This window comes from Nicotiana sylvestris, chromosome 2 (genome assembly GCF_000393655.2).
Source record: "Nicotiana sylvestris chromosome 2, ASM39365v2, whole genome shotgun sequence".
In the NCBI taxonomy this organism is placed as follows: Eukaryota; Viridiplantae; Streptophyta; class Magnoliopsida; order Solanales; family Solanaceae; genus Nicotiana; species Nicotiana sylvestris.
The window spans coordinates 63,830,255-63,902,343 of record NC_091058.1 but is presented as its reverse complement, the minus strand read 5'-3'; the positions used below and the strand labels follow the sequence as shown (position 1 = coordinate 63,902,343).

The 72,089-nt window shown below is 36.2% G+C and overlaps 3 protein-coding genes across 3 annotated transcripts; 1 reads left to right on the top strand and 2 right to left on the bottom strand.

The window, feature by feature from the left end:
• Positions 1-29,449: 29,449 nt before the first annotated feature.
• LOC104223397 (methyl jasmonate esterase 1-like) lies at positions 29,450-31,051 on the bottom strand. The gene is made up of 3 exons (XM_009774830.2): positions 30,801-31,051; positions 30,294-30,425; positions 29,450-29,727 (listed from the first exon to the last, which is right to left on the bottom strand). Exons 1-3 carry the CDS (start codon positions 30,909-30,911, stop codon positions 29,533-29,535), a joined length of 438 nt encoding a protein of 145 aa, XP_009773132.1. The 5' UTR covers positions 30,912-31,051; the 3' UTR covers positions 29,450-29,532.
• Positions 31,052-31,980: 929 nt separating this feature from the next.
• LOC104223399 (phosphatase IMPL1, chloroplastic) lies at positions 31,981-39,494 on the top strand. The gene is made up of 10 exons (XM_009774832.2): positions 31,981-32,380; positions 33,706-33,773; positions 34,407-34,540; positions 36,190-36,278; positions 36,965-37,022; positions 37,109-37,161; positions 37,499-37,597; positions 37,703-37,816; positions 38,706-38,807; positions 39,089-39,494. Exons 1-10 carry the CDS (start codon positions 32,117-32,119, stop codon positions 39,185-39,187), a joined length of 1,080 nt encoding a protein of 359 aa, XP_009773134.1. The 5' UTR covers positions 31,981-32,116; the 3' UTR covers positions 39,188-39,494.
• Positions 39,495-40,846: 1,352 nt separating this feature from the next.
• On the bottom strand, positions 40,847-43,810 carry LOC104223400 (lectin). The gene is made up of 3 exons (XM_009774833.2): positions 43,214-43,810; positions 42,265-42,383; positions 40,847-41,575 (listed from the first exon to the last, which is right to left on the bottom strand). Exons 1-3 carry the CDS (start codon positions 43,508-43,510, stop codon positions 41,203-41,205), a joined length of 789 nt encoding a protein of 262 aa, XP_009773135.1. The 5' UTR covers positions 43,511-43,810; the 3' UTR covers positions 40,847-41,202.
• Between the last annotated feature and the right edge of the window lie 28,279 nt (positions 43,811-72,089).

Below are 72,089 nucleotides of genomic sequence, written 5' to 3'. Positions count from 1 at the left end.
AAGTCGAGCAAGATGTCAGCTTGCGAGACTATTCTGCCAGATCGGGAACCTCGTTCGGTAGCCAGGGGATCGCTACAAAAGGCAAAAGGTTAAATATCTTCACAAAGCTTACCTCCATTAAGCTTACCTCCATTATTGACCAAAACAGTAAAAGTGCTAGTTTGCCACTTACGTGCGAAATTCCATTTCTCAGGAAATGGCAGAAATTCTCCGGGTATAACATCGACCGTTCGCACTCGAACAAATCGACTCATCCACCCTCGGTCCTCGTCTCTTCATCACTAATGGCAGGGGGGTGAGTGAATCGACGTCGCAGAGTAATCAAGCCTCGGTAATGCAAAGGCCGATATAACCTAATGAGATGTCTAAGGGTGAACTCGAGCCCGACCTTGTCCGCAAAATACCTATCAATAGCACTATCTTCCAAAAGGACGGGTGAACCTATGCCAAGGTAACATGATACCTCCTACAAAACTCGAGCACGACCCTATCAAGAGGGACCAATATAAAGGGGTACGTATATACATTCAAAAACCCCTCGACATGAGCCATAACGCTCTCCTCCGGTAAAGGTACCTGCAACACCGCTTCTTCTCCCCATCCGCATTCTTTTCTGACTACCTCGAGATGCTCTTCCCTTATCGAAGAGATATAGCTCGATGCATGCTCCCAGTAGCTCAGAACTTTCGCTAACACAAAATCTCTCTTCGAGACAAAGCATCTCGACATTCGCTCGCCGGACAGCGGCAGTGTGCCACCGACCGAGTGCGAGGTTAGGACGGATTTCTCCTCTCCTTGGCAAGTGGATTTGGGTTCAGCGGCCATGGTTGAGATGAAACAAATAAAGGGGAAACAAAAGACACAGGCAAAATCTTTGAGTTGAAGGAAACTTGGCATATGGAGGAGAAACCCTATAAAAAAGATGGTCACCTAGTATAACAATGTTTTCAAAAGAAGGGAACGCAAGTACATATATAGAGTAGGTGGCGACCGTTCGCCTGCCCTAAGGACCAATGGAACCTGACCATGTCAGTACCATTTTCTTGGGAAATGCACTGGTGAGTCCACCTCGGTGATTTCACAGTCATATCACTTGAGTGATACCATCGCACCAGCACTCGGGAGTCATTCAACCTCGAGGGCTTTCGACATTTGCAGGGTATCGACCTTGTAAAAACTCTCAGCCCTATCTTGAGATGGTACTCAATCTCAAAGGCCTCAACTTCTCCGAGCATATGTTCCGAAGAACCAACAATCAGAATTTGAAGACAAAAGCAATAAAGCATAGCGCTTAAAAACTAGAAGCTGAAAGAAGAAACATTGAATTCGCAAAAAATACATGTACAACGGGGGAGCATTACAAAGTCTTTCCCTAAAATACCCTGGCACAAAAAGGGAAAAGGGCGACCTACATTTACTCCTCATCCCCGGAGTCATCATGGGAACCCTCATCCGCTACATCCGAATAGGCAGTTTCTTCCTCCATGATTCGGGCCTCCTCGATCTCGACTGAGAAATCGACGCCTTTGCCACTTGCTTCCTCAAAGGCCCTCTTCCGTTCTTGCGCACAAGCACGAGCAATAGCCCGAGTCAACTTCTGCTCGACCCCCGCTAGTATGTCTCGAGCCTTTTCATTCGCAGTAGTGTCATCTTCCTTATACGAGGATGCCTTTTCCTCTACCATAGACCTAGCCAACGACATGGCAACAATCTCCTTCTTGGCACTCTTCAAGAGGTCTCGGGATGACGACAACTCCGTTTGTAGAGAATCCCTCTTCGAAGTTATGACCCCATTCTGCCTCTTTAGGTCAAGGACCTCCGCATCCTTGACAACTATCTCCTCCTGAAGACGCCCCACGAGAGCGTTCTTTTGCCCAACCTATAAAAGGGGGAACAAGTTAATAAGTATCAGGTCAAAATAAAAGGCAGGATTCGTAAAATATAGTACCACCTGCTCAACAATGTTATAACCCATGTTTTTGTACCTGAAAGTTCATTATGAGTCAATTGATGTAAGCTCAAAAAGGATGAAATCCTTCTACAAGGATAAGAGAGGTTTGTCAAAGTGTTAAGCAAGTTAAGATGAATATGAGACTTGTTAATCATGATTTAAATGAGTTTAAAGCCATGATATGACTACATATGATGTTTGTATATGAAGTATAAAGTTTGAGAAAAATCGGATTTAAGTTGCGGAAAAACCGACTAAGGATTTGCCTTGTAATGAAGCTTTTTGAGTAATAAATTTCATGTGCTATATGAGGTCTTTTTTGGACATATTATATACCAAATTGAAGGTCTTGGAATTTAGTTTCCAATATTCTTAACCGTTCATTCATACGACATCCGGATAAAAAGATATAAGTATTTGAAAAGGGGCCAATGAGATGGTGCCAAGTAGCACCTTTTGACTTTTCAACCAAAATAGATATTTATCTTCCTATGTCGTCTCTTTCTTCAGAATTCCAGAGATCTCAACCAAATAAGACCCCTAACCTCACCCTTAAGCTGTCCACAAGGTTATCCAATAATATTATCGTCCGAGGCACGAAATCACAAAGCCATAACACTAGAATGATCCCCACGACGTAAGTATTGCTATATAGCCTCTCTTTTCTTTGTTGTTTGAGTTTTGGAAGGTATTTTGAAGTTAATAAACGTGACTAATTTCTGGTTTCAAGCTCTTAAGCATCAAGGAAGATTGATTAATTTATTTCATAATAGTTAAAACTCACGGGACGGTGATCGGAAGCCGTGAGTTCGAGTTATTTGATTTGTAATGGACTGTTTTGTGGGCTATTTCGTGTAGCTTTTGGGATGTATATTTTGCTGCTATTTAATGGAGTTTTTGGAAGATAAATTGTGTGGTGAAACACCACCTAATGGCGAAATGATGGATTAGTCATTCTTTGTAATAATTTCGGGGCGTTGGACACTACTATAGTCGTCGTTTTTGGTATGAATTGATTGGGGTGTTGGGTTGTTGTAATCTAAATATAACATGGATTTCGACTTTCATCCACTGTAGGAGGTAATTATATTGTGTTCCTACAGGCACTTAAGGTTATCTTGGCATTGGTTAAGTTAAATGGATGGACTAGACATGAACTAGTGTATAAAGTTGCTAATTAAGAATAATTGGATTGTGGCTCATTTTCTTTGTTATGGATATATGGTATAAGGCTGGAATTATTGATGAATGACTTCATTATCATGTTAATGATACTATTAAGTTAAAATAAAAAGTCTATAAGTTATGATATGGGGTATACAAATTCCAATTGGAGTTTGTCGCTCGTCGTAAAATAGTTATGACTTGTTGTTGTTTTATGGTATCTTGTTATTGATAATTATGTATTGTTGGATTTCTTTGGTAATTGTTGTTGGTATATGGTATTGGAGGAGGCTCTTGTTTTAGGGGAGATGCTGCCCGAATTTATATAAACGAACTACAAGTTTAAGTTGTAGACTTAGCCTTTATTCAACACTGATTTTGAATCTCCTTATGAAATGGTAGATTGAGTTGAGTTGTTTGAAGAGTAGCTTGGGAGGTATTAAGGACTCACCATGGTTAAGGCATGTTAAGGCACTTCCCTCTTTCTTTTGGCATGATCTAAAGTGAAATAAATACTCTATTTTATAACGGATCTACTCCTAGAAACTAAGATTGCCCATGTTATTCTTTCCTTATAAAGTTATTCTAAGCAAGTATGTATGATCCTTGAATCCTATAGAAGCTCATATTTATGGTATGATGTCCATAATGTTAATCGAAGGTGCAACGACCTTAAGTCACTCCAAAAGGTTTAGAACGTGACTCTATGAGTCTAGTATGCACTATATATAGTATCTATTTTACTCTACTGAGCCGCACTATAGTAGGCCGGGTACGACACCTATTGTGAAACCACTGATCAGTTGGATTTACCGAGCTCCACGTGGCCATGTACGATTCTACCGAGTCTTATGATGACCGGGTACGTTTTTACCGAGTGATGATGATGCCTACAGAGGCGTATGTTTTTAAAAGTTTATGTATATATATGTATCATGCATTTCATATCAGTAGCCCCCAGAGGCACGCAGATGTTACAGGTTGTATCTCCTCTATCTCTCTTTATATTACTATTCTTGTTTATGCTTTCCTGCCTTACATACTCGGTACTTTATTTGTACTGACATCCCTTTTGACTAGGGACGCTGTGTTTCATGCCCGCAGGTCCCAATTGATAGGTTGACATTCCTCCAAGTACGCTATCAGCTCAGCGGAGGTGTTGGTGCACTCCCCTTGCTCCGGAGTTGCCTATTTGGTTAGTATGCTTTGGATATGTATTAACTGGTATGGCGGGGCCCTATCCTGACCTTTATGATTTTATGTACTCTTAGAGGCTTGTAGACAGATGTCAAGTTTATGGATACTTGTATAGCCTTGTTGGCCTATGTGTTGAGTTTACAAATGGTCATGTCGGCCTTATAGGCCCGTATATCACATGTATGAGTTTCTACATCATATTGGGTTGTCCTATGTCTAGTATTCCTTTATGTTTTATTCTGGTTATCTCATGACGACCCTTTTGGCCCATTTACCCATGATAGTATGATAAGAAATGAAAAGCTACGTTGGTACTCGGTTGAGCAAGGTACCAAATGCCCGTCACAGCCCTCCTATTTGGGTCATGACAAACAAGGTCGTCTTTGTCTCGGCTCATTTCTTCCAACCTTGCCCAGAGCGCACTCAACTCCTCCTCCTTTCGAGCGGAAAGAATCTCCGACTCCTTTAAACTCGAGGCAAGACCCTCGACTTCCTTCTTACGACCTATAAGCTCATCTCGCAGCTTGGAGATGGCATGGTCATACAACTTTTTAGCCTACAACAAAACAAAGATTTCAGAGAAACGAAGAAAAATACTTGAAAGCGCCAAAATATGTCAAGGTATTACCTGTCGTAGGCACCCCTCCGCTTCCTCGATGACACCGGAAGCATCAAGGCTAATGTTCTCGCTAACTCCATCGAGGAAGATTCCGAGCTCGCCTTCCCACTTGTGAGAGCTTCCCACTTTGGAGATGTTCGGGTCCTACACATCCCTAAGCTCTCCGGGTGAGAATCAGGGACCCAAATTAAGTCCTCCCAGAATGTCAAAGAACCCGAAAGACAAGTCTTGTCCCCAAAAAGCTCCAAGCTCGGGCTCTTTGGAGCCGATAGCACCAAGTTCCCCGGCAGGGATCGTGTCATGTCTGGTCAAGGACTCAGGGACCGTATCTGTGTGCTCCTCGAGATCCTTCGAAGCTTGGGCTAGAGCCGAATTAGCCGTTCCTAACTCGACGGCCCTCGGCACAGACACTTAGGGGGAATCTGGGCCCGAACTCTTCCTTTGTACCAGAGGGTTATCGTCATCATCATTATCCTCATCCTCGTCATCAGAACTTGCTCCGGAAGCTGAAGACGAGACCTCAGCCTCTGCGCGAGGCCTTCGTGTCACGACCTAAAACCACATGACCGACACCTAGCATACTACCCGACCCGAGCGAACCAAACCATATGATGCACCCAAATCATATGCATGAAAACCAATTTAACTGCGGAAGCTCATTGAAAATCTTATACATTTTCAAGTTAAATGATAAAATATTTTGCAATTCAAAATCACACATGACGCCCTTTCATAATAATAATTACAATGAGACTAAGTAAGATAAATGCACTTTCATGAATGTCGTGTACAACCCCGTTACTACAACATTTCACAATTATCTATGGAGCCTCTATACCAAAGAATACAACCAACGGTTGAGTAATTCCAACAAAATAAAATAAGGAAGAACATGATAGCTACCACGAAATAAAAGTGGTGCTTCATAATACCTCGGAAATAAAGTCATCCTGGCCTGACCTCAAGTCACGTATCATATATCATCCTGAAACATGTAAAGTAAGAAGGGCCCTGGTGGGGGCCCCTAAGGGCTAAGTACATCATAGCGGTACTCAATAAGTGTCATAGACTCTCTCTACTTAAGTTCTTGGGACAAACTTTATAAAAATTAATACACCAATATTAGATATAAAATGATAAGAAATTTTATAAATTCATGACCCTTGTTATTTTAAATAAGAACCAAGTGAATATAACTCACAATATAAGCTTTTAAATCATTTACATCAATCCAAGATTTTGGATAAATCGTACAAAATCATTTCATATACTTTAGGTCATCGAAATAGCTTTCGGCTCCTTAGGCCTAATCATAAGAAATTCATCATTACCTTTCACTGGGAGTACCATACCATCACCGACATAAGAAGGTCAACTAGTTTATGTACCTAGCGGCAAGTATCATATACCCTACTTGCTCAGTTCGTCTCATCGTGGTGCCGTACGAATCAACTCAGCCATGCTAATAATAGCACAAAATAGTACTCTCTCGAGGGAGAGCACTCTGCCGTAGTCTATACCACAAAGTGGCCATCTACGCCACACCGGCATGTGTAGTTTCATGACAACGAACACCATATATCCGAAGTCAATCTCGGTGAACACAAGTAACTCCCAAAACATTTGATACTTCAAAAATAGATTCATAGCATAGTAGCTTCAAAGGATCTATTTTTATCAAATCATAGCATTTATATAAAATATAAATCATTTGAACAAAAATTAAATAAACAGTCTTTTACATGCTAAAGCCTTTAGCAATTTAACATCAATCTTTAAAAGATACCACAAGGGCTATTCTGCACATCAATTTCCCAAAGAAATACTTTCCATGAAAACTTTTCTTTAGCTCTCAAATATGTATACTCTTGTCAATACATTAGTTTTGATAAAAACTTATAACATTTACCTTGAGTGTCATCTTGCCAACAAAATTTAAAATAAAATTTTACAAAACGGCATGACACTACATATGCAACATAGTATTAGTATATGGAACTTCTGTACTTATTTGTCCCCACAAGCACGAAAGCACATTTGCAAACAACTTAAGTATTAACTTGAAACGTGGTTTTAGAGAAAGTCCCTCAAGAAGAGTAAGTTTTAATCAACTTACCTCGCTTTCGCTTTATTAACATTCACAAGCTTTCCATCCTCTTCCATCATTCCGATGTTGATTAAAAAGCTCAACATCACCAACAAGTCGATATCTACAATTAGATATCCTAATTACATCAAAATATGAACTAAGATATTAATCAATATCCATACATGGCTCATAAATTGGCTACAATCCTCCAACAACTCAAATATCCAAATACATTTACAAGCTAGACCATTCAACTTCATCCTTATATTTTAAATACCCATTCGAAGTTATTAATGATACTACATCAATTGTCCAATGCCACCAAATTACTATTCATCATCTTCCGTAATCAAAACTTGCACAATATACAATTCAGATGATTACTTAGTTGATCACTTCCATCTTTTGCTCACAATAATTCCATAGGTTCATTGTATTCAATCAATTTCATCACCAAGATTTACCATTCATCTTCTCTCTTATTTTCTCAGAAGTACTATTCATGCCATGAACTAGATTTTTATAATACAATCTTTCAACCAATAAAACTTGTAACAAATACTTCAAATACTTCTAACTACTCATAATAAACGAGTTTTAAGCATTGGAAGTACCTCTAGTAGATCAATCTTGAAAAATCACAACTTTGGTGATTTTCATGTTCTTGAGGATTTGATGATGAAATCTAGAATTTGGATGTTAGAATGATGTTAGAACTCATGTGTATTGAGTAATATCAACTCAAAACATCATTAAAAACTTACCTCGGTTGATTTGGACTTGATTTGAGCTCAAAATCGCCCCTTCACCTTAAGAACCCTAACCCCCAACACTCAAAATACTCTCTCCCCCAACTTGGTATTTATAGGCCCAGATTTCTGGGCTTCGGACGCGATCTGGATGCTATGGCAACACTGCACTGCCAGCCTTTCTTTCAGACGCATCGCATCCACAGGCTCCTCCGCCAGCCTTTGGTAATTTGGTCATAACTTCTTGTAGGAATATTCAAATGACAAATGGTTTGAAGCGTTAGAGACTAGACTCAAAGAATTTCATTTGATAGGGTGTCCATAACATAACTCTTTATACATATATATATATATGCTCGTCCAAAGTTAGGTCTTGTGCGTACTTATTTAGAACTTTAGTCTACCATGTAATTTCCAATTTGACTTGGACTTAGGGCTATCCTTAGACCCCTCATCACTTATAATATACCTCGTACACTTATTATTATATTTAATTAATATCCATCATATTAATAGTCCTCGTCTGCATACAAAATAGTACAATTAGCACACGTTAACTTTCTTAATAGCGCTTAAGTACTTCGAAATTTTCCGGGGTGCTACATTCTCCCCCACTTAAGAACATTCGTCCTCGAATGTTTTACAAGTCGCTTATAATATTAGAGTTACCATCCATTTACCTCCAACCATTATGCATAGGCACTTATGACTACATGGGTCTTATACTTTCTTTCCAAAATCTCAACTTACTCATGGCCCTTAAAATTTGGCTATCTTTACACATTGTTAAAATTTTCGGCAGAGTTTCCCCCATAACTAGGACTATCCAAAAATATTAACCTGTCCAGAACAAGCCCCCCCACGGGCACCAATAACAATATCGCTCAACAACTAACAATACACAATATAATGTACCATTTTGACCCCACTCGGCCGTACATATACCATAAGTGCATCAAATGTAAATTTTTAAAACTTTTAACTAGTGACATATATGAATACCATTCAATATCAATAATATCTACTACACATAGCTCCCATATCATTATTATACCTGCATGCATTTTCTTTAGCTATGCATACGTCAAGCTATACCTGAAAAGTATTTTCAAATAAACCAAAAATCTCTCTGTGATTGGACGTCCTTAATAAAAAAAAATTGAATAACGTAGAATGGCACATTTTCATGCTGCCTAAATTCTCAGCTTCCTCAAAGCTATGGCTCATGCTTGGTGAGAGCAAAATTATATTGCCCACTTGGTACCTGTAAACTTATCCATTCCGACTCATAGTCTCGAAATTTTCTTATAATCAATACTTTCAAATTTGGCTGTTGCTCTTTTGAGTCCCGTTTTCAGGAAAAGTTTTTCCACTTAAGACTTTTAATATTATCTAATCATCAAAATTATTTTGGAATATCCTTTTATTCCTTCCGAAGGTTAATAAGATATTTGTCTCAGATTTATCCATCATATGGTAATTTAATACCCCTACTTTCGCTCATACCTTTAGATCTCATGCTAGATTCATAACTTGATAACTATTATTACCAACAAGTTTACTCTGAAAGCAATTCAACTCACTTCATTTGATTTCATGATACTAGTTTGCCACCTAATCGCGGACATCCGTGTTCTAGTTTTATTTCTTAACTTTTAACAATTCCTTGACCCCACTGAATATCTTGTGATATTTTTCTACCAAAACTTGGGATTTCATTTATTACCATGTGCACCATAGATATGCTACCGTAGCCTGTAAGTTTTCAACAGTCGAGAGTCACTGTTATCACGATCGTACTTGCACCTTTTTAATATTAGTGCTCTTCTTTAAACTCATGCCCTTTACTGGCATACTTTATTTTTTGTATAGAAGAGTATTTTCTCATTCAAGAATGTGCATTACATTACCCTTTTCTATTTCATTTCGTGCTAAAGTGTGCACACATTAAAATATCCTATTATTCCACTTAATCCCACATACAATTTAAAGTACTTCCTTGTTCTCCGCCAATACTTGAATTTAATTCAAATTGCACATGCCCCCAAAGTTGTAGGAATACATTCGAGTTGCCCATTAAATCTTTGACTATCAAATATAACTTTTAATATCCCTGATGCAGAACATCATAACTATTGCTTGTAATGAGTCTTTGAATCCCAACAAAAACTTTATGGTAATTGTACTCATTCCGTGGTGAAGTTACCGAATGTTTTCTCTTCATCTTGACTCTAGTAAGTAAAATATCCTATTTCTCAAACCATTATCTTTAAGGTGAATCCTTTCTGTTCCGATGCTCCCCCACTTAGCAGTAAACCCAATTCAAACTCTTACTTGCCACTCGAAGTCAATATTAAATTATATCTAACACATAGAACTTTTCTTTGTTCATTTTTGTATCCAAGTATCACATCACTACTAGCTGCAACATATATTTCTAAGGGCCATTATTCTCTATCCTTACGATATCATTATAGTTACCACTTCACTCTTTTGTATTCACTCTACCGTTAAAACCCCTTTTAACATTTCAACCTTCAATCCGTGCTCTAAAACAGTTCTGGCAAGTATGACTACCTTACGCCTCTCATCTCGTGCTTAAATTTGCTGAACAAGTGTGACTCCCTTAGGCAAAATCCAAAAATCATTATATAATTTTTTTTTCCACAACATACACCATCTTCACAATACTAAATGCGAGAATTACGCATTCTATCTTTAGGCCACCATCATATTCTCAAACCGCATATATATATATATATATATATATATATATATATATATTACATAGAATATTCTCTAAAATTATATTTCTTGCTACTAAGTCCTTTCATAAAACATTATTTTGACGTATCCCACCGAGTAGGCTAATACTTATAATAAAGATGTCATGCATGTAGGGTCTTGTTACCTCATGCCTTCGTCATAGTGCGAACTCTTTTGCCCATAGCTAATACCACATATTTACATCAACATGATTCATATAAAAAATATACTTGCATATCTTCCCATTCTTCATGGTATCACTGACCTCGTCCATACATATCATGTTAGGAATTTGTGACACATTATCAGGTAGACTTAAAATTCTTATAACTTCTCAACCTACAAATCCATACCATAACCGTTTTCAATTTTTGTTTTTGAGCCTTACGTCGTACACATTATATGTATAACCTTCCAACAACTTTAACTTAGCCCATGAGCCATTTCAGTATTTATTCTCCTTAAATCATAAGGATCCGTTCACTCACAAGTTAACTGCTCTTTCAATATTACGCATATACAGAGACTCAAGATTATTTTTCCATATCAATTTTTTTTCTTTCTTCCTTCCCTGACAATCTATATTGCTTCTTATAACCTCCAAGATTACGCCTTTTGTGCATCTCATGCCTTAATATTTTCACGCTTACCCATTTAAGTCAACATACTTTATCCTCCCATGTCTCGGCATGCATAATGAGAGGTTGACGTTTACTTGTAATTCATCATCTGGAGGAACTCAAGGTTGTCATGCCCATCTTTTACATATGACATGCTTCGTCTATCCTCAACTCTTACTTACATGTGGCACTTTATTTCGTGTGTGTCAGTTCTATTACATATGACACAATCATGACGATAACCTGTAATGCTCAGAGGACATCCGATCTCTAGTATAATTAAGGGTCATCTTCCTCTTCTAATATTATTCCCTTTGCGGATAATCAAGAAATTCTTATTTTTTTTTCTTCGGGAAGGTGTCTTTCGTCATTGTTGACACTGTCTTAACTATGCCATATTCCTTATGAGTCATACTATGTTTACCACAAACTTGACTGATTCCCATTGACTTATCAATTAGATCTATATCACCTTTTTATATCTTGTCATGCTAGTTTAAGATGCAACATCTTCATTTATATTTTTTTTTTGAACTTTGCTTAACTCGTTAATGGTGATTACCATAGTAAACAATCGCTCCAAAAATTTGACCAACAACCATGAATTGAAATCCAGGGTCTAACATAGGTGCCCTTATTCGCATCCATTAGTAAAATTCTTTATAAGTCAGGACATTATCCTGACAACACTAGATGACATCATAACCTTATTTCTTCCATGATTTCTCAGTATTCGACTGATAATTGTTATTCACCAAAGTTGTACGTGTTAACAGTATTAATCCCAATCTATTCTCAATTTATCCTTCCATTTTGAATAAATATGACACTTTATGGCTATTAGCCAAAACATCTTGTATTATAACTTGAACCTTGAGCATTATTCTTGTCACTTCTATATCTTCCACAACAGGTAATTAATACGATCGAGAATCCGTACTCTCACTTCAGGCACAAACGCACGATCTGGAGTATGAATAAAGTGAAACACCCTAGATATCATTGTAGCCTCCCCGTTATAAGTGTGGCCGGCAACACACCGATAAGAGGGACTCTACTTGACACGGCTCCATAGACTTCCTAGGACTCAACTTAGAACCTAGGGCTCTGATACCAAGTTTGTCACGACCCAAAATCACGTGACCGGCACCCGACACACTACCCGACCCGAGCAAGCCAAACCATGTGATGCACCCAAATCATATGCATGAAAACCAATTTAATTGTGGAAGCTCATTGAAAATCTTATACATTTTCAAGTTAAATGATAAAATATTTTCCAATTCAAAATCACACATGATGACCTTTCATAATAATAATTACAATGAGACTAAGTAAGATAAATACACTTTCATGAATGTCATGTAAAACCCCGTTACTACAACCTTTCACAACTATCTATGGAGCCTCTATACCAAAGAATAGAACCAATGGTTGGAGTAATTCCAACAAAATAAAATAAGGAAGAACATGATAGCTACCACGAAATAAAAGTGGTGCTTCATAATACCTCGGAAAGAGAGTCATCCTGGCCTGACCTCATGTCACGTATCATACATCATCCTGAAACATGTAAAGTAAGCAGGGCCCTGGAGGGGGCCCCATAAGGGCTGAGTACACCACATCGGTACTCAATAAGTGTCATAGACTCTCTCTACTTAAGTTCTTGGGACAAACTTTATAAAAATTAATGCACCAATATTAGATATAAAACGATAAGAAATTTTATCAATTCATGACCCTTGTTATTTTAAATAAAACCAAGCGAATATAACTCACAATATAAGCTTTTAAATCATTTACATCAATCAAGATTTTGGATAAATCGTACAAAATCATTTCATATACTCTAGGTCATCGAAATCGCTTTCGGCTCCTTAGGCCTAATCATAAGAAATTCATCCTTACCTTTCACTAGGAGTGCCATACCATCACCGACATAAGAAGGTCAACTAGTTTATATACCTAGCGGCAAGTATCATATACCCTGCTTGCTCAGTTCGTCTCATCGTAGTACCGTACGAATCGACTCAGCCATGCTAATAATAGCACAAAATAGTACTCTCTCGAGGGAGAGCACTCTGCCGTAGTCTATACCACAAAGTGGCTATCTACGCCTACACCGGCACGTGTAGTTTCATGACAACGAACACCATATATCCGAAGTCAATCTCGGTGAATACAAGTAACTCCCAAAACATTTGATACTTCAAAAATATATTCATAGCATAGTAGCTTCAAAGGATCTATTTTTATCAAATCATAGCATTTATATAAAATATAAATCATTTGAACAAAAATTAAATAAACAGCATTTTACATGCTAAAGCCTTTAACAATTTAATATCAATCTTTAAAAGATACCACAAGGGCTATTCTGCATATCAATTTCCCAAAGAAATACTTTCCATGAAAACTTTTCTTTAGCTCTCAAATATGTATACTCTTGTCAATACATAAGTTTTGATAAAAACTTATAACATTTACCTTGAGTGTCATCTTGCCAACAAGATTTAAAATAAAATTTTACAAAACGACATGACACTACATATGCAACATAGTATTAGTATATGGAACTTTTGTACTTATTTGTCCCCACAAGCACGAAAGCACATTTACAAACAACTTAAGTATTAACTTGAAACGTGGTTTTAGAGAAAGTCCCTCAAGAAGAGTAAGTTTTAATCAACTTACCTCGCATTTGCTTTATTAACATTCACAAGCTTTCCATCATCTTCCATCATTCCGATGTTGATTAAAAAGCTCAACATCACCAACAAGTCGATATCTACAATTATATTTCCTAATTACATCAAAATATGAACTAAGATATTAATCAATATCCATACATGGCTCATAAATTGGCTACAAGCCTCCAACAACTCAAATCGCCAAATACATTTACAAGCTAGACCATTCAAGTTCATTCTTATATTTTAAATGCCCATTCGAAGTCATTAATGATACTACATCAATTGTCCAATGTCACCAAATTACTATTCATCATCTTCCGTAATCAAAACTTGCACAATATACAATTCGGATAATTACTTAGTTGATCTCTTCCATCTTTTGCTCACAATAATTCCATAGGTTCATTGTATTCAATCAATTTCATCACCAAGATTTACCATTCATCTTGTCTCTTATTTTCTCAGAAGTACTATTCATGCCATGAACTAGATTTTTATAATCCAATCTTTCAACCAATAAAACTTGTAACAAATACTTCAAATACTTCTAACTACTCATAATAAATGAGTTTGAAGCATTGGAATTACCTCTAGTAGATAAATCTTGAAAAATCACAACTTTGGTGATTTTCATGTTCTTGAGGATTTGATGATGAAATCTAGAATTTGGATGTTAGAATGATGTTAGAACTCATGTATATTGAGTAATATCAACTCAAAACATCATTAAAAACTTACCTCGGTTGATTTGGACTTGATTTGAGCTCAAAATCGCCCCTTCACCTCAAGAACCCTAACCCCCAACACTCAAAATACTCTCTCCCCCGACTTTGTATTTATAGGCCCAGATTTCAAGGCTTCGGACGCGATCTGGACGCTATGGCAGCACTTCACTACCAGCCTTTCTTTCGGACGTGTCGCATCCACAGGCTCCTCCGCCAGCCTTTGGTAATTTGGTCATAACTTCTTGTAGGAATATTCAAATGACAAATGGTTTGAAGCGTTAGAGACTAGACTCAAAGAATTTCATTTGATAGGGTGTCCATAACATAACTCTTTATACATATATATATATATATGCTCGTCCAAAGTTAGGTCTTGTGCGTACTTATTTAGAACTTTAGTCTACCATGTAATTTTCAATTTGACTTGGACTTAGGGCTATCCTTAGACCCCTCATCACTTATAATATACCATGTACACTTATTATCATATTCAATTAATATCCATCATATTAATAGTCCTCGTCTGCATACAAAATAGTACAATTAGCACATGTCAACTTTCTTAATAACGCTTAAGTACTTCGAAATTTTCCGGAGTGTTACACTACGAGACTTGGGCTTTTTAATACAGGGGATTCAATAGATGTCTCCTTTTTCCTCTTCTTACCCTTATCGGGCTTAGATGACCCTCCCTCGCCGACTGTAGGCGGTCTCATCTACACTCCATCGCCAAGGCCTGCACGAACATAATAATCAAAATTTATCAGCACGGGGGATTTGGAGAAGAACAACATAATAGAGGCAGCAAGAAGGAACTTACCATGATTCTTGGCCACCCACCGCGTTTTAGCTAACTCAGGCCAAGAAAGCTCGAGATAGGGGAACGAGGTATCTAATCCCCTAATCCACCCCAACAGGTCCGGAACAGATTCGGGGTACCAAAAAGCGGCTGTGTGAGCAAAGGGAAAGTTAGTTTCTTGGGAATAAAGTTAGAAGACAATAAAGCATACTCAAAGAAGAAGCACTTACGCTCTGTGTTCCACTCCTCCGGGAACGACATCCATTCTGCCGGAATAATGTCTGAGGTCCTTACCCAGACAAACCGGCTCTTCCACCCCCGATCCTTGTGTTCGTTGATACTCGAGAAAAAAGGTTTCAAAGATCGAGGGTGAAGCTTGATCAAGACTCAAAAAAGACGGGGGTTGTACAACCTGATCAAGGGTAAAAGTCGTATCCTTGACTTTGTTGGAAAGGTTGCGAAGCATGTAAACTATCCTCCAGAATGAGGGGTAAATTTGGCCTAGTGTCACCCAGTATTTACAACAGAAGTCAAGAATGACCGGGTCTATAGCCAGAGAAGAAGGGTTCAAGGAGTCAACAGGGCCCAAGGTGAATGAGTATGTGTATATATAAAGAAAATCGGCATTATGGTTTGTTATACTCTCGCTGGGGCCAGGGATCTTAAACAACACCTTCTTCCTCCATTGGCAGTCCGCCCGCACTTTGTCTATATCCTTCACAATACTAATGAACCGGGATGTTCACATCGATCCAGTGTAGATGAAGGTATATCGATGGAAAAATCCTTCATACTATCGAACTCGGTGGGTGTACACTGTTCGACGGTAGGAGCCACTTTGGGCTTACCATTGGATTTATTCTTGGACATTCGAGATGAAGAATCAGCCTCATCTTTCCAAGGCATTATCTTGGAGGTTCTAGCCATGACAACTAAAAATTTTCCTTTTCTCGAGAAGGAAGGCAGGAAACCAAGAACAATTGGAAAAGGGGCATAGAGGAAGATGGATTTGGATCTGAAAGCTTGAAGGAATCACAAAAGTGCGAGTCACCAAGCAATTAGGGTATTTATAGAAGCCGTATGGGCAGCAGAAAAGCCGAACCAATAGCGGTTCGTGCGCTTCTCGATAGTCGTGTTGACGGCGACCCTTGCGCGAATTTTGAGCTATGGCATTTAATGCTCTAATAGGACTGACGTCATGATGATAATGTCTAAGGAGTAAGATTTTGAAACCGTTTCCTATCACTTTGTTCTAGGAAATACGGGGACTATCTGTATGCGGTAAAAATCGGCGGTTCAATTTTATGATCATCAAGGCGTCTCGAGGTCTCCTAGTGATTGACTTCGAGGGATCACAACGACCGGCCTTGAGGCAGTGTAAACCAGTAGCTTTGGTGGATCGATGTGATGTTCCCAAAGCACGTGATCAGAGCTGACAAAGCCTATTAGGCTAGCCCATACCTGCATCATAGCATTAAATGGTTGTACCGGCTCCATATCTTTGTAATAAATATATTTATACTATGTTGGGATTCCCCCTCATATATAAAGGGGATCCTTGTCATTTTGTAAAGAATCTGATGCTCAATATTGAAAATAAAAGAACATTTTCTCTGCTCTCTATCATATTCTCTTGATCTCATTACTTGCATTTATTACTTATATTCATTGCGTTTTATTTATTGTTCTTCATTTATTGCTTATTATTGGTCATAAAGAGCCGTCATTGATTTTATCATAACTGTTAATCCCCCCTCGGTAGCTCCTAGCTGAACATCAGACTTGATTTCGAGGCCCCAAATAAGAAAGCTCGAGGCCCCGATTGTCGGCCATCCGGTTTGGTTATCGTCTTGTTTTCAAGCTCTTCTCTTATTTCCAAGTATCTCACTTAGCTTCTATTGCCTAAACAACTAGCATAAAAATAGATCACGTATTTTTAGAACTACAAAATTAAATTTAATTGTAATTACCATTTTCAAGGTAAACATATTTCATCAGCTGAAATATTTCTTTGGCCGAATACATACGGAGATATTTAAAGTTGGCACGATTTTTTATTTAGACAATTAAACTCAAGGGTGTTCCTATTGAGCACTTATACTATCTGAATTCCAATTAAGCACTTCTTGCTGAGTTGACACATAAAGTGAGTTTCACCCAATATAGGCGCGTGAAAACCCCAAAAAATAGATTTTTTTTCTTTTTTCTTTTTCATTTTTATTTCCTTCTTCTTCTCCCTCAAAAACAAAACATATTTGAGGCATTCCCCATCTCTTTACTGCCGGAATCTGGCGAGAGAAACCAACAGCCTCATCCTCTCCAAAAAACCAACGAGCCCGGTCTTTTTTTATACATATTTCTGACGAAAAGCAAAACCATTGGAATACCTACATTACAATGCAGAATATGCTCTGGTCTGCAACCGGTACCCCCTGTTGTTTGTTCCGATTTGGGGAAGTAGTTTGGCTTTGCTCGTCTTAGTTCAAAGCTTGGCTCGCTATTAATGCTAATTTCAGCTGCACTACTTTTTGTGAATGATTTTCTTTTGATGTTTGTTCAAGATTTGGGGCCGCTATTAATGCTAATTTTTGCTACACACTTTTTCTCTTTCCCTTACTACATTGGGATCGGAAAAGGAAACAGAGCAAAGCAGAGAAGAAGAAGAGAGTAAAACTGAAATGAGACCGAGTTCTTCATTTCAAATTGAAATACCATTAATGGGGTCTTTAAAAAGCTTGAAGGTTTAAAATGGGTTACTTGATTTAATGAAAGTTTGGGAAATTAATATTGGGATTGTCTTCGGGTCGTTGTGGGGAATCTTTAGCTGAAGTTATAACAAATTTGGAGGAGTTTCTCTTAAAATTTTGGATTAAAATCGTGCTTGGAACAAAAATACACATGAAAATAGTAAAGAACACACATGAACATATAGTGAAGATGCTGAGTTAAGTAGTGTTTTAGCTAGATTTTTTTCCTTTCTTTTACTCAAAATAATATATGTCCTTTTTTTATTCGTCATTCGCCAAGTCAGTAGCGAGTGCATTGCACAAACTTTGTAAGTTTGGCTGATTGTCAAAGAAGTGCTTAATTGGAATAAGTTTCGGGTAGTATAAGTGTTCAATAGAACACCCTTAAGTTCAGGTGTTTAAATGAAAAATCGTGCCGATTTTAAGTGTCTCCGTATCTATTCAGCCTATTTCTTTTTGAAATGAGGGTACATATTAGCTCTATTTTTGCGATATTAATGCTCTCTAATTTTTTTTAACCTCCTTGGTCCTAGCTCGGTGATTGTTGTATAAATTAAAAAAAAAAAATGAATGAGAGGCGTTAATTATAACGTACTATATCTTACTTTACGGATCCTATGAATATGAAGAACGGAAAAACATATTTCTCTTGCCGTAATGGAAAAAGTTAGCAGCAGCAATTGAAACATTAAATGTCATCATTACATTAGCATGCAATAACAAATTCCTATTTTGACCGAAAATGTCTAATTCTAAATGTATGAACTTAATTCTTATCTAAGTTAAGCAAATAACGTGCATGACAGGTTGATGAGAGCGTGTCAAGAGAAAAGGATTTACATGCTTGTAAGCTTACAAGCTTTTGAAAAAAATTAGACATTAGGCAAATCTCATATTAAAAAGGGAGAAAACAATGGCGCATATAAAGTAGAGCACAAGTTTATATGATATACATATTTTTGAATTCAACGATGATACTTGACCCAAGGAACAAATACGTGTTGATCTACCAAAACAAACAATATTTGTCATGATCTTGAATAGGGGTATACATGAGTTGGGTTGGTTCAGTTTTTATTAATCCAAATCAAACTAATTATATCGGTTTTGATTGGTTCAGTTTTGTTCGTTTTTTCGAGATTTTTTTTATTATATGAATATTACAACAATTTTACGTTGTTAAAGCTATAGATAAAATTTTGATAAGTAAATATATATTTAGTAAAAATTTAAAAAAAACTAAACATATGATATATTAAAATATTCTTATGGAACTTTTTTTAGTAACATATGATAGTTATTTTCTTAATCGTCTAACAATAGTTTTTTGGTGATTTACGCTTTCAAAGTTAACCAAGTTTAATAATGAAATACAAAAATCCATATAAAACCTAAATAATGATGTGTTCTATTTAATTTTAAAATTATCGATGTAAGACCATTTCAAATCTGAAAAGATATAAAAGTTTAATAGATCTCGACCTGTGAATATGGAAGCACAAAGAGATTGACGTATTTCAATAACACTTGATATAGTTCTATTAAATATTATATTCCATGAGAGAATCACAAATATTTCGAGATATTTTTTTCAAGAAAATTACATATAAAGTCTAAAAAGTGTATATAAAAATTATATATTTATATATCGTTTTAGTTCGATTTTTTTCTACTCAATACCAAACCAAATTTAATTGGATTTTTTAATTGGTCTGGTATGACTTTTCGATTTTGTGTGATTTTTCAATTCGATTTGAACCATCCTAATCTTGAGTTGATAAATTCACATCTTATATCATTGATTTCAAAAAATTAATTAATAACCTGATATGATTAGATTGGATTTACTAAATCTTATTAATTTCTTTCAACCTTATCAAGTTCTATTTAGAGAACTTTTGCTTTTTATTCTTTAAATTTTTGAACGAGATTCAGCCGTAACGAGAGCTAGGCGAACCCCTATATAATGTTGCGTATTTTAACAATGGAGGTTGAAATTGAAAGTGAATCTAAGAGATTATGAAGAAGAATAATCTCTGAACAAAACATTCCAATGCTTGTAGATAATTGAGACTAAGAAGAAGAGAGAAGTTTATTGATTCAACATAACAAGCCTTTTACAATCTATATGTATTTATAGCTCATCTTCTACTATTGAGCTTCACTAACAGATTCTGACGGACTAACCACCACTGACCTCTCTAACCGTATAACTGCTTTAGTGTGAAATGTCCATACTACCTATTCTAACTATTTAGCATATAACAACTACCCCTCCCCCCGGTTAAGAGTCCTTGTCCTCAAGGACAAAGTGAGGAAAATGATGTTTGAAAGTAGTAGCATCCATCCAAATGCTATCCTCAGAAGGGCAGTTGAACCATTTCACCAAATATTGTTGACATTGTCTGTTGTGCTTGGTAACCAATCTGGTTTCAAGTATCCTTTCAGGATCCAAAACAATATGACTATAAGAAGAAAGTGAAACTGGTAAATCAGATACCACTGGGTGGGAACCAACATATTTTTTAACTGAAAACATGGAATGTGGAATGTATTTTAGCATGAGGTGGGAGCTGGAGCTGGTATGCAACAGAGCCAATCTTCTTGAGCCCTTGAAAAGGACCAAAATATTTGGGCTGAGCTTGTGGTAGGAGTGACCTTTTAGGGACATTTATCTGTAAGGTTGCAGCCTTATAAAAACCACGTCTCCCACTGCAAATTCCCTGAATGATCTCTTCTTATTTGCCAAAGCCTTTATTCTAGATTGAGCTAGTGCAAGATGGTGCTTCAGTAGCCTGATTGTTGCTTCTCTAGCTTGTAAGCTTCTATCAACTTCACCCACCATGGAACTATATGGAATATAAGGCATGTGTAGGGGAGGTTTTTGACCATAGAGTACCTCAAAAGGAGTCAACTTAGTGGCAGAGTGATATGTTGTGTTATACCACCATTCTGCTAAAGGCAGCCAATGAGCCCAATATTTGGGCCTATATGTACACATACATCTAAGGTAACCCTCCAAACACTTGTTGACAGCTTCAGTTTGACCATATGACTATGGGTGATAGGCTGTGGAATGATGTAATTGGACCCCTTGGAAATCAAAAAGAGACTGCCAAAACTTGCTCAAGAACACAACATCCCTGTCACTCACTATAGTTTGGGGCATGCCATGAAGTTTGTAAATGTGATCTAGAAAAGCTTGGGCAACTGAGGGCAGTATAGGGATGTTCCAGGCTTATGAAGTGAGCATATTTGCTCAGCCTATTTATTACTACCATTATCACAGATTTACTGTGATTGTGGTAGTCCTTCAATGAAATCAATGCTAATATCCTGCCATACCTTATCTGGAATAGGCAAAGGCTGCATTAGTCCTAGGCTCTTTACACTCTCCGCCTTACACTTTTGTCATACTTCACAACTTTTGATATATTAAAAAATGTATGTTTTCATCTTTCTCTAGTAATACAACTAGCTTACCCTTTGCAGTGTAGCAATCATACCTAAGTGACCTCCTGTAGCCCTATCATGTAGGAATTGTAAAATCTGCTTCCTTAGATCTTTGTAAGGGCCAACAACTATCTTCATTTTCCTGTATAACACACAATCCTTTAGCATATATATGGGCTTAGCTAAAGGGTCCTGCTGGAGCTACTGAAGAAGCTGCTGTAGATGAGGATCAGTTGCATAAGAACCTTTGATCTGCTCTATAAGGTCTAAGGATACAGAAGAGAATGTCAACAGTTCTGCATCAAACTTGTCATCAACCTTGGGTATTCTAGATAGAGCATCAGCTACTAAGTTGTCTTGACCCTTTTTGTAGGTGATTGTATAGTCATATCCCATTAATTTAGCCAGCCATTTCTGCTGACTGGGAGTAGAGATTCTCTGCTCTATTAGGTATTTCAAGCTCTGATGGTCTGTCTTGATTGTAAAATGCCTACCAATAAGGTAAGGCCTCTTACTCATATATGCTAAGGGGTGGCCTCCCTGCATCAAAACAACTCTAATATTCACCCCACAAACATCAGTCTCAATAACAAATTCCAAGAAAAAATCAGGAAGTGCAAGAACAGGAGTTGTACTCATTGCTACTTTGAGTTGTTCCAAATCTGTATTTGCCTTATCATTCCATTCAAATATATCCTTCCTTAACAATGCAGTCAAGGGCCTTGCCAACACTCCATACCCTTTAATAAATATTCTATAGTACCCTGTCAATCCCAAGAATCCCCTTAATTCTTTCACTATTTTTGGTGCTGGCCATTCTACCATGACTTTAATCTTCCCTGGTTCAGCTGTTACCCCATCTTTTGTGATGATATGACCTAAGTATTCTACCTCAGATTGACCAAATTGGCATTTACTCATCTTAACAAATAAAGAGTTTTCCTTCAACACATCAAAAGCTTTCTGTAAATGTATCAAGTGGTCTGACCATGAGGAACTGTATACTAGTATATCATCAAAGAATACCAAAATAAACTTTCTTAAGTATGGTTGGAAGACTTTGTTTATTAAACTCTGAAATATGGACGGGGCATTGGTCAGTCCAAATGGCATGACCACAAATTCGTAGTGACCATGATGGGATCTAACTGCAGTCTTTTCTATATCTTTCTCATGCATCCTAATTTGATGGTAACCAGATCTTAGGTCCAATTTTGAAAAATATTTAGCCCCTACCAATTCATCTAGTAGCTCTTCAGTCACAAGTATAGGAAATTTATCTTTTACTGTATGATTATTTAGTTGTCTATAGTCTATGCATAGCCTCCAAGTACCATTTTTTAAACTATGACTATAGGGGAAGAATAGAGACTTACACTTGGTCGAACAACCCCTGCATCTAGCATTTCTTGAATCATTCTTTCAATCTCATCCTTTTGATTTGCTGGATATCTGTAAGGTCTCACATTCACTAGTGGTGTTCCTCCTTCAAAATGATCTTATGGTCATGATCTCTATGAGGAGGTAAGCTCTTAGGGGTTGCAAACAACCCTGAATACTGGTCCAACAATGTCTATAATTCCCCAGGTACTTCTTTCACTTGGTTAGAGCTGAAGCATTCTACTCCTCTATCAACTGGTTGTACATCTGCTACTAGCATCATGCTCAAGCTTCCAATCTTATTCAGTAGCTTCTCCATTTGATGATCTCCAATTACTTTGGATGTGCCTGGTCGACTGCCTCTCAATGAAACCTTTTTGCCTCCTATTTGAAATTCCATCTTCAGTTGTCTAAAATTCCACTTGATATCCCCTAGAGTAATGAGTCATTGAATGCCCAATACCACATCAGCACCTCCTAGTGGCATGACTAACATGTCAGCCTTGAATAACACCCCTTGCATCCTCCATGCTACTCCTTTACTCATGAAAGAGCTGTGCACCTTACTTTCATTGGCTATTGACACTGAGAAGGTAGGAATAGTGTCCAGTTTGCATCCGAGTTTCTTTGCAATGTCAATGTCCATGAAATTATATGTTGAACCAGAATCTATCAACACATGGACTATTTTTCCTCTTATCCCTCCTTTCACTCTGATAGTTCTGTAGTCTACAGTTCCTTCAAGAGCATGAATTGATATTTGAGGACTAAGGTTTGAATCCTCACAAGCTTCCTCTTCCACCACATACTCATCAACCCCCCCTTCATCACCACCTTCCCCTACCTCTATAATGAACAATTGCTTTTTGTTTCTTGCACACATGGCCATGTGTGTATTTTTTATCACACCAAAAGCATAGCCCCTTTGCCTTTTTCTCATCCATTTCTGCACTTGTAAGCCTCCTTGATGACTTCACTGCTGGTCGTCCATACGCATTAGGAGGTTTGCTTAACTCTGTCCCCTTCCCATTACCAGAGTATTGGTCCTGAGAGTAGCTTCTCGAACCTAGGTTCCAAGAAGTGTTAGGAGTTGGGAGTATAGGTTTAGAAGCTCTCATGGTCATATGATTCTGGTTTCTCTGTAGTTACAGAGAATGTTCAGCTAGTTTAGCCAAACTATAGGCCTTCATCAATGTTCTTGGGGCTAACATCCTCACCTAAACTTCAATTTCTGGTTTTAATCCTTTCAAGAAACAACTGATGGAATACTCCTCCGACAACTCTACTTGATTAAGCAGTCCATCAAATTGATCTAAAAATTCTTGAACCCCACCAGTTTTCTTTAATCCCAGTAATTTAGACAGGGAATCCTCATACAAATTATGCCCAAATCTCAAATACAAATATCTCATATAATCTCCCCAATTAGGTAACCCCTTTCCTACTCTAGATTTCATCATCAATTGATGTCACTTAAAGCCCATCCTTCTAAATTGATAGAAGCAAGCCTAACCTTCTGTTCTCCAGAGGTATTGTCATACTCAAAGAATTATTCACACCTATACACCCACCCTTTTAAATCCTCCCCATTAAATTTTGGGAATTTAATACGAGCATATCTATTACCTTCATTAAACCCGTTGCCTATTGTATGTAATCCACCACTATCGACTGGAGCTGGTGCGACTGGTGTTGTTGAGGTCGCCGGAGCTGAATCATATCGTCATGGCGTTCACCCAGTACCCGGACCTGCTCCCTAACTTCGTCTACATCTCGTCGTAATTCAGTGTTTCTGGTTGTTTCCGGCATGGTTTATGGCCAAGGTTCGCTAGCTCTGATACCAATGTTGCGTATTTTAACCATGGAGGTTGAAATTGGAAGTGAATCTAAGAGATTAGGAAGAAGAATAATCTCTGAACAATACACTTCAATGCTTGTAGATAATTGAGACTAAGAAGAAAAGAGAGAAGTTTATTGATTCAACATAACCAACATTTTACAATCTATATGTATTTATAGCTCATCTTCTACCGGTGAGCTTCACTAACAGATTCTAACAGACTAACCACCACTGACCTCCCTAACCGTTTATAACTGCTTTAGTGTGAAATATCCATACTACCCCTTCTAACTATTTAGCATATAACATATAATCATACATTTTACCATCCAAAAGCTCAATATGTTAAGGAAGATGACGTAATATCAATGTCAAAATGAATGAAGAGCTTGCATATATTAGTATTTAAAGATCTAAGATATTTAATTTTGGGATGCCACCTTACGGCGTTTAAATTTGAACGAGTGAAGTTGCATTTATGAATAATGTGATTTGCGCGCTTGACTGATTAATTGGCCACTACATGTTTTTAATAAGATATTGATACAATTTGTTATATATCCTCTATATATAGTCATCGCAATAGTTTGGGGTTGAGACATTATTGAATAACTGGTTGACATAGATTTAGAAATTTGTTTTGGTGTCTATATGTAATTTAGCTTCAGAAGCTGGCTATTTAGATGTTAATCGTTGATACGAGTAATGATGCTATGTAATGTTTTCATCGATCTTATTGTCTTTTTTTATCTTATAGGTTGATTATTAGATTTAGGGGTGTATATAGGTCGGGTTGGTTCTGATTTTGCAATTATCAAACCAAACTAATTGTGTCGAGTTATTAAATCTAAAGACCAAACCAATAAAACTCGGGTTTTTCAATCTCGGTTTTTCTTGGGTTTTTGGGTTATTCGGGGTTTTCGGATTTTTTTCCCGTAAAATTTTCTTAGAATAAAACATATAACTTGTGCTTAAAATATTTCTTTAACCCTAGTAAGATACAACTATATAAGGTATTTTTCAAGAAAATAATATTCCGTACAAAATATGAGATGTGTCATGGCGTTATCCTAAAATATTCAACAACAAAGACAATAAAAGTATGTAATATAAATATTACTAATTAAAAAGCCATAATAAAAATAGACATAATCTAAAAGTACTAAGTCATGCTAAAATAAGTAGACTAATTAGGGAGTATTAATTACATGACTAAACGCTAAAGAAAAAATAAAAATAGGTTATGCATTTTTATCTGAATTATTGTAAAACAAAATATTCAATACATTGCCGTTCGTAGTATTGAATTGAATGTTTTTTGTTAGCATTAATATTGATTTGATTTTGGTTTGGGCTTTTGTTAACATTATTTAAGTTACTAATATTAATGGCTATAAAACTTATTGGAACATTCAAAAGTTCTAAGTCCAACATTGAAATAATACCTTAAAAGATAAAATTATGAAAAAATTTAAGAAATATTTATAAATTACATCACAATAAGTATATTTATATATTTAAATTCTAAAATTCTATATATGTAATGTCGGGTTGGTTTGGTTTCAGTTTGATTTTCTTTAGTTAAAACCAAACCAAACCAATTATGGTCGGATTTTTTTTTCCAACACCAAACCATAGTTAGATTTTTTTTCTCAGTTTGACTCGAATTATCGGGTTGGTAAAATTTATTGGTTTACTTTGTACACCCCTAATTAGATTGTTGTAAAATATGGATTCCCAGCCAACTTTCTTCCCTCCTCCTCCTCCTTTCGCTAGCCTTCTCAGTGCCAAACTAATGAAATCTAATTCAAAATTCAGTCAACTCGCTAAAAAGAGCAAGTAACACATTACTCTTTTGTCCCCAATATAAAACTAAAAAAAAAAAAAAAAAACTAAACGAGGAAGAACGATAGTAAGAGTAGCTAGTAATTAGTGGATCAACATTTTTGACAAATTAAAGTACTTGATACAGACTGCAAGATAAAATAAAAAACTTGACATGTTTTCCATAGATTGTTAACACCACCCATAACATTCGACACAAAAAGAAAATAAAAAGGACAACAGAAGCAATACTAAAACAACAAAAGGACTCAAAACATAAACCCTAAACCAAAGCAAAATGTCAACAAAGATAAGACAACAACAACGAAACAGCAAAGCCTCCAACCATGACATGGGCCCTCAAAACCTAAAGCCTAAGCTCTAAGTCAAGCTCCTCAACCTTCTCTTCAACCTTCTTCTTCCCATTAGTCTTATCAACAGTAATAGTATTGGTACTCCCAGTGGATGAATGTGTTGATTCTTCACGCCTAGCAGCCACACCTTTAAAATAATTCAAACGATTCTGAAATAAAGCCAGTTGATTTTCAAGGCGGGCAATAGGGTCCGGGCCCTGAACAAGCAAAGGAGTCGCAGGTGCAGGTGCAGCAGCAAGAGGCACTTGCACCATCGGCTGTGATCGAATAATTGACCGTGGCCTGCCACGAGGGCGGGCGACAGGGGCCGGGGCTGGGGCCTGAACGAGCAAAGGAGTGGCGGGTGTAGGTGCAGCAGCAAGAGGTGCCTCCGCCATTGGCTGCGGTCGAATAATTGACCGTGGCCTGCCACGACAACGGGCGACAGGGGCCTGAGCAAGCAAAGGAGTGGCGGGCGCAGGTGCAGCAGCAAGAAGCAGGGCGGGGGCCGAGGCCTGAGCAAGCAAAGGAGTGGAGGGTGCAGGTGCAACAGCAAGCTGCAAGGCCGGGGCCGGGACCTGAGCAAGCAATGGAGTGGCAGGTGCAGGCGCAGCAGCAAGAGGTAGAGCTGGGGCCTGATCAAGCAAAGAAGTGGCAGGCGCAGGTACAGGTGCAGCAAGAGGCACCTGCACCGTCGGCTGCGGTTGAATAACTGGCCTACCACGATGGGGGACGACAGGGGTCGGGGCCGGCACGAGGGCCTGAGCAAGCAAAGGAGTGGCGACTGCAGGTGCAGGTGCAACAGCAAGAGGCTCCTGCACCATCGGCTGCGGTTCAAAGAACGTTCGCGGCTTGCCCCGACCACGGTTGCGTACGGTGATAGACTTGTTGTTACGAGCAATGAAACGGTTAAGGTCGGGGAGATAATGAGGTGGCAAGAGAAACTTGTGGTGGTGACTTTTTACCCAAGTCCCTTGAACCTTATGGAGGTGTTGGTGTCCCGCTAAGGCCTGGCTTGACGAGAAGAGTTTACGGCAATTATCGCAGCGGTAAACTACTATCGGCCCTTGGCTGGTTGTGTTGTAGTTATTGGTTTCATCAGCCATTATGCTTATCAGTGACTTTAATTTCTTGGGAGATAAAACAGAAGTGTTTTTTAGAACAAGAAATTTTTTCTTTGTTTTGATGATTTAGTGAGGAAGAACTGAAGAAATGCAAATGAAATATAAAGGGTAAGATGCATGATAAGATGGTAACAATATTTGCATATTCTGAAACATGGTAAGTAGTTAGATGTATTAATAAGGTTAAGGGAACAATATTGGAATTTTCTTTCAAAAACGACTCACATCTTACATGTTTTAGATTATGTAAACCTGTTAGGCAATGATTTTCTTCTTCTTTTGCTATTAGGCTCGTAAACTTAAGCAAAAAAGAATCTGAAAGAAAGAATAAAATTCAAAAACATGAAAATTTTAATATTGATATCAGATTTCTGTGAAAATTTTAATATTGATATCAGATTTCTTACTTTCTTCACATACTTTTCACGTTTGACCATTATTCTTATTCTTTTTCTGACGAGAAGGTGACGTGTATCATATCTGTAATAGGTCAGCTAGTAACGGTCCTCATTTTTTTTTCTTTCGTTAAAGAAAATAGCATTCAATTTCATTTTCTTATATTCAACCCTTAGAGTGTGAATTTAAATGGAACTATATATAGAACAACCAATGCTAGATAAGCACGGCATGCAGGATGCAATAGGAGTTATAACATTTAAAAGTTAAAATGGTTGATCTGGTTGTATGAGTGAATTCTTAAGATTGCACAATCTCAATTTTGGAGTTTGGATCAATTTATGTGTAATTATTCGTCTATAAATATGTTAGTATCTATTTAAAAAGGAGTGTTCACAGTTCAGTTAACTCAAATTTGATTTTTACCTGAAAAAGTCAAATCAACTATATATATCAATTAGTTAAAATAGAAACCAAAAGGAATTAAGTGAAAGTAACATAATGAACTGAGATGAAAGTAAGAAAGTTAAGTTTGTGAACGCACATTTTGGTTTACATGTAATATTGTTACGAACAATGAGAAATGACACAATTATTCTAGTTGAAAATTCATGAATTAAATATATGATATATATAACATACGTTCTTGCAATCTAATATATTCTAATTTAGGAATGAAACAACAATAGGAAAGATACACATGAACAATACTAGGCTCACATAGTAGAAAATGTAAATACAAAAAAAGAAAAAAAAAAGAAAAAAAAGAAGGTGAATAATACATACACTCATACGGTAGACAATGTAAAATCAAATAAAGTCGAAAGTCTTTGCGTAACAACTCAAAAGTATTTAAAATTGTCAAAGCTAATCAAATAAAGTCGAAAGTCTTTGCGTAGCAACTCAAAAAAGTATTTAAAATTGCCAAAGCTAAACTCCTATACAAATCTTGTTCATACAATTTCAATGGTATTTTTCAGCAATTTCCATCAAACGAGAGCAGAATTCTTGAGTTTTAGAGAACATGACCATATGATATGAACCTAGACATATTGGGGTGGATTTTTATCAATCATCCATCGTTGAACATCTGCCTTCATTGACAGATCTTGACTGCACATAATGTAGACTCTTGGAATCGAACCATACTTTTCTTTAGTGAGTTCTACTTCTTTTAACACTTCAGGATCATGGAACATTGGAGTGTGTCGCATCAACAACGAAGCAAGGATCATATCCTGTTCCAATAGAGAAGAATGCAACTGCTGATAATTAATTATTAAATGCATTCTTTTATAATATGATTTATTTACTTCTATTGACTCGTCCAACGTACTAGAGAGTAATGACATGATGATAATATTTGTTGAATTATATGGCCCTGTCATCTAAAATTTTATACGTTTATTTACATTTGATTATATTTTTAATAAACTTCCTCATGTGTTGTCCTAATTCTTTGAACGGACCAACCATGTGAACTGATGACAGGGTGACGATAAAATTAAATTAGTGACATCTTTAAATATGTCATGTTATAATTTGCAGTCATTTCTCATTTACAAGTTTAAATTGTTAGAAAGAATAAATTTATATTTGTTTAGTTAAATCTTTTTATGTGACAAGAATAGCGGCAACACAACACCAACAACAAGTATAATGATAATATTATTTTTATTCTAAAAGTATTTTTATTTTGACCTGCATAAAACATATTTATATGGCACATAGATTGTTTTTCTAAAAGTATTAGATGATAATTCGAAGAATTATGATAAACTATAAATGTGTAAAGTGCACTAACCTCAGCTCTCGAGTATTGGTACATCTTTGATGACAGAAAATTAGAGCCGAAGTATACAGCGGTTGGGGGCTTATCAGTACCATTATCATATTTGTATTTGTTGTCCTTGAGAAAATCTGACCCTTGATTTGACTGCAAATTGAGCAATAAAAGGAAAACATTTAGGAAAAATAAAATCAGAAGAAGATAATTTTTTTCCAAAATTTAATTCTCAATAAACGTTTACCATCTTGAACTTCTTTGTGTCTGGCTTAGTCTATGATTATATGTATTAAATTATACTACAGTTTAAACTCAACTTAAAACAATCTTGTTTCGATGGTTTCATCAAGCTAGGCATGAGTCAACGTGGGATTGTTGAAACATTTGTACTTAAGAACTAAAACAAAGTTTAACGCAACCGACATAGAAAGTCAAGCAGCAACTAGTTCAGAGCAACCTTATATATAAAACGATTTACTAAATTTATCGAGTAGAATAAAGTAAGAAAGTCGAGAATATATGTACTTGTTGAGTGATATGTGAGAAAGGGAAATCAGGGCCAGGCATATAAGCAGCAACAAAAACAGCAGCAGCAATTTTCTTTGGGAACATTTCCATGGCAAGTCGTCCACCCATGCCATGGCCGACTAGAACAGGCGATCGTCCGACGGAAGAAGCTCGACGACGTGCATCAACGGCTCAACATAGTCGGAGAGAGACTTGACTTGTTCCGATTCCTTATAGTATAGACGCCGGAGGCAGCCAAGTCAAGAGCAGTGGCCTTGTAACCTAAGGATATCAACGTTGTTATTACCTTGTACCAACACCATGCTCCGTGTCCTAAACCATGGACAAACACGAAATTTGTCTTCATTACACGCCTTTGACCTTTTTCCATATATGTGAATTTCTCTAATTAACAGTAAAGATCCAAATGGCTATCAAAGTTTGATCAAATTTTGCAATGCTTACTGTTTATTAAGAGGACTTCCGTTATTTGAAAACTTTAGCTCTCAGTTTTTGTCTAAGTTAATGACAAACTTTAATTTCCTTCTATTTAACATAATTAAGAAAAGAAAAACGAAGACAACTGAAAAAGATTAGGCTATAAATTAGTAGTAAATAGTAATTATTTCCGGAAAGTGTTGACTAGCTGATTATTAACTCTTTCTTTAATAGTTAGTGCCTGTGATGTAGTGTTATCTATATATGTTTAAACAATTAATTATTAAACCCAAATAATATAATTAGGGTAACGTGTCAAATTAAAGATGAATTTATTAGTCAAGAAGCGCTATATATATGGCTTTATATATAAAAAAAATTGTTGATGAAAGTAGCGAGAATATAACAAAAATTATCAGAACATAATACATTATTCTATAATTGTAAGGGAAAAAAAAACCAAAATGATTCTTAAATGTACAGGGGATGGACTATTGTGGTCAACGTTGAACACAAATACTCTAATTCTTAGTAAAAGGGTTGAACCTTTTTAAGCGAGTAATATCAAGGACTATTTGTTTTCAATATTATATATTAAGGACCAAAATAGTCATATCGATATACATTAAGGACCACTTGGAATTTTTTTCTCAAAAAAGATATTATGTGCCAATTTTCATAATAGAGGGGACCAAAGAAAAATATCATGCAACAAAGGGCCGTAGATAAAAGTTTTCATATTCTTGAAATTAAAAAAATTGATTTTTAGGAAAATCAGATGCCTTCGTACAAAAATCCAAGAAAACTCAAGCAGTAACGCTTCTGTGGAAGGCAGGAGCAGTCAGCACGAATTACTTGTGTGTGTGTGTGTGAAAAGTTCGCCCCGTTTTGTGAAAATGGGAAGATGTCTTCTTTCATCCACAGTTTCAACTTTTCTTCCTTGTAATCTCCCTAAACTGGCATTCCCCAAGAGTTTTAGCGCAAATTCAGCGTTTTCTCATCACGGGTTTTGTTCGACTGGAGCCAAAACCGGTGGAGCATTTTGCACAAAGGCTGCTTTATCGAATGTGTACTCAAAGATTGGAGCCGACTCAACTGGAAGTATCCCCTCTAATGAGCTACTCCAAGTAGTTGAAGCTGCTGCCAAGACTGGTGCTCAGGTTTCCCCCTTCTTAATTCATGGTTTTATTTCTATATCCTTGGCAAATTTCTGCTTAACGATTTGATTTTTGAGTTATTCTAGTTAAAAATGTGCTGTCTTTTTCTTGCTGGTGCATTTGATAATTTATTTAATTAGGAGACCCTTCGTTCTGTTGAGCTATTGGAGACGAGGAATTGGTTATTTTTTTTGTGTGTATGTGTGTGTGCGAGCGCGCCTGTGTTGTGTATGTAATGCTTAAATGATTCTTCTGGCCGTAGCTGTGGCGGAAGCAGTATTTTCACCAAGGGGATTCAAAAAATAAGAAAAATAATAAGCTAAGAGAATTCAACATCAAATATATATATATATATATATATATATATATATATATATATATATATACACATATATATATTCTGACCTTATATACATAGTATAATTTTTCGGCAAGGGGGTTCTCCGCCTAGCTCCGCCCCTGGGTGGAAGGAGGCAGTTACCGCGAATATCGAGATCTCAACAAGCTGAGTGCACTTTGGATGATATATTCATATTTTGGGATGGGGTTAAATGCACTGCTACTTGGGTGCCACTTTTGAATTCTTGCAGCTTAGTTACCTAGAGGATAAATAGGATGCTTAAGAACATGATATTAAGCTTTATTCTGAGGAGTTAGGATGCTGGAAAAAGATAAATACAACTCCTCTACATTGAAATGTGTGTCATATTTTCACCATTCACCACTCTTTGTATTATTATTGCCTTCACTAATTTGGTTGCCAAGAAAAGGGAAAGACCTGCTTGAGGGGTTGGAGATCTAGGATGAGGTAGATGACTGGTAAGTTAGTAACCAATCAGAAGGAAAAAAATATGTCCAGAAATACATACATATGTGTTATGTTTCCATATATTAGCAGTTATCAGAAGTTTTTACGTAATAACATGTCTTGTACTCGTTATGGTCTCCTTAGACTTCCTCTAGTTCTTTGCAGCTTTCCGGTTGATTATTGATCTTTCTCTCACCATTTTCTAAAGGGATCTCTGTTCCAATTTTCTTTTACCTTCTTTGTGCTCCCTTTTCTGCTTATCTTTTATTCTGGCCTCAGCAATCATATTGCTTGTTCTCTCTGAGGTATACCTCTGTCCTCTCTTCTTGTGCATTGAGATTATACTGCTGACTATGGTCATGCAATATTGATGTTTTACCTTTCTTTCTATGGAGACAAAACAAGGGATCCTGCAATTTCTTCTTTCACTACTTCTATCTCCCATCTGCATCTAGCCTTTAAACAATCTTTCTGGCTCCTACTCTATGACTTGTTTCTCATTATTTCAATTTCATTTTAGGTTGTAATGGATGCTGTGAATAAGCCTCGGAATGTTACCTATAAAGGGCTCACTGACCTTGTGACCGAGTAAGACCTTGTATTACTTTTGCTGGTGGTTATTTGTTTGTACCAGAACTGACATATTGCTTCTGTTTCTTTTTCTTCTACACTGATGTGTCAGGTTGATTTATAACGCTGTCAAAGGCTTATCTGAGAGATTTTCCATTCTTGTTGCAGTGTTGTTTCCTAGTTTTTGGTGACAACACTGAGCCTTGTATGATTCACAGTAATTAGTGAATCTACTTTTATCATTGTCACTATGTCTAGTTTTGTCACGAAGAATATTTTCTTTCCTTTTAATTTTTTTATGTTTCCATTGAAATAATTTAGTTCTTTATTAGACCGTCCTAAATATTCTCTGACTTTCCTTTCCAACATTATGTGATCGTGGTTAACTGCTCCTTTTCTTTCTTGCTGGAAATACAGTGACCCCTTCTCTTAAGACCATTGCTTGAATTAACACTAAAATATGATATTTCCCTGTTAGTGAGTGTTTACGGCCTCACTTTATTGGTTGACCTTATGCTTTAACAATTTGATGATCTTATGTGAGCTAACTTTTAGTTGCTTCTTAGGTTGTAATATTCATTTTATTTCTTTACACGGAAATTTTCATCATGCTGTCGCAGTGGTTAATGTGTTTGTTTAAACTTATTGCAGCACAGATAAAAGTAGTGAAGTTGCTATCCTTGAAGTAGTGAGGAAGAATTTTCCGGATCATCTAATTCTTGGGGAGGAAGGAGGAATTATTGGGGATTCATCATCGGATTATCTTTGGTGCATTGATCCTTTAGGTTTGTCCTCATCTCTAACTTCCACGGCAATGAAAGTAGCAATGCATATAGCCGAACTGTCTATTAGGGTTAGACAGCTTGTGTAGGTTCCCATAAGTAGATGTGGATTATCAAGGTTCCAAGTGGTTTAACTTGTAACTGCTAGGTTGTTTAATTTAGAAAAGGTCACATTTAACTAGTTCTCCCCTCCACATTTAACTAGTTCTAGTTTAACAAATACACAAGTTCATTAACCTAAATACCAGGCAACTATACAAGCAGATTTAAGCATGCAAAAGCACGTAATTTCTCAACCAATGTATGGATGAATATTGAGCATAATCCCACGAAGACTTATGATGAAGTTGAGTTGATATTTACTTCATATTGATTGAGAATTGGAAATGGGTGGAATTAGTAAACAATGGAATGAATAGGAAAGTACTGAATACTGATTAAGAAAAAAGGAAATAAAATAACTAGGTAGCTAAAAGAAAATCTTGTGGTAGCAAGCTTGTGTTTCTGACTTCACGTAATTGCTTCTTTTGGACCTTTATTATCCTCTTGATCTTACTTAGAATGTGAGTTGCTATGTCGGAGTTCATAATTATTCAGGGTACATTCCTATGTCAAGTGAAGCTAACCTTCTTAACTAACTCTGATGGTTATTAAGGTAAGGAGGATATTCTAATTTCTGTGCCTTTGAAGTATAACCCTATTCTGCAATCAAATCGTACCAAGTTCATCTATTTGATTAGTATAGATCACAAGCATTTCAATCCTCGGTCTAAATTAAGAATCTTTCCCAATCCCCTTAAAATATGAAAAAGACTAATTTGTCAATCAATTAGCATTAGATACAAGATTGAACAACAAACTCAATCATCAGTAATAAAGGCCAAGAAAGATATTATTCCAAGCTACATGATAAGATTCAACCTAACTTGGAAAGTAAATTTTTTTTGCTAAGAGTCTAGAACATCGTAAAGAATCTCTTAAACGTCCAATGTCAAAGTGGAATTGGAAGAAAGAAACTCTATTAGGTGCTCCAGTCCCTTCAAAAGCTCCTTGTCTTGTGCCTGATCTTGCCTCGAAAAACTGATTTTTGTTACCCTTTTATGGTCTTGGAAGTTCCCTTTTTTTTCATTTTATAATCTTGAATTCCTGTAAAAGTTGAGAACACCATAAACACCCAAAAACATGGTCTAGCACTTGAGGAGTTGGAATTATAATCTTAGACTTGCAAAGCTTCAATAAAGTGGTCATAACTTTGCCAAAGAATTCCAATGAGCCATTTGAAGCATAGGGCTGCAATTTTACGAGAATCATGGCTTAACTTGAGATCTAGATTAATCCAGATTACTTCTTGCAGTTTAGTCAAAATCTGGTACGTTCACTGCACAATTCACGGCGAGGGTTCTTTTCCTAAATATGCAAAAATATTTTATATCAAGTGAGATATCCACGATATGCTTCAAAAACTTACCACATTTTGCGAGAAAATTACTTAATATTATCATCGTACAATCATCTCATCACATACAAGTAGATATATTGCATGTGTGAGTTCAACAAAAGTTCACTCCACTGGAAACAATGGCACCACATATTATCTTAAAGACAACTCAACCAATAAGGAACAAATATTAATTGGCAACTTTATCTTGCAGATGGAACAACAAACTTTGCGCATGGCTATCCTAGCTTTGCGGTCTCTGTGGGTGTTCTTTTTAGAGGGAAGCCAGCTGCAGCTACTGTGGTATATGCTGGGATAGTTTCTGATGTGCCTTTTGGATTATTTACCATTGTTCAGTGGAAGAGCACTGTCTCTTATCCAGTGAGCTTGGTCTATGAAAATCTTACGATAGCTGATTCCGATCTAATGTGCAAGAAGAGAACCAAAAGCTTGAATGATGACTAGCAACTTAAATCATGTAGTGCTAAGAGATTGAATATGTCATATTCTTTTACTATCTTGGACGAATTGTGTAAAAAAGAATAAATGAGTATTCTTATATTCATAGCTGTAAGGGACCTGAACTGAGTGATAAAAAGGGGAAGGAATTTACAGTGAACTGTACAAATTCTAGAATAGTTGAAATAGAACGTGCTTTAATATTGCTGTAAGATTTTCTTTCTGAAGCTACCCATAATAGTGTAGGATTTGTGTTAGTTGCACTTAATATCACATAATTTAATCCAAGGCAACTCTACGTTTATAAATTTAGTGAAGAGTTGAATTAGCTGACCAACCAAGGTCATGTGGCTTTTATCTTATAGTAGCCAGCTATTATGCAGTATACAGAATCCCGGAGAGACATTGTGAGAATGAAATTGAGAACCATAAAGTGGAAAGACCATCAATGACACCAAATCTCTTGTTCTGATATGACATCTGAATTCCTCGCCCGGAACATAATACTGTTACTGTCTGCTTCTTTATAGGTTGAGTTTGTTGGTGGCCCTATGTGTTGGAATACTCGCATATTTTCTGCAGCTGCAGGTAAATAAGTTTATCTATAACAAGTCACTTATTCAATTGCGAATTCCAACGATCTACTACTGACATATGCAATTTTCTTCTTCTAGGCAAAGGAGCCTTTGCTAATGGTGAAAAGATTCATGTCAGTGGAACTGACAAGGTGAGAATTTTAATATGCAAATGTGTAAAACAGCTTACTTTCCATTTTCCACAGATCCATGATTTGAAATGAGAGTTTGATGATAACTTTCATAGCATCCGTTAAACACAGTTCTTGCTTGTTGAACTTACCTGCTATGTGTGACCTGTTATGCGTCTAGACCCTTTTACATGCACATGTATTTGTTACTATTTGACAGTTGTGCTAGTTTTGCACCTTCTTTTGACTTTGAAGTTTTAAATTGACTATAGTGTTACATTTATAAAGCTCACTAAATGAAAGGTACACTTACTGTCAATCTTCCTTTTTTTTTGGGGGGGAGGGGGGTGGTGTTTAGGTGGAACAATCTCTTCTGGTGACTGGATTTGGATATGAGCATGATGATCCATGGGCAACCAATATGGAATTGTTCAAGGACTTTACTGATGTTAGCCGGGTAGCAACTTTATCCCTTTATCTTTTTTCTGAAAATCTTGAAAATCACCCCCCCCCCCCCCTCCCAAAAAAAAATTTAGTTATCTTCCTGCCATGTTCTGTATAGGGTGTTAGAAGGCTTGGTGCTGCTGCAGTGGACATGTGTCATGTTGCTTTGGGGATTGCTGAAGCATATTGGGAATATCGCTTAAAGCCATGGGACATGGCTGCAGGAGTTCTGGTATTCTTGATTTCATTATTATCGATATATTTCAGACACTCTTTCTACTTGTGTTTGGAGAAAAATTTAGATGGCTGAGTAGGCAGTTTTTGATGCTTAACAGGTCCAATCATTTAAGTGTATTTTCAATATAATATCTTGTGGTTCTCTCATTTCTATTTTTAATGAAAAAAAGGGTTAAAAGTGTTCTTTGCTACATGTTTTCCTTCTCTTTATAGATTTGTGAAAAAAGATTTAGTTGGTTAAAGAGAGAAGTATACTGTGCGCTTATCCCAAAAAAAAAGAAAAAAGAGAGCAGAACTTACCATTGTGTTATTTTTGTTTTTGAATAAGTAGAACTAACCAACAACAGCAATAACACGAACCCAGTGTAATTCCACAAGTGGGGTTTGGGGAGGGTAGTGTGTACGCAGACTTTACCCCTACCTTAGTGGAGGTAGAGAGGCTGTTTGCGGTAGACCCTCGGCTCAAGAAAGATGAAAAATAAGTAGAACTAACCATTTTACTATAAATAAATGCAGCGCAGACAATGTGCAGAAGGAGTGAAGGTCCTATGCCTTTGTTTGTTAGAATGAACCCTCTGTAGCAATTTATAACAAAACTTGTCTCATTTCTAATTTTCCGAATGATCTCATTGGATTCAAATTATTCAAGATCAGTGAGTTGGTTTGAATCGAAGAAGTGAATGGTGGTCATCTTTTAAACTTGAAGTATCACATGTTGGTAAAGTCTTAGTAATGAAATACCTCCCGGGTATCTATTCATGAAACTGAGTTTAGCTCAAATATTGTCCTTCTCAAGTTTCTCTAAGTGGTTTCTTCTTGTTTACGAACTGTTAACAAGCTTTATTCAAGTCATTATTTAACACTGTGGTGTATGTTTCATGCAGATAGTTGAAGAGGCTGGAGGGAAAGTTTCATGTATGGATGGTGGAAAGTTTTCAGTATTTGATAGATCTGTCTTGGTATCCAATGGTTTGCTCCATGCAAAGGTCAGTCGTCAGTGTCTATGCAGAAATGGAATTAACTTGCAAGCTGTTTTTCATCTGAATATGGTTGGAGTTGATTTAAATTGTCAGTTCTGCTTTTCTTTCCCTATAATGCATAGTACCTCCAATCCAGTAGGTCAACCTTTTTCTTTTTAAGTACTTTTTATACGTATGTAGAGGACGGAATTATTCTTAATCTCGTAAATTTTTGTTAAAAATTAGAACATGTAACTCTCTAAAGGAAATGTCAAGCTCCTTAATTTCATTTCTGTTAACACGCGCAGCTCCTTGAGAAAATTGGTCCAGCAACAGAGAATTTGAAGGGAAAAGGGATTGATTTCTCAGTGTGGTTCAAGCCAGAAAATTATCATACAGAAGTTTGATACGTCCAATTTTTTCTTTAGATGCCCTGCTTGAAAGATTCTCTAACACTCAGATTTTGATTAGGTCAGTATTTGCATCTGTATTTTCTATATTACATAACATTCTATGGAACTGGACAGATTTTCATTGGTATTAGGTAATCTAATATAACATGTCTTTTAGGTAAAAGGATATGGGCAATGGAAATAAACGATATTTTAAATTTTTATTGTATTTATTCTTGTTATAGCTGGTTAACTTTTGTAACAAAATAGTAAACAAGTTGTTTGCAGTAATTTGCTATCCGCCGAATTAGGCTATTGGAAATGTGTGCGTGCTAGTTATGATGTCCCAACGAACTCTATGCACTTTCTAATACTGGAATTTTGAAAAATTATCCCGACTTTATCAAACAATTGTAGGCTGAAGGATGGAATGAAAAATGCAGTAAAGTTGTATTGCCTTTGAATAAGCCTTAAACACATTGTAAAACTAAAATTCTTTTTGAACAAGCGTCATTTAGACAGAATAACTCAAGTAAACATTCTAGCTACCTCACAGAATCGTGCAAAACAATTTCATGAAGACATTTTGTTTCAAGTGCCCCAACTAGAAATGAAGCGTGTAATTACAATGGAAAGCTAAATTCTGATTCGCACGGCAGTGACTTGAAAGACAACTGAAGCTTAATTAGTCAAGCACCTTTGTTTCCGGATAACCGTGGTGTCCGGGATAGCTTGCACACACATCGACTAAGTCCTTAGTCGATGGGGTACCTGCTACCTCGCACCAACACAGGTACCAGGTAACTCTGTCCACTAAGGCTTGGACAGATGAGCAGAAATCACCTAGTGTTTTTGCTGCCGCTGGGATTTGAACCCAAGACCTCACGTTCTCCAACCGCTTTGTTGACCACTAGGTCACACCGTTGGGTGTTTAGTCAAACATTTGACCTGTTTCAGTAAAGGCGTTGGTTGTATTTTTGGAATCTATAGGGAGATGGCCAGCCCAATTGCATGTACAGTCGAGCTGGTCCTAGGCAAACTCCCTGTGACCCAAGACTTTGGTGAAGATGGTAGATACTTTAAATCGAATCTGAAGATGTTGCACTGACTAGTTTACTCGCTTCATCCAGCAATTTTCCTATTCCTTACAAGAAACTCTGCGCTGTGCTATGGGCTTGACCCTCAAACAAGTTCAAGTGCGGGTCAAATTGAGCTTTAAATGGCTATTTTTGACTTTTAAATTGAGTTTGTAGCAGGAAGCACAACTAGTCAATTAGGTCCCAACAGAAGGCTACAAGGAAACTAGGAAAACATGCTCAGTGTTTGCCAATAACTATTAGATCTTTGTTGTATTAGATTGATATGGATCTTTCTCTTGCTATATCATGTAAGGGTACTTCCCTAGTATCACTTGGTTAATCAAATTACATCTTTATCTATTAACAAATTGCTATGGTTCCATGCTTCTTTTGGCATAAAGATTTCCATGTTATAGTGGAACCGGCAAACATATCCATTAAATGTTTGCCTGTCACTGAGAAAGTGCAATACTACTCTTAAAATGTATTCCGAGATGGGATAACTTTAGTTAATCTGGGAAACACTCTGAACCACAAACTAATGTTTTAATTGAGAGATTTACTTTACTTAGGCTGGAGGTTTACAGACCCATAGGTTTTTATCCCTGCTAGGGAACAGAAGTTCTATTTTTGATTTATTTACTTTACCAGTATAACAGATTACCCTGTGCTAGATTTTTCCTAGATAGGTCAACTATGGTCTTTACACATCTATCACTTGATACTATTGAGTTCTAGGCTTAATGCCAAATGTTTGAGGCTTAGGATATAGCTGCTAAATGTAGTACATGCATCTTAATTTGAATATGCAAAAGAAAGAACACTATCTCATGCTTTTTGCTGCTAGCTTAGTGCTCATCATTTTAAACATCAGTGTGAAAAAGCTAAAAAGAAACTGCAACTGGGTGAGCTGCAGCTGCATGCCAAGTTTGTATTGTATGCCATAGAACCTCAGGCTTTTGGGCGAAGGACAGCACCTTTGATGACTAGCCCCCTCTTCCAAATCCCACCTTCATATTCATATAAAGAGAACTCTATCTCTCCATTCTTCTGATCTGCTGATGTCATGAACTCTCCTACTGGGATTTCTATCCATTTTCCTCGTGGTTTTTCCACCATATTCTCCTTATGTCCCTGCCTGCTACCATCTGGGAGAATGAGTCGAAGATTCACTGGATTTTCCCATCCATAAGCAGGATCCTTTAACATGACAATAAACACAACCTCATACATGAATCCTGGAGATAGCCTAACTGTATTGAATCTTCCATGGATTTCTAGCCAGCAAACATCTAGTAATTCTGCTGCTGGAAGAAGCACATCACTGCATAAACGATAGAAACAGCATTTCAGGCCTTTTTAGTTTGGTAGTTTTCAACTACAGAAACCATTAGGTATGTAGTACATGTTGGTTTAGAATAGCTTCTAATAGGGAACATGATCTTAGAGTTAAAAAGTATTAGTTAGTTTTAACTGATGAATGCTGATTATCATTTGGTGGCCCGACAGCTAACACATGTTTACTGATTTTTAGTCTGTTTTAGCGCATCACTTTCATTGTTCTGTTTTATATGACACTCTTTCCTTTTTAGTCTATTCCAAAAAGGATGACTTATTTTTATATTTGGTAACTTTTTAACTTTAAACTTCTAGTTTTACCCTTAATGACATGCTCTTATAGCCATAGAATATCGTGTCAGGTTTAGAACCACAAGTTGTAAAGATACTTTTGGTATGTACCAAAGGTCTTTCTTAAACCTTATGCCCAGTCATAAACCACCATATAAAATAATACGGAAGGATTATTACACCCCTTGGAGTGTGGCTCTTCCCCCGACCCTGCGTGAACGCTTGATGCTTTGTACACCTGGTTGCCCTAAGGATTATTATTCTTCTATGCCAGCCTTACGTGTTGGAAAGGATGCTTCTGACCAGTTAAAGCTTTGGATCTGCACTGTAGTTCAACTTTAATGAGCCTGGTTTTCTTTGTCAAATGAAACATTTTCATATTACCTCGAGTCCTGTACCAAGGGCCAGTGCCAGAAACGGTTGTTTTCTGCCCAAGTGATTAAGAGGTCTCTTGCATACAGCATGAAACAGTTTCCCTTTGACTTCTTATCAACCCAGTATTTCTGCATGAAGTGGAGATGTTCTGCTAAGTTAGCCATAACAGTAGATATTATTGCTACAGGGCAAAACAATAATTTCAAGTGTTTAGGCTCAATTGGCTAGTTGAACTTGAACATGAGAATTGGTCCATTAAATCAAGAGAGTACACGCTTCTCTTGGGGTCAATTTGAAGGATAGACTTCTAAACTCAGCAAAATTTACGTAAAGAGCACAACAAAGTATCTATATACTCATTCTTAAAAAATAAAGTATCTTTATATTTCCACATAGCATTTAGGGACACTTGAACCTGTATATCTACATCAAAATAACGCTTGTAACACAACCTTCTCAAGGAAGAACACTATCAAGATATGTATGACTCTGAACGAATTTGGGTGCCCTATTTGGTTTGAACATGACTGTTAGAGTAAAAGTTGGAGTTTTTGCTAATCTTTAAATGAAAGGGGGTTTAGAAATTGAGATAAACTTAGTGAAGTAGGCCCCGGCCTAGCTCAAGTGGCAAAGGGTGGTGGATTTGTGTATTAAGTCACAGGTTCAAGCTCCCACACCATGCAAAGCAAAACCTGGTATTTAAGTGGAGAAGGGTAGAGGGGCGGACCCATTATCCACCGAGTTTCGAAGGCTGCGGTTGGTCCAAAGGATCAGCCCCAGACGGATTTCTCGGTCGTCAAAAAACAAAATAGGTTAAACAAAAATCTTTTTGCAAATAGGATAATAAAAAAGTCTTGATATGTGAAGAATTTCCTTTTCAGAAGGGGGGCCACCTTTTCAAAAAGAGCCTTTCGTTTAGACTATAGCACTTAAGCTAATGGAGACAAATTTTCCTTACCTTGTGCTTTTGGTTCAAGAATACTCCAGCATATAGCTGGTCATACAGTTTGTCCATGGAGGATCTGTCAATAGAAGAATCTGCCTCTTTTAGGATTTCTTCGTAATTATGTGGAAATCCAACTACTCTGGTGGTTTCCATTGTCTTGTTAGTCTCAATACTCTTGCCGCTCTGTGGCATAATCTTTCTTGGTTCTTCATTGACTACGGCGGCATCATTATGGTGGCTTTGAGGTGAAGTGTTTCTTAGTTCTTGATTTTGTTGTAAATCCTGATCTTGTGACCACCCTGACCCCATTTTCTCTAAAGATGAACTCTTTGCCGATGTTGGTTTATGTACTCTGCCAGGTCTAATCCGTAGTCACTCTCATGAGCAGGGAAGCTTTTATTCTGAAACTTTTCCCAGTTGGGCATCTTTTGATTTTTTTCTTTTTCAAGTGGAGTCGGAATCTATCTTTAAGAATCTATCCCTTCTTATCCACTTCGCACTGTCTATAAACAGATTTGTAGTTATTCCTCTACGATGAACTTAGGTTATGACAATGTAGTTTTTTCCCTTTTGGTTATAAACTCAGTAATGTTACCGGATGTGGAAGATGTCTAAATTTGGAAAAGGGTATAACTCCTGGATGTGGAAGCATCGTCCGATCCGAAAAATAGCTTGCACCTTGTACCTTTAAAACATTCCAAACTCCTGCAATACCTTATTTTGTGGCTTCTGCCTTTTCTGCTTCTGATTATACTTTGATCATTTAACCCCTCTGCATCAATTTGCACAGAGTTTAAATTTCTATTTAGTGGAAGCGTAAAAGAATTTTTATATTATTAGGTCACCTAGAAGATAACTATGTAATAACTACAGTTGCCCATAATAAGTGGAATTAGTATGGTGAGAAATAAGGCGGACAACATGTTAAACATTTATACTTAAGTTAGATAGTATTCCTATTATATATTTATACGGTTTTATAATGTGTTTTTGACCAATATTGTCCCTTATCTTTGAGAGGAGGTCTATTTTGGTCCCTCCTCAAATATAACCCTGAGCATATTTAGTCCCTTAAGTATGCTAAAGTGGAGCACCTTTAGTCTGACACAATGTGTTCAAAAACTAATGGTGTTACCTAACTCTGATTCATGAAATAAATCTTCTGCTCTGAAGCAAAACATTTCCTCTCCTTTTATTGGATAACGCAAATTATCACTTTAATTCCTCATTTTTAGACAATGTCTTCTAAAATTTTGACCTTGAAAATATCCCCTTCTGTGCTAGTTTTCAATGAGAGAATGACATTGTATAATCACAGTAAAAATAATAGCCGAAAATAAATATAAAACTAGTTAATTTACTCGCGCTTCGCGCGGTCGTTAAAGGGAAATCAAAATATGAATAAATAATACATTTTAGAATTTCTGTTATAAAAAATTTATCTTTACTAATCAAGGAAGCAACAATAATTGTTAATTTCAAAGTCATCCTTAATATTTACTAAAATAGTAACTCTTATTCTTGTGCTTTTTTTTTTATACCAAAAATATTAAATATATGAATTAACAAAGTAAGTATCATGTTTAAAGAAAAAAAGTAAGTCTCATCAAGTCTATTCTATATCTCAACATCATTCAATGAATGATAAAGAAAATAGTAAGATCAACTTTATCTTTTACATATATATATATATATATATATATATATATATATATATATATATATATATATAAAGCAAGAAAGTTACCATATATAATTGACATTATGGTTAAGCCAAGTGGCAAGCTAATTAATGTCAATAGTATATGGTAACGTTATTCTATATTTGACTATTTTAGTTAAATACAAAGATTATATATATATATAGAATTTGAATTAAAAGATAATTTTGAATTTATAGATAAAGTTCTAAAATTTGAATTTGAATTAAAAATAATTTTTTTTTATCATGTTATCATACTTAATGATCATATGCAACCATGTTAGGAACTTTTTTTATTTATAATTATTTAAATACTACTTCGCCTCTAGCAAAAAAAAAACTACTTTATATAACTGTAAAACTCTTTCACATTTAAAATTCTATAAGTATAGTTCTTTGAAACACTGTAGCTATATTTGAATAAAACGAAATTCTTTTAAAATAAATATAATATATATGGTACACGTCTATGTTTATCTAAATAACAAAAAAGAGTTTACAAAACCAAATAAAAGTTTACTTACATATATAGTAAAGTAAACATACATGCTAGAGAAAGAAACATCACAAAATCAGTCAATATTAAAATAAAAGTTGTTTTTTTTTTTTTTCTTGAAGAATATTTGTTTGAAGAGTCAATTTGTATAAATGGATATCAAACAAATAACAAAATTTTGGTTATACAATTGCTCTCATTAATTTTAATTTAGCACATTAAGGAATTGAAGGATATAAGGTGAAACCCCTTCATTTAGATATTTTTGAACATTAGTAGAGTTTTAAAATTATTATAATAGAACTTATATAATGGATAAACTGAAAAAATTGAAATCTTACGGAATATTTATATAAAATCCGGCCATATTCATTATTTACTTTTTATAGCTAATATAAATAGATGATATACCGACAACACACGATTATACACATATTATATATGGATTATATATAAATTACACATCATTTAATTTTTTGATTTAAGTGGTTGAGTGACCACCTATTTGGGCTGATTAGATAAAACCAAAACAAAAATATGAAATAATTTCAACCAAAGACTAAAAATATAATTAATGTCCATATTAGACAACTTTTATTAAAACTCATCCTTTTATAGTGAAATAAATTAATTTTTTGTAATAAAAGAAATAATGACATAAGAAATAAGATAAAAGAAAATAAATAATGAAAAAAATGTTAGAAAGATCTAAAAACGAGAAATAAAAGATGACAACAAATTTCTTCTTATGTTTCATCTTTGTTGAGTATAAAAATTTGAAAGTTAATCTCATCGATTTCAAATATTTTTTTTTTCCAACTCAGATACATAGATTATAAGATAAGAATATCTTCAAATATTTTTTTAATTTACATTATGTATTGTTTTTAAAAATTTACTATTACTAACAAAATAATATGATATTCGAATTTAAATTGAAATGCAATTTGAGTAGTTTGCAGTGAGGTTGAGCCAAGTATGGTGTCGAAAAATAAACTACTTGACAATTTTAAGACAATATATGTAATATTTTATAATAATAATCAACTAATTTAACATTTAATGATCCAAAGAACAAAATTTTTGTAAATATAGGATATTAAAAATTCAAATTCTGGGGCTAGAGATATCGATAAACTTAAAATGGAGTCATACTGAAATAAATCCGGCCAAAGATTTATTTAAATTTATAGATAGCCGATTAAAGTGGATTTTAAATTAAGGATAATATCTTCACTTGCATCATTATATATATATATATAAAAGTTTTAGAAATTGAAATTTCAAAATAGAAATATTTTTTGAAAGATAAAATCATACCAAATAAGAGTTCAAGTCATAGTATTAGAGTCACGTCATAATCAAATAATCATTTATATCGTATCAGCCTTTGTGCTTTGCCATGAATATGAGTTATTATTTCACTTTGTAGCTATTTTTAGGTTCCAATGACACCTATGAGAATAGTGCAAAAATAAAATTATCACTACGAGAATTAAGAAAATGTTAGTATTTTTTCATGTAGTATTTCTTAATTAATATCTGACGATTATTTATAATTATTAGAAGATTTAAATGTTAAGGTTATTTACATATAATTCAAATAACTCAGATATTTAACATGGTTAGTGTCAAATATCGAAATGGAGTAAAAAAATTCATTAGCTAATTTTTTTTATATATTTTTAGATAGCCAACTAAAATGAGTTTTGAATTAAGAATAATATTTTCAATTACATTATTATAAAAATAATTATTATTGAAAAATAATGTTTTAGAAACTGAAATTTTAAGAAAGAAATATTTTTTAAGAGATATCAACACACCAAATAAGAGTTCAAGTAGTAGTAAAAGAGTTAAGTCTTATCCAAAGACTCATTCATTGTCTCAACATTTGATTATTTTGCCATAAATATGAGTTATTATTTTGCTTCCAGACTATTTTTAGGATCCAATGACACCTGCAAGAATGATATCAAAAAAGAAAAATAGAAGAAATGGTTAATTTTTTTCAGGTAGTTAGTATCCAATGATTATCTATATTTACTGAAAAAGTGTAAATTTTAAGATTATTTACATACAATCCAAATAACTTAACTATTTGACATGATTAGTGTCCGCGCATCCACGCGAGTACATATACTAGTTCTCCAATATAACAATATCAATTGTTCCTTTTTTTAAAAAAATTATTTTATATCCAAAGTCACTTAGCTAATAATTAATTAGGCTTCGTGCTAGTATAAATATATGAAAAGAAGAATTTCCCTCTGATACAAAAGCAATAAGTCAAATTGTACCTGACGCAATAAAGAAGCTTTCATATTTGAATTTGTTTACCCATATGTGTAACAGAGTTCAATGAAGCATGAGTCAAGTAGCTAGTCTTGGTCAATTTAGAATATTTAAAGAAACATATTAAGATTCGAATTAATTCTCCCCGGATATCAAGTTTTAAAATTACAAAAATAATTGTTACATCCACTTCATGTTTTATTAAAAAGAGTTTTTTGCGTTTTAATTTGAAAATAATGCTATAACCTAAAGAACATTACCCTAAAAACTGCATATATGATATGATAGATAAGATTTCAGGAAAAAGAACAACTACAGTGCATAATTGATTGTTAGCCAAATCTCATAAACTAATAAATCAAAATCCGAGAGTGTGAGAGTGTGGAGCGGGGGCATAAGCCACGAATCTTTAGTCTTTTAGTATTTTATAAATTTATAAAATAAGACATAAATAAATAAAAAATCTGAAAAATATGTTCAGAATTTTTTAATCGATAAATTAAGAAAATAGAATAAGAATATATATATATATATATATATAGACACACACACTATATTAATACACATACTGATATGAGTGTAAACGTATTAACATATTACAACATATACACTTCTAGTATATTTAGAATAGAGTTAATATAGACTCGGTCAAGAAACTATAAAAAAAATATAAGACTTACTCTCGGAGAATTATTTAAAAAATGATTGATAGAACCAATTAAAAACTGAAAAGTTAAACAATATAAACATACCTTAATAAAATAGAAAGATGAAGAATAAGAATTAACAAAACCATACACATGGTATCATGAGTAAGCACCATGGTATGGTGATATAGGGCAGTGAAATATGGTCTTCTTGCTTTTCCAATGAGTCCCTTTCGAGAAGAAAATATATATTATAAAAAACTTTCTCACTAAATATAAGAGAGATTTCATCTTCTTCCCCAAAATTTTGTTTAGTTATTAAGAAGTCAGAATTCATATCAAGCAAATGAAGAGCCATGTGAAATTGTAGATGAACTCTTACTTTGTTAGGCGAGATAATTCTTCTCTGTTGAGTATGTTCTTTGTGCTTCACTTGATGAAGAGAAAACACTGGAAAAATGGAATAAATAGAAAGATTATTGTAGCTTTTAATTACTGTCATTATTTTCATAATTGAAACTGCCGTATCCTTTATTTTTTACAATTGCAATGGTTGAATCCTTTCTTTTTAATGCTGAACCGTTACATTCTTCAATCTTAATTCTTAATTAAGAGGTGTAAGTTATGGGATGTGGATTTTTTTTTTTAAAATAAGATATATAAAGGAAAAAGAGAAAGAATAAGTAAAAAAAAGGAGAATAAAGATAAATAGAACTCCTACACTATGAAGTATATCACATCACCTTTTTCATTCCCAACTTTATATAATATATATATATATATTTCGGTTGATTTTTCCAAAAAAAAGTTAAAATTTGAATAAAATAGAGCTGCCAGGATCACTTCTAGGCATATTATTGAAGCAAACGAATAACCGGGTTGTATTATCACTTTTAGCCCATGCCAGAAACTATTTATATCTGGTATCCGAAAAAGTATATAAAATTTATATTATTTTTGTATATTAACATACAACATGTATATATACACAAAAAAAAATATAAATTTTATACCTTTTTTTGGTTATTATTTTGACAACGGCTATACAATGTCATTTTCTCATTGAAAATTGGCACATAAGAGGATATTTTCAAGGTCAAAATTTTAGAAAATATTATCTAAAAATGAGGAATTAAAGTGATAATTTACGTTTTCCAATAAAAGGAGAGGAAACGTTTTGCTTCAAAGCAGAAGATTTGCTTCATGAATCAGAGTTGAGTAACACCATTTGGTTTTGAACATATTGTGTCAGTGAGACTACAGGTGCTCCACTTTAGCATACTTAAGCCCATCCCACTAGTGATATTGTCCGCTCTAGGCCTAGGCCCTCACGGGTTTAAAACACGTCACTAGGGTCTAAGGCTTGTTAGCTTATATACCCAGCATCCCTTTTGTGTTTTGCCGATGTGGAACTCTGTCTAAAGTTTGGGGTGTTACAAAAATAAACCTATCCTTAAAGATAAGGGACAATATTGGCCAAAAACTCGTTTTATAATACTGTTACTAGGTACAACAACAATCATGTGGTTACTTTCAGATGGCCGTTTCTTATTTATTTGGAAATCATGTAATGTGGAAGATATTGCAGCTAGAATTGTGAAGTTTACCTTGCCATGCTCATCAATTTGCAGAAGAGTTGATCATATTTAGTTAAAATAAAAAATCTTACTTTATAGCATTGATTCTAGGACAAAGACCTGAGAGATAAGATTCATGTTTATTGATCTAAAACTAAAAGTGCTATTTAAGTGTTGAGTTACCACTTTGTATGGCGTATACTTTGAGAATCAGATGCTTGTTGAACAAGTCTTAGCATACGGCAAGCTGCTGCTGAGGAATATGGCATCTTTGGGACCACATTTTATTTCCTTATTGTCCACATCCCATCCTTATCTAATTTATTCTCCATTTGCTATTCAGACTACCAGGTCCTTCTGTTTAAAGAACTCGTTGAAACCGTAGGACGCAGCTAATAATGAAAAATTCAACATGCAATAATACAGTTCAACAACAACAAACCCAGTGTAATCCCACATATGGAGTCTGGGGAGGGTAGTTTGTATGCAGACTTAGCCGTACCTTGAGAAGCTAGAGAGATTGTTTCCGATAAACCCTCGGTTAAAGGAAAGGTAGCGACAAGCAGTAACAACATCAAGATAAACATGCACTATTATAGTTAATTTTCAAAAAACTGATGTATATATGATGAACATATGTGATAAGTAGTACCAAAATCAACAATCCATGAAGTTCGACCGTCATCTAAATTCACAAATATAATTTCCCAAGATGTACCAATATCATCAGAACTAGCAAATCTGTTTGCTAAGCTTGTAATTTTCGACTGATTTGATTATACTTCAGTGAATTACTATTGAAATTCTATCTTTCTCATATGATAGGATATCCGAAGTAGTCGATCCTCAAAGCAATGGAGTGGTAAACAAAAATGAATGATACGTACTAACAAGTAACGATCAAGAAATAGTTCTCTTCAATCTCACAATTGAATTGAAGTACTAAATGTTGTTTCCTTTTTAATTTTATTTGTTGGGAAATGGTACGATGTAAGTGAAAGTTGTTTTTATAGAAAAAAACTCATTTTTTACGATTTAAGCGTACTTGTATTTCGGACTTATACTGAATGACGTCGTTTTTGAGATAAACTTATGAACTTTAGGACTGAAATTTTTCTTGATTTATTACGTGTTGGAAGGCACAATATGTAGTCCTATGGTGTTTCTTTTCACAATAAAAAATTACGATGTTTTTTCAAATGTTTAAATTGGTGGAACATTGTCGTAGTTGATTTATGTCTCACGATATCTTGGTTCCTTGTAATGTTTATGCTAATGTTGGTACATTTAAATACTTTATTATGTCAGATGCTCAAACACATTTTTCTAAATGCAGATGATCCTGAGAAGACTTCCATCCCCATGTACTTTACCAAAGAAAAACAAAAATATAAATGACATTACATTTCACTAATCATTATTATACTACCATAACGTATACATCAGAATATATAATTAAGTTACCCCCAATCCCCAAACAAACTTAAGCCTAAGGGTAATTGGGGAATTAATCCCATCCATTTTTTTTACTTTTTTAATCTTCACCACGTGCAACCTCATATAAAGTTTTTGGCGTAAGGTGCTGTTCTTCCAAATCTCCCCCAGGCTTGAAGCCAACATACGCTTTTTAGTTCTGCAACTCAAATTGTTATATCACTACAAAAAGTAGTAAAATTCAAATCAATTAGCTGCAGGTCTTATGAATGCTAGCTAATCGTAATGGTCAATCCTAAAAGAAAACAATGCACTTCATTTGTTTCAATTTATGTGGTATAGCTAATCTTAATGGTCAATCCTACAACCAAAAGTGCACTACCTTTGAAAACTATAAGGACTATTAATGTACTAGCATATAATTTAATGGACGATTTTGAGTCTAAACCCAAACCTAAGGGCCTACTTTGAACTCAACTCACATTAATGAGAGGCATTTAGAAATTGCGATTTATAGGATGCATTCTACAATTGCTATTTATAAGTCGCATTTAGCAATTGAGATTTATAAGTCGATTGCGATTTATAAGTCGCATCCTCTGGATATGATTTAAGTCGGATTTAGTAAATGCAATTTATAAGTCATATTCGGTGCTATAAGTTGAGTTATCAACCGCGTTTTATTTATCAAATGTGTTATAAAATAATAAAAGAAGAAAAGAATATTGCAGAGAAAAGTAGAGAGAGAGAGGATTCTTATTGATTTGGGATGAATTATAATGGAATAGAACCCTCTATTTATAGGGAAAAAGTGACTTAGCCACCAAGTAATAATCACTAAAATCTCTCTAAATATAGACATTCACCATAAATAAAATTCTATTTATAACAATCCCCCTTAAATGTCTATTCAACAGATAATGTGCCTCGTTAAAACCTTAACTAAATAAAATCCAATGGAAAAACAATTCTAGAGAAGGAAAAAGAGTACACATATCAAACAATACGCCTTTTGGTTGCCTCATTAAAAACCTTGCAAGGAAAACCCAATGGGACAAAACCTTGTAAGGGAAAAAGAGTACAACACGTATTAACTCCCCCTAATGAGAGCATCAATTCACATCCTTGAGCATTCGCATCCCAATCTTGTATACTAGCTTCTTGAAGGTTGACATCGGTAGAGATGTGGTGAATAAATCAACCATATTAACTCCAATGAATATGTTGCACCTTGAAAATTCTTGCTATCACATTATCATGCTTATAGTTATAGCAAGATATAAATATGCACAAATTGCATTTAGGATGTAGTACTTCATGACCAAGAATTCTATATGCTTTAAGCAATATCCTTCAGGGATCATATAAGCCATATAAATAGACTTTAGATGCATATCAAGTTTTTATGTCATTCCAGACATATAAGATACATGAAAACTGATTGCACATATCATTGACTTTATAGTTTCAAGTATTTGAACAACATAGACAAAATTATATGTCTTTCATATGAAACCAATTCTATTCGAATTGTGTCTCTTCCATTTGACCAATATTTTTGTGTCTGTAGGCAACAGATTTAAGATCCTCACTTATACTTAGCGCTATCATAGATGTCATCGACGAATATTTTAAATCGATTCCAACATTTTTTTCATAAAAACATAAACATAGAGATCTCTTCCTTCATATTTTCAGGTACCTAAACCTCTCATGAAATTTTATGAAGTATTATGTCATGTGATCTTCTAGATCACTTGCCTCCTTTATTATGATCATTTGCTCATCTTCTTTATCAAGAAGTTTATTCGAAACCGATTTGTCTATACGCTTTAAGCATACCATAGACTTATTCTAATAGGAGCATTTGCAGTGAGAATATAGTTACTTTCTTTGGCTCAGAAAATGCGTATGGCATGCTTTGCAATATATTGCAGATGAATTATGTTTTTATGAACTTCAAGTTCATATTATCGTATTCGAGGATCTAGATGTACAAATGATAATTCATTCCACATAATTTTTTCTCAACTGTTTATCATGTCTCCCTCTCATGCTAGTAAAACTAACTTGCTTTCTGAACTTTGAAAACCCACCTTTGTGTGTTATGGTGTTAATCAAAATATACACTGCACATCAATAATAATAAGATGAAATTGTTTGGTTCCTGACCCCGAACCACTTGTGACAGGAGAATGTAATATACTTTCGTATACAACGTATATCAAACTGATATATAAAACTTTGTTCTCATAAGAAATAATTTAGCTATTAAGTGGAGGCACTCAATAAATCATTTTGCTAAACCACTTGTGATATAAACCAACTTATCAAGATGAATTATTTTGAGTAAAAAATCTGGAAATTATGTTCTAAATTAAATTATTGAGCAATTTACCTTGCAAACACCATGTTGCGGGTTAATAATAATCACATATGTAACCATCTCATAGATGCATCTTATGTGGTATACATGGCAGGTGAATGGGCCCATATTCACGTTTGATATTTTCAGCATTCATGAGATTCAATCCCAATTTTAGTTGGTCTATTAATTAATAAGAACCAACAATGTAAGAGAATTCGTAAAGAACTTTCTAGTTCTTTAATATTTACCCATGTGAATTCTCTTTTATTTTTGCACATCATGCTTAAATTAACATGGCTAAACCAATTATGCCAACTGAATAAATTATCAATATTGATTAATTTCAGGTTTATACCATGACGTGTGCAATTATGAATAAACTCCAAGTTTTTTATGATATGAGTTTTTATATCAATAAATATCCACTTTATTGTGGTATTCTTTTGTTTGTGTAGTACAAACTAGAAAATAAAGGGGGTAGCTTTTCAAATACATATTATCCCGCTGCAAGTTGTAGTAATAGAAGATATTAAATCTTTCCTTTATTTATAGTCTCAATATAACCAATCGCTTTCGCGAATACTTTAGAAACTCAATAAGTTTCTTTGAGACTTACTACAACAGAATAAATTGACATGATAATCAATTGTATTCCTTCAAAATAATAATAATTGGCTCTTACAGAGCTCTCAATTAATTTTGTACTACCACATATTCATCGACATCCATATGGTGAATATCTCTTTCAAAGAGAAAGTTATACCATTATGGTCAAGATCAAAATTATTTGCAAGATCTGTCTCTTGCATTACTGTTGTCTTTTAATAATCACATTGCCATAATATTTTGGCGTACAATAGGTATGTGACCAATGACCATTCATGTCGTAATAATGATATTATTTTCTTATTTTCCCTCAAACCTCATTCTAGAGGTGAGTGTGGTATATTCACTACCACTAGCACGTTCATATTCTTCCAAGAATGAATATGTATTCATAAATCACATGTTGTCACATTCACATAATGAATGAACCATAATCATCTATATGTACTTTACAAAATCTCATCTCAAATCGATGATAAATATTACTTTCACAAAGTGAAGGATTATTTTGAGAATCCTTATTATTCTCATTACCACAATAATAACGATTGTAATTTCGTCTATTGTCACGTCCACATCCATTGATACATTCATAGTAATAATTTTATCTTCTTTCAGACTTATCATATATTGCTATCACATTCTCTTAAGAGAATAAGAATGAAGCAAATTCAATGGGACGAATTTCCACTTATTGTGCTTACGATCATACATTACTTTGATCATGGTAAGACATAGAAATTTTACCACTTTGAGTGGTTATAATTTCTTACTAACTCCATTAGAGATACAATCAAAATTTATCGTCTTTGCTTGTATTTAAAATAAAATTATAGAATGTCAAGAATCTGAAAGAGAAAAGTAAAATACTTACCTTAAATCCAAAATTTAATCATGAAGGAAGTACATGGAACAATTGACAATCATTATGCTCAATTCCAAAGCTTCTACTCAATTAGTTAGAGTCTCGTGCTGATAACATGTTATAAAATAATAAAAGAAGAAAAGAATATTGTAGAGAAAAGTAGAGAGAGAGAGAGGATTCTAACTGATTTGGGATGAATTACAATGGAATAGAACCCTCTATTTATAGGGAAAAAGTGACTATCACTAAAATCTCTCTAAATATAGACATTCATCATAAATAAAATTCTATTTATAACAAAATGCAACTTATAAGAGACTTGTACATGTTCTATTTAATTAAAGATTAAACGTAGTTAGTCAAATACTATGGAAACTTAAGCTTGAATAAAACAATTAACTCGTACGTCAAAATTTCTATTTTCCTATAAAATATATAACGTTTGTAGTAGGCTAACTTGTCGCCCTTTTTTTTAGTTTTAAAAAATAACGTTAGCAACACACTAGAAATATGAATAACATCTATTTTACAAGATCCATTATATAGGAATAGGGGGGTACAAAGGAAACCGACAAACCATACCTGTCCCCAGCAGACAGAACGAAATAATAAACCTTATGCTCAAAAATGCAAAAGGCCAGTGTCGTTCCCAGCAGTTTTCGAAAGAAAGGCACCGGAGGAAACACAAGCTGACAAAAGCGAGGCAACCAGAGCAAGGGGAAGACATATAAGATTTTGTAATTCCTAGCTTAGTCTAGCTTCTTATTTTCTTTTGGCACAGTGTAATAAGGAGATCGGGAGGCAGTAGCAACAACAATAACAGCAAAAAGCAGTTCCATGGCAGTCCCAGCTATCAAAACTTCCCGAACTACATTAACCTGATTCCCTTCTAGCCAGGGATATGTAGGAAACCTTTGAAGCAAAGGTTCGGTTAAATCTTTTTCAAAAAATGCTTCACACGGAGTATTCCAACGAGCAAAAATCGCTCGTATCCGCTCACTTTATCTTTGTACAAAAACTCTTCGTGTTTTCGGAAAAAGAGGGGCAGCTGTGAGCAAGTGATTTTTGCCTCACAAGGTACTCCAAAAGAAATCATAAATAACTTTTCTTTGTATACGATTTTGAATTTTTCGTGGCATTTTATCTGTACATGTTTATTTTATTCTAATTAAAGAAAAATACAGAAAAATAGTAATATAGGTACATGTGCATTTAGGAATTAATGTTGCATTTTCATAATTAATTAATCATTGGTTTATATAAAAGGATAAAATAAAATAAAAATATATTTAGGAATTAAATAAACCATAGTTGGTTTTAAAAGAAGAAAATATGCATTTAAAGTGTGCCATCGTGTGATTTTATTTTTAAATATTTTTACTTGTGTGATAATTGTTGATAAGAGTTAATATTTTGTAGTTTGATTTTGGTTTTACATTTTTTATTTTTATTTTTAGAATTTTTGTTAAAGTGTTAATTAAAAGAAGAAAATGAAAAGAATTAAAAACACAGGGCCAATCAGATCTGGGCCAAAAAACTTTAAACCAAAAATCAGGCCCAAAACTTTCTCTATATCCGGCCAAATCCAGTCCACCTGCAGCCAATCCAAATGACGCCGTATTGAAACTTTCCATCTGGACCGTCGATCAAGACGATCTAACGGTCCAGTTCAATTCTCTTGTTAAACCAAACGACGCCGTATGGCTTTATTTGATCAGGACCGTTCATCGTTGTTGATCCAATGGCTCCCAAGCTTTCCCTCCTGACCCGACCCATCCCCATCTGAGACCGACCCAATCCCCACTAAACCAAAATGGCACCGTTCCCTTAAGTGAAGAGATCCTGGCCATCAATCTCACCTGATCCAACGGCCAGGATCCATCCACCCCTCCCTATATAAGCTTAATCTTCTACCCTAGCCCCCCCAAACCAAACACCCCCCCTTCCCTGTTCATCGTCTCCTTTAGAGACCAAGCATAACCCCACCGTCAACCACCGTGCACTGCCCACCGGAAATCGCCTCACGACGGTTCTGGTGGTCCAAACGACCCCATCTTTACACCATAGCTTCCCCTCGACCTCCCCTTTCCAAATCTGTAGCCTATATCCTTCGAATCAGGCCCCAACATCTCGAATCTTCGATCAAAATTTGGTCTGAAAACCCAACTTTCTCCGATGGCTTCCAAATCAACACCATAGCTTCTCTTGACCACCCTCACCATGGATCTAACAATCGTTTGTTTCGAATCTTCCTAAAACTCCTCGAATCTTCTTTTGAAGGTCCGAGCCGAACATGAACTTGCCAGATTTGTTTCAGATTCATACTAGGTGACCCCCAAGTTTCCTTCACCCCTAAACCACTCTTGATTCCCTTCAAATCTGCCCAGAAATGATCAAACCCTAAATCCGAGAAAAAATGAAACCCTAAAATTCCAAATCATGGAATTTGTCTGATTAAATGAAGGTTTGGGGGTCTAATGGACCTTAATCGAAGTATTCTCAAATTAGAATACTTCGATTCAGGTCCGTTCGACCTCAATAAGGTTCAAACCGATTCAAGATTAGGACATATTTTGGGTTTGAAGATTCAGAGGTATTTTCCCTATTTTTCTTTTGTACTCTATGTATGTATTATTGCCTGTTGTAGTAATCTGTATAATCTTCCTATTTATTTTTACTTAATTCTGTCTCATATCCACTAGACCCGTTTATTCGATCAAATTCTAGCATTATTTCTGTTTGTTGTAATTGCTATGAGTTACAATGTGTGTAATCGATTTAATTAAGCTCGTCGATTAGTTATTATAAGTCCATGTTCCTGTTATTGTTGATTGAAACAGCCTGTTTGTTTATTTTGTATTGACTGTTATCATTTGTTTTAGGTAGTCAGTTAAATTAGTTCTCGTCAATTAATGCACTCTTGATTGTTAAAACAGAAAGTTTGTCAAACGTTGTTGTGTATATTTGATCCGTGGCCATTTGGTTTCAGGACATTGTCATCCTAATGACAATGAACTTGCATTCCTGATGTTTGCATTCATGTGCATATTGATTAATTATTTCAGTTTCAGTTTTAAGGATTTTGTTAAGTTCTATGTTGTGATTAAGTCTAGATTGATTTAATTCCAAGTTCATTTGTTCCAATTAATTTCTAACCTTAATCCTTCAGTAATAAGTTTGGTTACAGTTGAAAGTCAGTTTTAATTTTCAAATCTTTGTTAAAGATGAAAACAGATTTCAGATTTAAAAGGCTGTAATGCAGTAGTGTTTGTGTTAAAAGGGCAGTAATATTAAGGGTTTTCAGGGGCAATTTGGGATTGAAACAGTTAAGTTCTTATTTTAGTATTAGTGCTTTGTTAATGGGGTTATTAATTAATACATTAGTGGGGGACAACAGGAAATGGGGAGTTTGATTAATTGAAAATGTAGACTTAGTGCCATTTGAGTGGAGAAATCTGTTTTTGAAAAGAAAAAAAGGGTCGGGCACTAATCTGGAAAAAGGAGGGAGGGCAGATTTATATAAAAGGGGGTTGCTCACTGATTTTAAAAGGGGGGGGGGGTTTAAGAAAAGCAGACTGAAAGAGAGAAAAACTAGACTAAAAAAGAAAGAAGAAATCTGGAAAATACTGGAAAAGGAGAGGAAACAAATTCAGAAAAAAAATCAGAACTTTTAGATTAAGAGTTAGAGTGTTGATTTGAACTTTTGCACTAAGAGTTGTCAGGCTGCTGTTCTTAAGTATTTGAAAATCACAAACTATTGTTTCCTTGCATCTGTCTGTGTTTCATTTTGGTACTGCTGGGTTTTCAGTTTCGTTTGAGCTAGTTTTACTGGTTGTTGTTGTACTGCTTGGTGCTGATTGTCGCTGTTGTTAGCTACTGGTCTACTGATCTTCACTTTCTTCTTCTGTTTTCTACTATCAGGTACACTTTCGAATCATTGTGATGCGGCTGTTGTAGTAAAAAGAAATACTCAAGTAGTCAAGTAGTTAATTTGTATTTGCATGTTTAATAGTCAAATGATAGGCAGATGTATAATCTATCTTTGTAATTCAAATTAATAACATGGACGATGGAATTTATATTTGGTTAGAACTATTTTATTTTGATTATAAACTGTAATTTGTAAACTATTAATAGTTTTCCAGTGTATGTTAGTTAGAATTCTATTTTCATTTCGAATTAAGTATATTGAGTTATTAGAATTAAACAAGTTTAGGTAATCCTAATTGGAGCCGGCATCAGTCTGAAATAACAAGTTAATCGTGAACCTGCTGATAAACCTAGTTAAGGCATAAATTTGGACTAATTGTGTGAACTAGGTATTAATGTTTGGTTCAGGCAGCTCGTTTGTTTAAAAAGGGGATTTGTTTGGTTTGAAGGGGTAATTATTTGAATAGGTTGGTTTAGTTCTGCCAGTTTTAGGCAGAAATAAAAAGGCCATTAATTTTATAGAATCCGTAGGCTTGACATATTTGAAACGCGATTCAATATAGAAAGGATAAGAACCTTAATCCAATAGGTTATCCAAGTTAACGAGTTAGCTTCAACAAACTTTTGTAAGCATCAGTAATTAAGGTGGGTTTAGTTTCAAATAGTTGAAAAGCATTTAGTCCCAATGAATCAATTCGTCTAACAATGCGAGTTTAATCTAGGTATAGGTTAATTAGTTTCTTTTGAATATGTTATTCGTAGATGTCGTATTTTATTTATAATTTCAATTTTAGTAGGGCCCAGAGTTCATCTCGTGCCCCGTTAGGTCATGGTTCTTCTATGCCGAGTGCATCAGCTGGTCACTCCGGTGCGAAGGGTTCCCTTCAGTCCCCTTCTCTAGCACCTGGGAGTTGTTTTGAGTATGGAGAGTTTGGACATGTGTGGAGGCAGTGTCCTCGTCGTATTGCTAGTTCATCTTAGCAGAGGGGTCAACCCTCGACTTCTGCTCCAGTTACCTCACCACCCGCCCAGCCAGCTAGGGGTGGAGGTCAGCCAGCTAGGGGTGGAGGTCGATCAGGGGGTGGTCAGGCCCGTTTCTATGCACTTCCAGGCAGGCCAGATGCTATTGCTTTAGATACTGTCATTACAGGTATTGTTTCAGTCTACCACAGAGATGCCTCTGTATTATTTGATCTTGGTTCCACCTTTTCTTATGTGTCATCATACTTTGTTCGTTATTTGGGTACGCCCCGTGAGTTTCTTGCCTTACCTGTTCATGTAACTACCCCGGTGGGCGATACTGTTGTTGTACACCGTATGTACCGATCATGTGTGGTGACTATTGGGGGTCTGGAGACCTGAGTAGATCTATTGCTATTGAGCATGATGGATTTTGATGTCATTTTGGGCATGGATTGGTTGTCTCCGTGTCGTACTATTCTGGACTGTCATGCTAAGACAGTCACTTTGGCTATGCCGGGTGTACCGCGGATCGAGTGGCGTGGTGTGAATGATTATGTTCCTAGTAGAGTGATATCTTTCTTGAAGGCCTAACGTATGGTTGGGAAGGGTTGTCTTTTATATTTAGCATTTTTGAGGGATGTTGGAGCTGAGACTCCTAGTATCGATTCTGTCCCAGTTGTGAGGGATTTTCCCGATGTGTTTCCTGCAGACCTGCCGGACATACCACCGGATAGGGATATTGATTTTGGTATTGACCTAGTGCTGGGCACTCAGCGCATTTCTATTCCGCCATATCGTATGGCACCAGCAAAGTTGAAGGAATTGAAAGAACAACTTCAGGAACTCCTAGATAAGGGGTTCATTCGGCCTAGTGTATCACCTTGGGGTGCACCGGTTTTGTTTGTGAAGAAGAAGGATGGCACGATGAGATTGTGCATTAATTATAGGCAATTGACAAAGTAACAATTAAGAACAAGTATCATTTCCTCGCATCGATGATTTATTTGATCAGTTTCAGGGAGCGAGGGTGTTCTCCAAGATTGATCTCCGTTCTGGCTATCACCAGTTGAAGATCAGGGATTCAGATATTCTTAAGATTGCTTTCAGGACTAGATATGGTCACTATGAGTTTCTTGTCATGTCTTTCAGGCTGACCAATTCCCCAACAGCGTTCATGTATTTGATGAATAGTGTATTTCGACCTTATCTGGATTCGTTCGTTATTGTATTCATTGATGATATTCTGGTGTACTCGCGTAGTCAGGAGGAGCACGCGGAATATTTGAGAGTTGTATTGCAGAGATTGAGGGAGGAGAAGCTTTATGCAAAATTCTCCAAGTGTGAGTTTTGTCTTAGTTCAGTGGCTTTCTTGGGGAACGTGGTGTCCAGCGAGGGTATTTAGGTTGATCCAAAGACAATAGAGGCGGTTTAGAGTTGGCCTAGACCGTCCTCAGCCACAAAGATTCGTAGCTTTCTTGGGTTGGCAGGCTATTATCGCCGGGTTGTTCAGGGATTCTCATCTATTGCATTGCCCTTGACCAAGTTGACTCAGAAGGGTGTTTTATTTGTATAGTTGGACGAGTGTGAGGATAGCTTTCAGAAGCTCAAGACAACTTTGACCACAACTCTAGTATTAGTTTTGCCATCAGATTCAGGTTCATATATTGTGTATTGTGATGCTTCGAGAGTTGGGATTGGTTGTGTATTGATGTAGGAGGGTAGAGTTATTGCTTATGCTTCTCGTCAGTTGAAGCCCCATGAGAATAACTACCATGTTCATGATTTGGAGTTTGCCGCCATAGTTCATGCATTAAAGATTTGGAGGCATTACTTGTATGGCATATCTTGTGAGGTATTCACTAATCATCGTAGTCTTCAACATTTGTTCAAGCAGAAAGATCTTAATTTGAGGTAGCGGAGATGGTTAGAGTTGCTTAAGGATTATGATATCACTATATTGTACCATCCGGGAAAGGCCAATGCGGTGGCCAATGCGTTGAGCCGAAAGGCAGTGAGCATGGGGAGTTTGGCATATATTCCAGTTGGGGAGAGACCCCTTGTAGTTGATGTTCAGGCCTTGGCCAATCAGTTTGTGAGGTTGGATATTTCGGAGCCCAGTCAGGTGTTGGCATGTGTGGTTTCTCGGTCTTCCTTATATGATCGCGTCAGAGAGCGCTAGTATGATGATCCGCATTTGCTTGTCCTTAAGGACAGAGTTCAGCATGATGATGCCAGAGATGTGACCATCGGTGACGATGGTGTGTTGAAGATGCAGGGTCGGATTTGTGTGCCCAATGTGGATGGGCTTAGAGAGTTGATTCTGTAGGAGGCCCATAGCTCGCGGTATTCTATCCATCCGGGTGCTGCAAAGATGTACCAGGATTTGACGCAGCACTATTGGTGGAGAAGAATGAAGAAAGATATTGTGGGATTTGTAGCTCGGTGTCTCAACTGTCAGCAGGTAAAATATGAGCATTAGAGACCGGGTGGCTTGCTTCAGCAGATGGTTATTCCCGAGTGGAAGTGGGAGAGAATCACTATGGACTTTGTGGTTGGACTTCCTCGGACTTTGAAGAAGTTTGATGCTATTTGGGTAATTGTGGATCGGCTGACCAAGTCCGCGCACTTCATCCTTGTGTGTACTACCTATTCTTCAGAGCAGTTGGCATGGATTTGTATCCAGGAGATTGTTCGGTTGCTTGGTGTTCCGGTTTCCATCATCTCAGATAGAAGTACTCAATTTACTTCCCAGTTTTGGAAATCTGTTCAGCGAGAGTTGGGTACTCAGGTGGAGTTGAGCACAACTTTTCATCCTCAGACGGACGGACAGTCCGAGTGTACGATTTAGATATTAGAGGACATGTTGCGTGCTTGTGTTATTGACTTTGGAGGTTCATGGGATAAGTTTCTACCGCTTGTAGAGTTTGCTTACAACAACAGCTACCAGTCGAGTATTCAGATGGCTCCGTTTGAGGCTTTGTACGGGAGGCGATGTAGATCTCTAGTTGGTTGGTTCGAGCCCGGCGAGGCTAGACTATTGGGGACAGATTTGGTTCAGGATGCCTTAGAGAAGGTAAAGGTGATTCAGGAGAGGCTTCGTACAGCTCAGTCGCGTCAGAAGAATTATGCGGACCGGAAGGTTCGAGATGTGTCCTACATGGTCGGTGAGAAGGTCCTGCTGAAGGTTTCGCCCATGAAGGGTGTTATGAGGTTTGGGAAGAAAGGGAAGTTGAGTTCGTGGTTCATTGGGCTTTTTGAGGTGCTTCGGAGGATTGGGGAGGTGGTTATGAGCTTGCTTTGCCACCCAGCCTATCGAGTGTGCATTCAGTATTTCATGTTTCAATACTCCGGAAGTATATTGGGGATCCGTATCATGTTTTGGACTTCAGCACGGTTTAGTTGGATGATGATTTGACCTATGATGTGGAGCCAGTAGCTATTTTGGGTCGTCAGGTTCGGAAGTTGAGGTCAAAGAATATGACTTAAGTGAAAGTGCAGTGGAGAGGCCGGCCCGTGGAGGAGGCTACTTGGGAGGCCGAGCGGGAGATGCGGAGCATATACCCTCACCTGTTTGAGGCTTCAGGTATGTTTCTTGACTCGTTCGAGGACAACGTTTGTTTAAGTTGGGGGAGGATGTGATGACACGGTCAGTCATCTCATGATTTACCGCTCCGTTTCCCCTATTTCTGCTTCCTTATGCTTCGTTATTCGTATTTTATGTGGTCGAGTTGATTGGTTTCCGTTTGGTGTGGTTTTGGTATGATATGAGACATTTAGTCTCTTTTAAGAAGGCTTAAGTTGGAAAAGTCAATTGGATGTTGACTTATGAGTTAGAGGGCTCGGATGTGAGTTCCGATGGTTCGGTTAACTTCGGGAGGTGATTTGTGACTTCAAAGTGCGATCGGAATGAGTTTTGGAGTTGTAGAGGAGATTTAGGCTTGAATTGGCGAAATTGATATTTTGGCAATTTCGAGTTGATAGGCGAGATTTTGATATATGAGTCGGAATGGAATTCCGAGAGTTGCAGTAGCTTCGTTGTGTCATTTGGGATGTGTGTGCAAAATTTTGGGTCATTCAGACGAGATTTGATAGACCTTTTGAGAAAAAGCATAATTTAAGAGTTCTTGGAGTTTTTAGGCTTGAATCCTATAATAAATATGGTGATTTAATGTTGTTGTAAGCGTTCCGAAGTGTTGAACAAGTTTGAATGATGTCATGGGATGTGTTGGTACAATTAGTTTGAAGTTTCGGGGTCCCGGGTAGGTTCCGGGATGTTTTAGGCCGAAAATCATAGCTGTAGCAGGCCTTGGAAACCACCCGCGCGGTCCGCACAAAAAGAAATGCGGCCGTGGTATGTGCTGTGCGGACCGCACAAAAAGAAGTGCGTCCGCGGTAGGTGTCATGCGGACCGCACAAAATGGTGTGCGGGCCGCGGTGGGAAACGATTCGCTGGTCCTACTTCGGAAGCTCATATCTTTTGATCTACAAGGAACTAAAAGATGATTCAAAAATGAAAGTTATAGCCCGTCATGTCTAGTTTTCGGAAAGGTAAAGAAACTGAAATTTGGACATCTGTAGAAAATGTTATGGTCAAAATACTAAAGCCTGTCACTACAGAGGAAGGCCTGTGCGGCCGCGATTGTTTTTGCACGGACCGCACTAGCTTGTGCGGACCGCGGTCGATTTGGTGCAGCCTGCGGAGGCTGAAATCTAAGGGGTACTTTATATATACAAGGTTTTGGGTTTTATTTAATACTTTGACTGAGAGAGCTCGGATTTTGGCGATTTTTCGAAGGCTTTTCAAGAAATTCATCGGGGTAAGTGATTTTAACTCAGATTTGGCTATAATACATGAATGGATCACTGAATTCATCATTTAATTCGTGATTTGGGATAGAATTTGGGGAAAAAAATTGTGAAACCTTTCAAAAATATAAAATGATGATTTGAAGGACCAAATGGTATCGGAATTGGATAATTTTGGTATGGTTAGACTCGTGAGGGTATGAGAATTCCAAAAATGTAAATTTTACCCGATTTCGAGACGTGGGTCCGGGGCTCGAGTTTTGCTAATTTCGGGATTTTTGATATTTTTCGAAATCGGGTGGAGGCCTTAACTGCTTTGAGGGGCAAAGGCCGTGGAGGCCGATTTGAGGGGCAAAGGCATCACGAGCTAGAGATTTAGCCGGTTCGAGGTGAGTAATGATTGTAAATGATGTCATGAGGGTTTGAAACCTCGGATTGCACATCGTAGTGCTATATTGAGGCAAGATACGCGCTGGATGATGAGCGTGGGGTCTTTTACTACTGGGGATTGTGACTTGGTCTGTCCCGATTGATGATTTTACCGCGTATTTGATTGAAATTCATTTGTTACCATCGTGATTTGGGCTGATTGCCATATTTGGGCTTCGTGCCAACTATTTGAATCCTTCGGGGATTTTTATCACTGTTTCCTCACTGCTTGACTTTTTATTTGAACTCAGTCCTGTTGATATCTATTGTTTTACATACTCAGTCACTTTTACTCAGATTTGAAACTTAAATGATATTTCTACATCATGTTTTGGGCTGAGAACTACTGTTTTACTAATGCCCAAAGGGCTTGTGATGATTTTTGGACTGAGTGAGGCCGAGGGCCATATGTGAGGATATGCTGAGTGATATGAGGCCAAGGGCCTGAGATACTTTATATGCCATGAGGTGGCTTGAGTGATGTGAGGCAAAGTGCCGAGTGATGTGAGTCCGAGTGCCGAGTGATGATGCCACGAGGTGGCTTGATATAACGCTTGGGCCGTAAGGGGCCCCTTCGGAGTCTGCACACCCACAGTGAGCGCGGGTACCCATTATGATCTGAGAGTGAGCCCGAGGGGCTAATACTGTTCTGAGGGGCTGATACTGAGGCCGAGGGGCTGATACTGTACTGAGAGTGAGCCCGAGGGGCTGATACTTTTCTGAGCGATTGATACTGTGCCCGAGAGGTAGATTTTTTACTTGTTATTTACCTGTTAAATTACCTGTTTTACTTGTTTTAAAAAGGAATATCATTTGATTTCTTCACTGATTTACTACTTTAAGTGATTTTAGTGTTTGATATGGAATTGATTTGTGCTTTTACGTGTTTTCATACTTTCAGCCATTATTTATAATTATTACTCACTGAGTCGGAGTACTCACATTACTCCCTGCACCATGTGTGCAGATTTAGGCATCGCAGAGTCCGCTCCTGAGTGTTGATTCTCCCAGTTCAGGCAGTAATTCAGAGACTACGAGGTAGATGTTGGCGTTCGCAGCCCCGTGCCTCCCTTATCTTATTATTTTCATGGTTTTAGAACTATTGTATCGGAATTAGTGTTCAGTAGACTTGTATCCGAATTTCTTAGTTGCTCATGACTTGTGACACCCCGGTTTGGGCTGTGTCGGGATGGTTTCCACTATTGTTATCGTTAAATTTTTGCAATATATGGATATTATATTATGTTTATTACTGTTTATGATAATTAACTACTTAAAAAGGTGTTCTGTTTTGGTCTGGCTGGTCTTGTCTTCACGAGAGGCACCATCACGACCGGGTTCGGGAATTGGGTTGTGACAGTAAGGCACCGGGAGCCTGTCGTGACCCTTCAGTTTGGGTCGTGACAAAAGTGGTATCAGAGTAGTTCTATCATAGGGAGTCTACAAGCCGTGTCTAGTAGAGTCTTATATATGGGTGTGTTGTGCACCACACTTATAAGCAGGAGGCTACAAGACATTTAAGACTGTCACTCTTTCTTCTTACTCTAGATAGTGTGGTAGAGCTCACTTGTAAGAATTCAGACTCCTAAATTCTATTTTATTCGTAATAAGACGATACCTACATCTATAAAAATGGTTGGTAAGAGATATAGCTGTGGAAGAGTTGAGTTAGAGGACCTCGATGTTTGTATCATGCTTATGATGAGTAAATGTGAGGTCTCCCGCATGTCATATGTGTACTGAAAGGTGTAAGCTTCTTGATAAGAAACTTTAAGATAAGAATATATCCCCCCATATGGTGAAAAGCAATGAGAAATTTAGAAGCTAGATACAAGCTTCAACAAGTAAAAGAAGCAAGGTGAAGAAGGGTACGAGGCACCCAGTTAATGAAGATCATCAGTATTTATAATTCAAATAGAGGAATATAAACCTTTTGAGTTACCTTCAATAATAGCGGAGGTATGTACAATTAACCACACCCATCTCATTTTATGCCCTATGGGGGCTAACAGAAGTAGTATAAGAGAATGACGAATATCAGGATCCGGTTGGGGTTAGAGTGACCTAAAATGATGGATGAATTATTTTTGTTAGTTGATATTTCCGAAGGATATTGCAAATGTGCTAATAGGTTTCCTTATGAGACACCCAGATAGTGCACTCTAAAATAGTACAACTAGATATGAGTACTACAAAGATGGGCACTGGAAGCCTTGAAGGGATAAATATTACCTTAGTGTGATTTCCGTCCCTAGTAGAGAAAGAATGTTAGGCAACCCGAAGAGCCAGTTGATGGAGAAAGGGGAGTTAAAGGCAAAAGAATATCTTATTCGAGTTTTCAGAATAAAGTGACAGACATAAATGTTAGCAAGAAATAAGAAGAGAGTTAGTGAAGCATTATAAATAAGATGTGATACATGGATGACAATGGTAAAAAAAATTATAGTATTACAAAGTCTATAGCCAAGGGAAGGAAAAGATGAGAGGTGACAAACCTTGAGACAACAAAAGACTATAGGCCATAAAGTCATATTTTCATTTCGAGAAATAAGTTCATGACTCTAACGTGATTACCAAAAGCAGAAGTTGGACCCAGAGTAATAGAAATCAGTATGGACTGATGGACAAGATAAACTAAACATGAATTAGGGACTGAGTGACTTGATAATAGTTGGCATCATGAGAAATTCAGAGATTGCATTCCGGCAATAATAGAATGAATGACAGAAGAATATTCATGAGAAATTCAGAGAAAGGTCATTCAGGAAGACGCTCCCTAAAGCAAGCAATATGAGCAAAGTTAAGCTTAAGGAACTATGTGCGCCAGTTACACTAAGTGTCACCCTCGTGAGTAAGGAATTTTGTTATCCTTTGTACAGAAGGATGACTTCAAGGTGAGTAAGGGTCATCGATGATGTGAAAAGACTCCAAAGATGAAGAGGTAAAACATCTATAGTTAGATCGTTGTAGCACTAAATCTTAGTACTCCCCTAAAGGGGAGGGGGATATGCAGTGATGTGACATTAAGTCAAAATTAAGTGGATCTAGTAACTATGGAATGGTAAAGGAAGAACACGATAAAAATGAGAAAGGGATGAGATTAAACTTATTCAACTCCTACGTATTGTCACACCTCCTTTTACACACCCCCGGAAGGGTATAAGGGAGTTTTTACAATTAAAGGACAATCGAAACGGGATTTATTTATTTAAAGATTCAGAGTCGCCACATGGGATGATTTATGGTGTCCCAAGTCACCGGTTCCAATCCCGAATCGAGGAAAAGATTGATTCTATTTAATAGTCCGCAAACTAGAAATATGGGTAAGGAATTTTGTTAACCCGAGAGAAGGTGTTAAGCACTCCCGAGTTCCGTGGTTCTAGCACGGTCGCTCAACTATTATATTCGGCTTAATTATCTGATTTTAGTACATGTTCAAACCTATGTGCATTTTCAACTTTAACCGCTTTTATTCATTTTTAGGAAGATTGCAACGTTATTAAAATACGTCTTGAACCACGTCACATAAATGCACCCGTGGTCTTTGACATATTTTAACATTGTTGAGATTTAGATTTGGGTCACATAAATGCGCACCCGAGTTTAAGGAAGTTAATTATTAAAATAACGCGCCTAAAGCAACTACGCATTTGCAACTTTGCGAGGGCCATGAAAATTGAACTAAATGGCACACCTCGATTTCTAAGGATTAAAATATTAATTAAGCGAGGGCCGCGCATTTTAAGAGTTTTGTTTGGCATGACATACCTCAAATCCAATTTTAAAAGGAATTCAAATTATATTTGGAAGGCCATAAACTATTTATGTTATATAATTTGGCTCGCCTCAATTATTAAAGGGCTTGGCTAACTGATTAAAAGTCATAGGAAATTATCGAGTCAAATTCAAGAAACCGGATTAAACCAAATTGTAACGATGAGGAATTGGGCCAGTTAAGCAAAACGCATAATGCAAGGTTTACCGTTTTCTAACCCCGACTACATTTTAAGATTCTGGGCCCAGATTGAGCCCAAATTCTTAATGTGAGATGAATGTCCAAAAACACACCTCCAGGCAAACTAAGCAGGCCATAACTTGCATCAAATGGGCCAGCATCGGGTCCCAAACTCAAACTTAGCTTCCAAGCCCAGATCGGTTAGCCAACAAATGATTTAGATTAGAAGCGAAGTGAGATTAAACTAACAATTATTCCTGAACCTTAACCAATTAACACAAATTGCCCAATTAAAATTCTATTGCCAATTTTTAGCATGTGTTAGCCAAATCTGCTTATGGAAGAGAACATCTAATGATCCGAACTAATGAGCTACTGGCTCGAGAAGCAAGCCCATGTATCAATAACATGTCATTTTCTTTGCAAGAGACCTCACCATCCAAAACTCAACGAGCTCAGAACAAAAAAAAACAAAGCTAAAGGTCATAGACTCAATATCGAATCTATGCTAATGCAAACAACCATAATTAGCAAGTGAAACATGTATTGACAAATTTCACCACCATCCAATAGCTAGTATACCTAGGAAATTTTGAACATTATTAACAACACATATCCAAAGGCGACTCATAAGGAAACATAAAACTGTTCATGACATGGGACCCCATTCGATTAGCTATTTCAGAATGTTATTTAAGCACAACACATATGCCATATCCTCTTAAATGAATCATACAACAAGATAGCTCTAGTGCAGTCTCTTGCACTTAGATTCCATAATGAAATGTAAGATACAATTGATGGCTCATTTAACACATACTATGTAAGGTCTAAAATATTCTGAATCACCTACACTTCAACAGAACCATATTCAATCCTAAAGTAAACATATAGCATGTAGGAAGAACATGAATCAGAAGAAATTCATAAAGGAAATGAAATTAAGCTATGGACCCTTAGACTATTATTAAAACTTAAGGATTCTGTTTCCATTTCAATCGTCAGTTTGAGTATCACATTGTATGAGTCTCAAGAACATGTACCTGGAATTTGAAAGGGAAAAAGAGGTGAGGTAACAGTAAGCAGCAATAGAACCAAAACTTCAGCAGCAGGAAATAACCAGTAAAACCAATTTCAAACCAGAAACAGGATCTGCAGCGATCTAAAAACACAATTCAATCGAACAATCACCCAGCTAACTTCAAACCAAACTTTTACAAACCCAAGTTCAAACCATTTCCACCCCAGATGAATCAGAAATTGTTTCAGAAATTGAAAACTTCAAAAATCACAGAAAAAGTTCAATGAAACAGTGATTTTATTGAAATTTTCAGCCGTTTTTTTTCTGGATTTGTTATCTCCGAATCCCTGACTTGAGTGTCAAGTTAGGATGCCTTCATAGGAAATCTATTAGGGTAATTTAACAAAAATCAAGTTTGCACTTGGCCCCTTCTGAAATTTTCATTTTAGCCTAGGTGCCCTTAGTTTAATTTTCAGAATTCAAAATAGCCCCCACCCCAGCTTCCTAGAAGCTTCCTTATTTAGTTACACAAAGATTCCCTAAACCAGAATTCCTAAATTACCCTTTAGGACCCCTGTTATTACCCCTGGGCCAGGCAGAATATGGGTCAAATCGACCCAATTCAGGGTGTTAATGGGTCTGTTAAAAAAACCAATTCGACTCTCTTTTGGGCTCTTTGATTTCCCAATTCAAATCAAGACTGAAAACTCAGAAAACTCTTGCATAATCAATTACAGAGTCTTAAGACTTGAAAAGTTTAGGCCCAGACAGAAACAAAAATCTAACACCTCTAAACTTAGCACCAAAATACAAATAATAACTAAACACATCCCAAAACTAACATGCAAATGGACGGTGTAAAAAAATGAAAGAAAGATGGGAAGTAAACTCAGAAAACTAATAGAAAAAGTAGGAGAAGATCAGAAAAGAACAAAGAAACATAAATTAAATAGCAAAAAGGTAAAGAATAGAAAGAAAAACAACCTAAACAAACCCGGACCAGTAAAGAATGGCGACGAGTCTTCAAATCTTGCAAATTTCCGGCCAAACCTGATACTAATAAGAACACACGAACAACATCAAATTAGACCCGAAATTTCAACAGAATCTCGATTTGCAATTTTTAGGGTTTATCTTCAAATCCAGACTCGACGAGTCTGGGGAGGATTCGAGGGAAACTAATCAGGGATTAGGAACGAGGGCAACATGGTGGTCTTGTGCTGTAATTTTGGCGGTGAACAGATGTGGCGCCGCCATTAATGGTGGTGGGAATTAGGGCGACGGGCTAGGGTTCTAAAGAGGGGTCTCCGAAGGGATGTGGTAATGGGAGAGACGAAAAATGAGGGGGTGGGGGGGCTGGTTCAAACATTTATATATCAAGACAGAGTCAGTTCTGGACCGTTCGATCAACGGTCCATATAAAAAAAACGAAACGAAACAACGTCGTTTAGTATTAAGGTGGGGAGGACCGGATTGGGGCGGGTCTGGGCAAAAAATGGGACGGGTTTCGGGAAAAATATTTGGGCCTATGGAATTTTAAACAAAAATGGCCCAAAACCATGCTTCTTATTCAATTCTTTTTCTTTCTCCTCAAATTAGTTTTTTCTAATTTCTTTAAATTCAAATTAAAATTCAACATAAACCTAAATTAATTCAAATAAACCTAAATTAATTCCTACTCAAATATCTTAGAAAATTAATTACCACAATTAATTAAATACCCAATTAAAGAAAAACTATCAAAATGCGAAACTAAAAATTTAAAAATGCAAAAATAAGTTATTTTTTGTGATT

What these genes read in the sequence shown, in the direction of transcription:
- LOC104223397 (XM_009774830.2), bottom strand. Translation starts at nt 30,911, where the DNA reads ATGGGTGGACGACTTGCCATGGAAATGTTCCCAAAGAAAATTGCTGCT. An exon ending in TCTCACATATCACTCAACAA is followed by an intron (nt 30,426 to 30,800) that starts GTACATATATTC and finishes CTCAATTTGCAG; the next exon opens with TCAAATCAAGGGTCAGATTT. An exon ending in ACCAATACTCGAGAGCTGAG is followed by an intron (nt 29,728 to 30,293) that starts GTTAGTGCACTT and finishes CTATTGGAACAG; the next exon opens with GATATGATCCTTGCTTCGTT.
- LOC104223399 (XM_009774832.2), top strand. Translation starts at nt 32,117, where the DNA reads ATGGGAAGATGTCTTCTTTCATCCACAGTTTCAACTTTTCTTCCTTGT. An exon ending in AGCCAGCTGCAGCTACTGTG is followed by an intron (nt 36,279 to 36,964) that starts GTATATGCTGGG and finishes GCTTCTTTATAG; the next exon opens with GTTGAGTTTGTTGGTGGCCC. An exon ending in ACTTTACTGATGTTAGCCGG is followed by an intron (nt 37,598 to 37,702) that starts GTAGCAACTTTA and finishes TGTTCTGTATAG; the next exon opens with GGTGTTAGAAGGCTTGGTGC.
- LOC104223400 (XM_009774833.2), bottom strand. Translation starts at nt 43,510, where the DNA reads ATGGGGTCAGGGTGGTCACAAGATCAGGATTTACAACAAAATCAAGAA. An exon ending in TCTTGAACCAAAAGCACAAG is followed by an intron (nt 42,384 to 43,213) that starts GTAAGGAAAATT and finishes CACTTCATGCAG; the next exon opens with AAATACTGGGTTGATAAGAA. An exon ending in CCCTTGGTACAGGACTCGAG is followed by an intron (nt 41,576 to 42,264) that starts GTAATATGAAAA and finishes TCGTTTATGCAG; the next exon opens with TGATGTGCTTCTTCCAGCAG.